Source organism: Tamandua tetradactyla, chromosome 9, assembly GCF_023851605.1.
Source record: "Tamandua tetradactyla isolate mTamTet1 chromosome 9, mTamTet1.pri, whole genome shotgun sequence".
NCBI lineage: Eukaryota > Metazoa > Chordata > Mammalia > Pilosa > Myrmecophagidae > Tamandua > Tamandua tetradactyla.
In genome coordinates, this window is record NC_135335.1 from 5,401,365 (window position 1) to 5,463,227 (window position 61,863).

At 56.8% G+C, this 61,863-nt stretch overlaps 1 protein-coding gene across 7 annotated transcripts; it reads right to left on the reverse strand.

The window, feature by feature from the left end:
* Nucleotides 1-11,100: 11,100 nt before the first annotated feature.
* Nucleotides 11,101-47,256, reverse strand: TPCN2 (two pore segment channel 2). Of its 7 annotated transcripts, XM_077115432.1 has the most exons (26): nucleotides 47,105-47,256; nucleotides 42,546-42,610; nucleotides 41,672-41,748; nucleotides 41,189-41,366; nucleotides 40,347-40,463; nucleotides 38,772-38,894; nucleotides 37,415-37,521; nucleotides 36,845-36,917; nucleotides 34,787-34,883; nucleotides 33,696-33,761; nucleotides 33,189-33,253; nucleotides 32,846-32,946; nucleotides 31,983-32,064; nucleotides 31,674-31,760; nucleotides 27,753-27,872; nucleotides 27,527-27,586; nucleotides 25,213-25,341; nucleotides 24,386-24,435; nucleotides 22,918-23,017; nucleotides 19,087-19,158; nucleotides 17,422-17,498; nucleotides 16,829-16,910; nucleotides 16,357-16,439; nucleotides 15,819-15,900; nucleotides 15,368-15,462; nucleotides 11,101-14,701 (listed from the first exon to the last, which is right to left on the reverse strand). In XM_077115432.1, exons 1-26 carry the CDS (start codon nucleotides 47,202-47,204, stop codon nucleotides 14,623-14,625), a joined length of 2,367 nt encoding a protein of 788 aa, XP_076971547.1. In that variant the 5' UTR covers nucleotides 47,205-47,256; the 3' UTR covers nucleotides 11,101-14,622. The 7 variants fall into 7 exon arrangements, 6 of the variants coding, with proteins under 6 accessions (XP_076971547.1, XP_076971548.1, XP_076971549.1 ...); XM_077115433.1 differs by lacking the exon at nucleotides 38,772-38,894; XM_077115434.1 differs by lacking the exon at nucleotides 47,105-47,256 and having other exon boundaries at nucleotides 42,494-42,602.
* Between the last annotated feature and the right edge of the window lie 14,607 nt (nucleotides 47,257-61,863).

Here is a 61,863-nt window from a genome sequence, read left to right on the forward strand (position 1 = left end):
CCCCCCCGCCCCGAGGCCCTGGGCCCCAGCCTCGCTGCCGCCGCCACCCCTCCCCCGCCATGGAGACCCTGGGTGCGGGCTGGGCCGGGCAGGGACTGTCCCCAACAAGCAGCCCCTCGGCCTCGGGGCGCTCCTGGCCCCCGGGCGCCCACCTCGCTCCCCGTCAGATATTAAGCGCACCCTGTGCATGATGGATGAACAGGCCTTGGCAGCAGGGCCCTGGCCGGCCTCCAGGCTCACCTTCCAGCTACAGGAGAGACAAGGATGGCAAATGTGGTCTTTGGCAAGGGGCGGTGTATTGTCTCCCAGCTGTGGGAAAATGCTTAACGCGCAAACATTTCCTCCAAACGAGCTTACACGGAAACGTTCAATGTGAACTTATTAGAGATCATCGGCCTGGCCGAGCAGGACAAAAATAAATTAAGTCCTCGCCCGGACTCAGGCAGCCGAGCGATCGCCGCCGAGCGCAGCCGCGTGGCTGCCGGGGAAGGCTCCCCGGCCTCCGGGTTGGGGGTGACCCTTTGCAGAAGTTTCCAACCTGGCTGGTGCCAGGGCAGTGGGCCGTGCAGCGCTGTGGGGCATCCCGCGGGAATGCCGGGGCTGGGTGAGCGCCGAACCTGCCATATGGCCCCGGGTCCTGCACCCCCCAGGCTGGCAGCCAGCAAGGAGCCTTCAGACTCGAGATGGAGCCATTTTTCAAAGGTGTTTCCCAAAAGCCCCTCTGGGAGGGGCCGTGCTTCAAGGCACTTCTCTTGGGCTCGAGCCAGGCAGAAACGTCTGGGGGCTCCCGGCCAAAAGCGCCAGCCGTCCCCAGATCAAAAGTCCCTTTCTTGGTTGCCCCTGTGTCTCTGTGCCAGGTGAAGGGGCCACGGGGGCACCAGGGATTGGGTGAGTCTGGAGGGGTCTCACCCAGAGTAGAGGCTGGGGTGGGGTGGCTGGGGGGTGAGGGGCTTGGCCACAGGTGTCCCCTCTAATCTGTGGCAACCCCGACTCACAGGGCTAGCACTCCAGCGGGGGGGGGCCCTTTAAACAGATGCTCCCCCAGGATATGGCTGTTTTTGGAGGCCAGAGCCTGGAAATGACAAGCCAGAGGGTCCGGGGGCACTGCCAGCTGATGTGGGGTTGTCCCCAGGTGGACAGGGCGGCCAGGCGGACACGATTGAGTTCTCCAAGGCTGCAGGTTCAGTGTGCCCTGGCAGAATTTTCTGGAAGGAGGAAGCCGGGTGCCAATGGACAGAAGCTGTTTCCGTGCACCAGGACAGGCCTGGCATCTCGGGGGCCCGTGTTCAGCCTTCTCGGTGCAGACAAAGCTGGTGGTGACGCCGTGGCCCAGTGTCCCCTGCAAGGACAGTCCTAGCCCTAAGTCCCCGCACGATGGCTGTGAGCACGTTGGTCAGTAGGGCCTGCAAAGAGGGGCTGAGTCAAGCTGAGCCCACACTGAATCCTACGTCACTGGGGTCCCCGTGAGCAGAGGCACTTCGCAGCCTGTAGCAGGAGGGGGACAGCCAGGTGATGGACAGAGGCAGGGTCAGGACACGGCCACCATAGCATGCTACAGATGTCAGAGACAATAACCCCTGTCCACCTTGGTTTTGGGCCTCTGGCCTCCAGAGCTGTGAGATAATCAATTCATCTTATTTGTTATAGCAGCCATGGCCGACAAAGACACACAGAATTCATGGCAGCACCGACAGATTGTCAAGGAAGCTGCAGCGACAGCCCTGCCTCCACCTCTGTGGCCGTCCTGGAGTGCACCCGATGACCACGCCGTCCTGGAGTGCACCCGGTGACGCTCCTGGTCATCCAGGAGCGTCACCTCGATGCCAGCAGTCCACGTGGGGACTGCCGCCTCCCGGGAAAGGAGCAGGAGCTGTGGGAGCCCTTTCACCGTCCCCAGGTGGCTGAGACCCTGGCGGCTCACTCAAGGCTGGAAGCGGGGCTGGGGCTGGGCAGCAGGGAGCACTCGTCTCATCTCCCATCTGTGCACAGTGCCAGCCACGGCAGGGGCCAGCATCGGCCCCATTCTACAGACGAGGCCACCGAGGCACAGAGAGCCAGAATTGGGACTTGCTCCCCCTTCTGAGGACACTGCCCCAGTCTGCTCTAACTAGCTCTCCTCGGGTGGACATCTGGATCTCCAGTGGCGCCAGAGGCCTAGCTACTAGGGGAAGCAGCACACCCATTTCACAGACGAGGCGACAGAGGCCCAGCTGGGCTCAGTAACGTGCCCAAGGCCAAACCACTCCTACCCAGGTACCACAGTGTCTCCCCAAATTTCCCATCCACCCTGAACCTGTAAACAGGGCCTTGTCTGGAAATAGGATCCAGTTAAGATGAGACAGGGGACCTAATAAGAAGGGGCAACTTAGGGCACAGAGACACACAGGAGAGTGTGCCCTGCCCAGTCCTGGAGCTTGGGCCTCTGGCCTCTAAAACTAGGAGGTAATAAATGTCAGTTGTTTTCAGCCCCCAGTCTGGGACCATTTGTTACAGCTGCTGCAAGAAACTGAGACAGTAGCAGGTGGCAGGGCAGGATTTGCACCCACCATGGATGCCAAGCTCTGCCCCATGCTCCCCAGCCCTGCCCCCTTGAGGACCTTCCACTTTCCCAACAAAGCAGTGCTGGCTCCAGGTTCTCACTGCCCAGGGCAAGGAGAAATCTGCCGCTTGTGGATGCACGTCAGAGACACACAAGCCCCCCACAGTGGGGGCTGAGGGGCCATGAGAGTCATCTCCTACCTGCCATGTTCTGGAAAAAGTAAACCTTAGGGGCTGGGACAAAAACAGTCATCCCGAGAAGTGTTCCCTGAGGTCCCGTGCTGGGAGAGGCCCTCCCCCAGTCTGCCGGCCTCATTTTGCCCCCAGTTTCCGAAATTCATCCTGGAGTCCACTCAGCTGGCCGTGGGCCAAGGCCGACAGGCCACGACAGTGAGCGCCACCTGCCTCCGTCACACCGCGTGGTCAAGCATCCCAGTTTCGCAGCCAAATGATCCGACAGGCTCAAAGCAGGGCTGGAGGGCCCCAAGCGCTGCACCCCCCAAAATAAAAACACATTCTCTGCATTGCCGGAAAAAAAAAATGTCGCGTGCACCTGATGGGAGTGAGATTGTTTCGGGGGGCAGGGAGGGGTTCTCGGCTGGGACCTGGAAATCTCCTGTCATGCCTGAAAGAGCCAACCTTTTTCTATAGCAGACCCCGCGCGCTGCCAATCTCATCGCTGGTTTTTGTTTGTTTGTTTTTTGGCTTTTACAAAGGGGATTTATTAAGTTACGAGTTTTCAGTTCTAAAGCCACAGATATGTCCAAATTAAAGCATCGACAACAGGATACTTCATTCAAGAAAGGTCGATCCTGTCCGGGGTGTCTCTGCTGACCCATTGCTCCTGGGTCTCGTTGCTTTCAGCTTCTGGGTCCAGCGGCCTCCTCTCTGAGCTCCTGTGGCCCTTCGCTGAGCTTCTCCGGGGCAAACTCTGGATTTCAACTCTTAACCTGGCATCTCCAAACGTCTGCGTCTTGGTTTCATCTCTCCCAGCAGCTGAACTCGCTGCTCTCTGCGTTGGCTCTTACAAGGACTCCAGGAAACTAATGAGGACCCACCCTGAATGCACAGGGTTACATCTCCATCGCTGGTTTTTGCAAAGTGAAGGGAACTTCCTTCTGCAAGAGCTGCTGGCATGCATTCCCAGCCCCCATGGCTGCAGCCTCGCAGTCATTTCCCCTGCACCCCAAGAACGCTTCCGGATACAGAGGCCCTGTGAGCGTCTCCCTCCCCACCCGAGCTCAGCCTATTGCCCCCTCTCTAAAACCTCCAATATTGCAATATTCCTCCTTGTTCCAAGCTAAAAATCAATCTCCCTGTCCCCGCAGGTGTATCTTAACCCTGTACAGATGCCCCCAGAATAAGTCCAATTCCTTTTGCCCATATAAGTGGTCTACTCTTTCCTTCCTGGGTCCATGCTTGAATGCCAGCCCTGACCCGGTTCATACACACGTATACACGTGTGTGCTGTCACACGTGTGTGCTGTCAGGTGATAGAGAATGCCAAGGAGAAAGACAAGCACTGGGGGAAGTCAGGGTACAGGGTCAGGGTCCCCTAAGGGATAGTGCATGTGCCCAAGAACTACAGGAAAGAGGGGGTAAAAGCCCACAGAAAGCACTACAGGCAAGGGGACAGCGGGTGCAAAGGCCCTGGGGCACAAGGCTGCCAGCACACTTAAGGAGGGGGTGGGATGGGGTCCGTTCAGCGGGGGGCACCTGAGGAGGTGCAGACCCCTATGTCTGGGCCTCAGGTTTCCGACTTGCCAAAATGGAAGCCCATCCTGCCCACTTCCCAGGGAGGCTGTGGGTGCGAATGGGGAGGGCTGCCTGGGGCTGCAGCTCTGACACCCCACCATCCCCCTCCTCTGTTTTCGACCCTGTCCTCTGCAAAGCAGAGTCCCCCTCGCATACCCGGGCACTGCCCTTCTGCCTCCTGGGTGTACAGGCTCCCTTTGCCTTGGCTTGACAAAACCTGAACACGGATTTCCCTAAGCACGGCAGGGGTGCTTGGGGAAGCCCCCCGAGACCCAGCTTTCTGTGGAAACAAGGTCGTGTGAAGAAAACGGGGACCCTTCGACTGACGACAGGCTGCACGGGACAGATCCGCGGCCCCCACCCCCACTGGGCACCTCAGATGCTAACACATCTCATGCTCAGGGCCCCCAAGGGCTGGGGACAGACGGGACACAGGCCACCCACCGACAAGGGACGTCAGCAGGTGGGGCTGGGGGCGGGGTCCCTCCAGGCCCACCCAGAGGGTCCCCACAGGCCAAGGAGACCCCACCCCCACGTCACTGTCCCCTGGCACCCGACGGGCCGACTGCACAGAGGCGAGGGGAAGGTCGGAGGCAGCAAGGACAGTGCCAGCCCAGAGCCGGCTGTGAGGTCCAGGAGGGCTTCCTGGAGCAAGGACCCCTTCGCAGAGGGAGGAGGAGAGAACATTTTACATTGCGTGACTGCCGCAAGGAGCCAGTCCCTGGCTGGTGGAGGAGACATGAGAGGGTACCAGGCACCCCAGGTCCTCCCAGGCTCTCTTCTATCCTCCGAAGTCCTCCCGGCTCCTCACGGCTCCTCCCCTGCTGCTGGAGCTCTGCCGCCCCCCGCTGGCGTGGCCAGGTACTGCGGGTCTGCCCGGGCTGTCTCTCCAGCTGGGCCTCCTGCCGGGCCCTGCCCCCAGGTGCCCAGAGCCCCTGTCCCGGGCCCCCACCTGCATTTTAATCGCGTGTGGGCCTCCAGCCCACAGCCGGCAGGGGCCACTGGAGCAGCTGTATTCTAGGCCCCGGGGCGTCTGTGGATTCCAGGGCAGCTGCAATCCACAGACACCCAGGCCTGGCGTCTGGGCAAGGACCCAGGCCACACGCGGGTGTTGCTTCTGGGGCGCACTGCGTCTCGGGGGGGCTGCTCAGAAGGGACGACCTTGCCCAGGAGCCAGCATCCAGGGGCACCCCCAGAGAGGGGACGCCTGTGGGAGGACGGCAGCCCCCTAGCTCTGAGCGTCAGGGAGTGAGGGTCAGAGCTGCAGCCAGAGCCTCACTAGGGGGCCAGAAACGCCCACCCCGGCTCCCCCAGGCCCACCCCAGCTTCCCCAGGCCCGCCCAGGCACAGCCAGACTTGGTCCAGGTCGGCCACCTACTAGAACCCCGCAAAGTGCTGTCCTCCCACCCGCCACGTCGGGGCCACGCTGGGGGCAGTGGATGGGTGGCAGGGGGTGGGCAGCGTGGGGCGCTGGGGGCTGTGAGGAGGCACCAGGGCTCACCTAAGCAGCCAGAGGTGGGTGACATGGGGACAGGGGGACCTGGGGGTCAAGAGTCTCCCTTAGCAAGCCCAGACAAGGTGGACCTCCGGGAGAAGAGGCTGGGGAGACAGGAGGGGCCCCTCAGAGGGGCTGCCACCACCTCCACCCTCCGGGACCGGCCTCTGCTCCCCCATCCCCAGGCCGGCCGGCCGTGGGCGCGGGCCTCACCGCAGATCTGGAGGAGTGCCCAGATGAGACACAAGGCAAGAGGCCTCAGCCGCAGCAGGACGCTGCGGGCAGGTGGGGCCCCCCGCAGGCAGAGCCCTGCCCAGGCCCTTGGACCCCTGGACAAATAACTATCGTTTTAGCTATTGGGAATTCTCTGCTGCGACCAACCCAACCAGTCGCGCTACCTCCTCCCCTCCCCTCTGTCCCTCCCTCCCCTCTGTCCCTCCCTCCCTCTCTGTCCCTCCCCCATCCCCTCTGTCTCTCCCTCCCCTCTGTCCCTCCCTCCCCCTCTGTCCCTCCCCCATCCCCTCTGTCTCTCCCTCCCCCTCTGTCCCTCCCTCCCACTCTGTCCCTCCCCACCCCCTCTCTCCCTCTGCCCCCTCCTCTCTCCTCACTGCTTTGCAGTTTTCCCGGAGCTTCCTGGAGTCCCCGCTGGGAAGAGGAAAGGGTGACCATGGACCCATGCAGCCCCAGCCTCAGGCAGGCAGTCCGGGCCTGGTCCCTGCCACACAGCCCTGTCCCCCATTCAGTGAACCCTGGGGCACCCTATAAGAACTTCCTGACTGACTTATGTAGCAAGAAACTGGAGTTTCCCTTCTTTTTATCAGGTGCCAAGGGAGGCAGGAGAGCTTGGACGGGCCGGGAGCCCTCTGTGGAAGGTGGGCGCCTCTCGGCCTGTTCTGCGCAGAGCTGTACATTTTTTGCCTTTTTACTTAAAAAGCAAATGTTGCTTTTTAAGCCCAGCACCAAGCTCCTCACAGGCAAGGCTGGACTTCCCCAGGAGCCGCCAGTGTGTGTGTGTGTGGGGGGGGAGAAAGGTGGGAGAAGGGAGGAGAAGGGAGAGGAAGAAGAGGGGAGGGAAGGGGGAGGGAGAGGGAGTACGGGAGGGGGGCAGGGAAAGTGGACGGGGTGCAGAGGGAGGAACGGAGAGAAAGGAGAGAGGGCAAGGAGCAGGGAATGAGCCAGGGGCAGGGAGGGAGAGAAGAGGCCGGAGAAGCAGGCAGGGACCTTCTCCACAGGTGTCTCTCTGCCCACCGCGCCCCTGCCAGGACCCGCCACCCCGAGACCGCCACCCCGGGACCTGTCACCCCGGGACCCATCATCACCCCGGGACCCGCCGCCCCGGGACCCGCCACTCCAGGACCCGTCACCCCGGGACCGTCACCCCGGGACCCGCCACCCCGGGACCCGCCACCCCTGGACCCGTCACCCCGGGACCCGTCACCCCGGGACCCATCATCACCCCGGGACCATCACCCCGGGACCCGCCACCCCGGGACCCGCCACCCCGGGACCCGTCACCCCGGGACCCGCCACCCCGGGACCCGTCACCCCGGGACCCGCCACCCCGGGACCCGTCATCACCCGGGACCGTCACCCCGAGACCCGTCACCCCTGGACCCGTCACCCCGGGACCCGTCACCCCGGGACCCATCATCACCCCGGGACCGTCACCCCGGGACCCGCCACCCCGGGACCCGTCACCCCGGGACCCGTCACCCCGGGACCCGCCACCCCGGGACCCTTCATCACCCTGGGACCTGGCACCCCAGGACCGGACTTTGTCTTTGTCCTAGTGAGGGAAAGGAGCTCGCGACAGCCCCACAAGCAAAGCCACAGGGTCGGGCAGATGAGACCTCCACCCTCAGAGCGGCGGACCCTGAGATTCCCCCAGGGACAGGGTTGGGGGCTCGGCAGAGCTCAGGGACTCACGGGGTGGCCTCGTTTTATGGGAGGACGTGAGGACGGGAAGCCGACACAGGGGTCCCACGCACACCCCTGCGCTGGGACAGTGGCTCCTACGGGGGAGGTCCTCAGGCCCCTCCCACGATGCCTCACCTGGTTTGGAGTCAGCTGTGGGGGGGGCGGCTTGCAGGGGTGGCCGTTACTCCTCTAGGACTGGGGTCCACACGGAAGGGGAATGAGACAGACAGACAGGACAGCCATGCGCACACGGAAGCAGGGGCTGCAGTGTCGCAACTGCAAGCCACAGGACGCTGAGGTGGCCGGCCACCCCCGCAGGCAGGACAGGCGTGGAGAGAGCCTCCTTGCGGGCCAGTGCAACTGGCCTGTCTGGCCCTAGATCCCCACCTGTGGCCCGGGGAAACCAACAGAGGCTGACATAGCAGGAGTTCCAGGACCCCCTGTATGTGCCCCAGGCCTGGGGGGACGACGAGCTGCGCCCCTGCACCCCTGCACCCTTTCCTGGGCCCTCGGGGATCCTCCTGCAACCGGGTCAGTGCTAGTGGCCTGGGACCTAGGGCAGCATGCAAGGGTGGCCTCTCCCATGGCTGGCGGTAATGAAAATTAGAAGGAAATGCGGATTTAATCTGCAGGGAATTGTCCTACTCACCTGGACAGGAGCCTGTCCTGTGGCAGGACAGACAGAAGGACCTTCTGGACCCGAGGCCACCCCATCCCAGACCTCGGGGTCACCCGTATTCTCACTTCTCAAAGCCTCAACAGTTTTTTTTGGGGGGGGGGTGCATGGTCCTGGAATCGAACCCAGGTCTCCAGCATGGAAGGCGAGCATTCTACTACAGAACCACTCGTCCATCCAACGCTGCTTTTTCATCTCTCCTGGCCCACCTTGCAGGGGTGTGGATTCATTTGAATATAGAAATGGCAGCAGTGACTGCTTCTGCCACCCAGCATGGTGGGGGGGCATGAGTCAGCGGAGCCCCTCATCCCACTGTGGCTGGGAGGAGGACACTCACTTCTGCCTGAAGCCACAGCATGACACCCCCCCCACGGGCAGTGACAGCCCCACGGTGCGTGGGGACACCACGGCGAAGAATCAGCAGCAGCAGAGTGGCAACTGCGCACGGGAGGGCGGGGGGGTTCCTTCAACACGCCGTGCAGGGAGGTGTCACTGGGAAGGGGCAGATTCCAGGGCGCCCCCGAGAGGGTGGGTCAGCTCCTTGTAAGGGTCCCCGGAGCCCGCTCCGTGCCCCTCGAGGTTGGCTGTCCCCGCCTTGAGGCCCACTGCAGACCCCCAGTCCCCTGGGACTTGGCCACACTCAGGTCCTGCTGTCACTGCCTGCAGGAACCCTGAGCCAAGGGCTGGCCCCTCCTGGGGCTGCTTTCAGATGGTCCCAGGAGAACCCACCTTCTCGTGCTGGTAAAGCGAGGCCAGGGCTACCCCCGTGAGGCCAGTGTGTGTTGGAGAAGCCAGGCTTTGCCGGTGACACTGGGCCAGGGGCCTGTAACCTACAAGACCCCGTGGGCAGACCCTATGCTGAGCCTGACTGGAAGGGCTTACCCCAAAGATGCTGCCGTGTCAAGGCTGAAGTCAGGGGCAAGGGCCAGCCGCCTGTTTGAACCTCGGCTCCAGCGTTTACCAGCTGTGTGGTCGGTCATGAGCAAGTTGCCCCTTGAGCCTCAGTTTCCCCATCAGGCACAGGGATGAGGACTACCCCCGACTATGCCTTGTCTGAGGATTAACTCAGAGTACCTGTACATAAAGCGCTCCAAAGCCTCCAGCAGAGCAAGTCGATTGCAGGGCTTTTACCACCACTAGTGTGACAATTATCCCTCTCCCACGCCCCCCAGGAGCCCGACGGGAAGCACGTGCTCTCTGCCTTGCAGACAAGGTGCTTTCACCCTGCAGCGTTCCCTCCAGGAGCCTTCAAAACGTGCAGATGGCAACACCAAGGCCGGGGAGGCTGCAGCGGGCTCCAACTACTTCTGGAGGACCCATTTCCCAGTACGGGCTGAGAGTTGCCAAGGCTGGACAGCACCCTCCCTTCCCCCAGGCAGGACCCAGGCTAGACTACATCTCCGCTGGGAAGCCCTGGCCATGGCCATGGGCCTCAGGGAGACTGAGGGGCAGGGCTCCTCCAGCTGAAACCTTCAGCAGCCCTTTTCCCCAAGGCTGCCAGGAAGCTCAGAGCCGGCCCAGAGCAGAGGGGTGGGTGCAGTCTTCCTTCTCCCGGTCCAGCCTGTTCTCTCTTCGCCCCTTTCCTTGCATGTGAGAGTGTGAGCTCCATGGTTGGCATCTCAAAGCCCCGAGAGACACAGGTAAAGCAGGTGCTGTGGTGCCAGACATAAGCACGGCCTGTTCTCCCTAGTAGTAGGCGGGCACAAATACCCACCCCACTAGAGCACTGCGAGGCCCCAGGGGCAAAAGGGACGGATGGAACCACCTCCTACACCAGTCCCCAAGACAGGGGTGGGGCCCTGCTCTCACCCTCAGGGACAGCTCAGGCTGCCCACGTCCACTTGCGTGGTTTGCACACTGAGCCCCTGAGTCAAGGTGGTCCTGTCTGGGCGCTGCTAGTTGAGCCCCGAGTCCTGCGGGGTGAAAGGTGGGGTGCTGCTGCAGTGTTGAGAACCCAGTGCCTTTCTCCAATTCCTCTGCCCAGAGGGGACAGTTTGGGTCATTCTGACAGCCCCAAAAGAATGCCTGTCTGTAATTGCCCCAGCCACCTCCTCTGCCCCAAGAGCTGCCTTCTTAAAAATTCACCCACAAACATACATAGGTGCTCATTATATATTTGCTGAAAGGAAACAAGCAGGGGAAGGGAAGGAAGGTGGGAAAAAGCAGAGTTCAGGCTACGAGAGCTGAGCAAGTGGGGCTGGAAGTTTCTGCAGGATGGGTGCAGAGTTTCTCTTTGGGGTGATAGAAAAGGGTTTGGTAATGGATGGTGGTGATGGTGGCACCACGTTGTAAATGTAATGAATGCTGCTGGTTTGGAAAGATGGTTGTAATGGGAAATTACATCTTATATCCAGGTTACCACAACAAAATTAAAAAAAATAAAAACCCATATTAAAGGCAAAAACCAACCTGGCTGAGGTGGCAGGTAAGGCAGGGCTGGTCCACCTGGCGACAGGTGTTCCTGGGGCACGTGGATTAGCCAGCTGCTGTGGGACCCAGCGCTGCAGGCCACCCGCCCAGGCCCCCGCAGGTGTGCGCCCTCAGCCCACTGACGGCGCTCCGATTACTGCGCAGAACAGCCCGGGCTCCCTGCCCCCCCCTCGGAAATGTGATCAGAGGGCGGGGGCGGAGTGGAGGGGACACTGCACACAAGGCCCCCGTGCGGCTGCCCCCGCCGTCGCTGACCACTTTGATGTAGGACGTGGCCGAGCCCCGCGCCCGCATTTCACTTGCGCTTTTTTAAGCGAGGACTTGTTCTAACCTCTTAATAAGAACCACCAATTATCTCAGAGGCAGGAAACCAAATCCAGGCTGTTTTGGTGAAAGAGAAGATTCCTCCCTGCTGTGCGGAAACCACATGAAAGGGCCACCCTTGCTTCCTAGGGCTCCACAAGGCGGTCTCAGCGACAGACCTGGCCAGGGGTGGCACTGGGTTCGGGGGGGGGGGGCGGGCCGGGACCCCCACTGCCACCACCACCCCCAGCGAGGCTGGGCCTACGGGACCTGGGATGCCAGAACCACCCTGGCTCCACCCAGCTCTCCTGGCACCCGTATCCCACCTCCCGCGCCCTGCACCTGGCCGCACCTCCCTCGTGCCACAGCCATCGCTGGTCACATCAAAAACAAAGTAGAACTCTCGGTGCCCTGCTTCACCACTCCCTTTGCAACAAAACTTCCAGAGCTGTCCCTATCCTTAGTCTTCAAACCTCCCCTCCCATTCTCTCCCTGGGAGAGATTTTGGCACGGACACACATATCGAGGAAAGGACACACCCCACAGTGACGTTACCAGGTTTCCTAACAGAAGCACGGGGAGCCCCGGTAACCTGGCAGAGAAGCCCCAGAACCTGCCCACACCTGGAAGCTCCTTCCCACGGTGGCCCCTCTCCTGTTCTGGCTTCCCACCCCCTTGCGGGTTCAATTGTACCCACCCCTTGGAAACAGGGTCTCTGAGGCCACCAGTAAAGAGGAAGCCAAACCAGAGCAGGGTGGGCCTGAGCCCAGGAGCACAGGGTCCTCCCCGCAAATGGCAGCTTCTCGGGAGCCTCCCTGAGCTCCCTATTCAGATGCAGCTTCTCACCCCACCCCACTCTCTCTCACCCCCTTTCTAGAGGAAGCCCTTGCCCCATGCTTCCCTGCCCTCTGACAGCCTGCATACTTGTCGGTCAGGCTCCCCCCCAGCTCATGAGCTCCCCAAATCCTGGAACCCGCCTCTGGCAGAGCGTGAATGTCTGTGGCAAAGGGGAGACCCCAGAGGGCACTGCTGGGTCCGGTCAGTGCAGGCTGAGGGCCTGGGCTAGGTCTCCCAACCCCCACCCACTGCCGTGGTGCCCATCCTCACCAGCCTGCCTGGCCTGGATGGCCCGAGGACCATCCCTGGCTGCCCCCACCCAGCCCAGAAAGGCCTTCACCCCTCCTCACCTTTAGCAAAGTGTTTCCCCTTCCCCTCCTGCCCTATGGTCACTGGCCAACCCCTGCACTTGGCCGTCTCACTGGGTGGGGCCCTAAGGCACATGAGTGTCCCTTACTGGGGAGGAACCCCACGTGTGTGAGCAGCCAGCCCTCTCCCCTCTCCGCAGGCCCCGGGCTGTAGAGCCGCCACAACCCCCACCCCCAGGACAGGCCCACCCCTCCCTCTGCCACACCAGGCTAGGGCCCTGCTCAACCCAGGAGGGGGATCCTGCCACCACGTCTACCCCTGCTGGTGCCAAATGAGACTGGCCCGTCTTCCTCCTGCTTTGTCACTGTGCTGAGGACTCCAGGATCCAGAAGGGTCAAGTTCCCCACCTCAACCCCACTTTCTGCCCAGCCACAGCCTGAGCCAGCCTGAAAACGGAGGTGGGACCAGTGCCCCTTCCCTACCAACCCAGAAACCACAGCAGACCACACCAGCTCTGAGCATGAGACACGAGCCGACACTCCTTCTCAGGTGGGTTTTCTCCAGCGCAGCTGCAGTGTCAGAGCACCTGGCTGCCCCTCCCAAGGGCAGAGCCATCCCCAGAGCCCAGCACAGGGTCTGATGGTCAGCCGTGAAGAATGAGCGGCCACAAACAGTGAAACCAGAGGAACCCTCTCTGCACACAGCTGTGAAACCCGAGCTGGGAGGGCCCAAGTTAGAGCTCAGATGGCACATGGCATGACAGTGGGCAAGCGGTCCCTTTCCAAGAGCCACAAGACCCACCCCAGCTGCAGTGCAGATGGCAGAGCTGGGCTCCAGCCTCCATTCCTGGGTTTCGTTATGAGCGTGAAGGAGGAAGAAGCTTCAGCTGATGTGAGAGACGACGAGGTTATTTCTGGGTGCTACAGGGTCCAGCGTGCATTAAAAAGAAGGTACACAGACCCCCGATCCCACCGCTAGATGGCGCTGGAACCTTAGAAGGAGTGGAGAGGCCAGGGGCCACTGACAGAGGAGCCTTGCCCTTTGCCCCAGCAGCCCGAGAAGCACCTGAGGAAAGGCTTCTAGCCCACTACCCACGAGGCAAAAAAAAAAGGGGGGGGGCTTCCACGGCAGCCAGCAGCAGGGGCTACGACATGTGGCAGTGTTATCACAACTTCCAAAGCCCCCAAACCAGGGGATACCCAGGGTTTCCAACTCTAGCGCATGGATAGAGAACACATTCGCCACGAGTCACAGGGTTTTGTGACATTTTAGAAGTCACTTATTGCAGTGCCACCATCCTCGCACCCCATCTCACAGCCAAGCTGGGGGCCACGGGGAGGCCACATGGTAGAGGCAGCATCTGCCTGGTTTCCCCAAAGCAGGCAGCACTAGCCGTGCTCCATCCTCTCCCATGAGGAGCCCGTCTTCAGCAGAGACCTCAGCAGCCAAGCAATCAGGCTGGCAAGGACAAAGTTGCCAGGTGCCTGCCACGTGCTGCACCACTTTCACCTCCTCCCACCTCCAGCCCCTGCTCCACCTGCCCTGAGGACCCACAAAGCAGGGCCACTACTGGCTTACACATGTCTGCACAAATCAGAAAAACGCGCCCTTGCCCTTGGGAGGCAACCCCACGCCAGGCAATTCTCTTGCAGCCAGGAGCCCTCGTCCAGTACACAACCTAAACACCCTGACACAGCGACCCAGCTCCAGGAAAGGATTGGAGTCCTGTAGGAGCAAAAACAACGCCTTTCTTTGCAAGACTTACTGGCGGAGATCAACGGCATTCTCTCTTGTACAGAAACACCCAAACACACGCACACAAGCCATAAAACAACAAAATACAGTTAGGGTTCTCTTCCTGTAAAACTAGCAGAGTCGCAGGCATGACGCCCTGGGAACCTGCTGAGTGACCAGTGCAGGCCCCGGTGGGCCACGTCCCTGACGGCCGCCCGCAGCAAAGGCACCAGCGGGAATCTGCGAGGCCCGAGGGGAAAGCCACAGCTTCTTGCTTTCCAGACTGTCCAAACGTTTTTGTGGAGTTACCCACTTTCCTAATTTAAAAAATTACAGTATTACGGAAGCAGCTTGCATAAAAATGAGTGGTGCGGCCGTGGACGCTACCCTGAGCAGCAGCAGCCATTCCAGAGATGCTGCAGCCAGGAGCTGGTGGTGGAGGTTCTGTCCAGCAGCAGAAGAGGGACGCAGCTCTTTGTCCCCTGGCCTCCAGGGAGAGCCGCAGGATGTGTCCCTGGGAGAGGTCTTTTCCTTCTCGGTCACAGGCCCTCTGCCTCTTCCCACGACTGGCCTTTCCTGAGGCCAGCATCTCCATTCTGCCACCCAGCCGGGAAGCCGCACCTCAGCGTCACCTGCACAGCTTCAGGTGTGGGTGTTGGCTCAACTTCTCCACCAGCTCTTCCTCGGCTGGCTCCTCCAGGACATCCCTGCAGGACCAGGGAGGGAAGGTCTGAGCAGCAGCCTCAGAAGAGAGTGGGTGCCTTCCGAAGGGGGAACAGAACTTCTCAGAAAGACTGCTCAGTGCTGCGCACACAGGCGGCTCCCCAGAAATCATCAGGCACAGATACAAATGAATGTGACAAGGGTGAGGGAGCATGGCGGGCTCAGGCCAACCCTGGTGGACATGACCACCACACCCTGGGAGAACCCTCCTGCCAGCCTGGGGCCATACCAAGAACAGCAGACCCTAGAGGAAACAGATCCGCCCACCCACAGCGGGCCGTCCAGGGGCCACGACTTTCCTGCACTGGAGGGGCACTCTCAAGAGCACCAAGGAAAGAGAGGGCAGCAAGGCTTCCCTCCTGGCTGAGCCACTGGGCTCTCACCCCAACAGGGTCATGCAGAGGCAACATGGAACCTAACAAATGTTTCCTTAGATATGCTCAACCCAAGATTTTAAAAAAGATTTCCCCAAAGCAGCCTCTGATATCATCCATTGCTGGTGCAGGACGGAGTCCTAACTCCAGGTGGCAGGAATGAAGGAAGCCCCTCCCCACCCAGCTCTGACTTCCCAGCCTGCTCGGCAGCAGCCCGCGGGGCCAGGACACGAGGGCCGAAGGTGCTGTCCGCGCCGGCTGCCCCGCCCCAGGCACCTGAACATGAGCTCCACGGTCATCTGGTAGGGGCTCTCCAAGGTCCCGGGGAGGTCCTGCAGGTGGTCGCGGCGGTCCCACTTGTGGATGAAGTTCTGGCAAGCGCGAGGACGGAAGGGGCGGTGAGGGCGCTTCCCGTAGGACCGGACCTGGCCCTCCCGGCCCCTGGGTGCTGGGAGCCAAGGAGCCTCGCGCTGCAGCCAGGCCGACGGCTCCCACCAGAGCAAGATGCCCGAGTCACCCTCCCGACGGCCAGCTCCAGCAAGGAGCGGGGGCCTGAGCGTCCCCACAGGGCCCCAGCCCCCGCAGCCAGGGCTAGCAGCACATCCCATGGGAAGGCTGCAGCTGAACTCAAGGCCGAGTCCAACCCAGCTCAGATTCCACGGCCTCAGGCCCACCAGCAAGTGAGAGAGGACCACGGAGAACAGCCATGGGAAGAGGTCTTGGGTACCTCCAGAATCAGGGCCAGAAACAGGTTGAACCAGATGACAGATGACACCAGCCACCACAGGACGAAGTAGAGCTTGGACCACCTGCGGGGACAAAGCCCACTGTGAGCACAGTGTCCGCTCACACAGCACCACCAGGGGCTGCCTGTGTCGCCCGCTCTCCCGGCAGCTTCCCAGTAACTCCACGACAGAGTGTAATTCCCATTTCACAGATGACCAGAGTGAGGGTGAGAAGCATTCGAGGCAGCATGGCACAGGAGGTGAAGCTGGGACTGGTCCCAGGGCATGCGTGGGCTCTTCCACCTCCAGCGCACCCGTCCCATTCACGCCCCCACCCCGTGGTAGCTCTGCTGCCAGGGAATTCTCCAGAAGCCCCAGTCGAGTACACCACGTGCAAGGGCAGCCAGTGGAGTCACCCCTGGTGCACAGAGGGCGTGTGCCAGGAGAGAGGGTGAAGGGGGGGCAGGATGCTGCTCTCTGGGCAGCCCCCCCCACCTTCCGGCATGGGGGCACAGAATGGCCCTGGGGGGCATGACTCACGGGCCCGCGAAGCGCCGATACGCGTCCAGGAACACCTGCCAGTTGTTCACCACCATCACGTTCCAGAGAGTGGTCAGGGCAGCCTGCAGGGTCACAGAGAGAGGAGGGTCAAAGGTCACACTGAGAGGAGGGTCAGGCGCAAGGTCACACGGAGAGGAGGGTCAGGGGCAAGGTCACACCGAGAGGAGGGTCGGGCAGCTGCAAGGTCACACAGAGAGGAGGGTCGGGCAGCTGCAAGATCACACAGAGAGGAGGGTGGGGACAGCTGCAAGGTCACACAGAGAGGAGGGTCGGGCAGCTGCAAGGTCACACAGAGAGGAGGGTGGGGACAACTGCAAGGTCACACAGAGGGAATAGTCAAGGCAGCCTGCAAGGTCAGACAAAGGGAGGGTCCAGAAGGGGACAGGAGAAGTGGGGAAGGGGGAAGAGAGGAAGGGAGAGGAGGGGAGGGGGCTGGGGAGCCCCGACTCACAGCAAAGTCATCGAAGTTGTTGGGCCAATACTCGAGCTGCTCAAAGGAGCCACAGGGTGCAGAGCCGTTGGGCAAAGCCAGGCTGGAAGAGCACGACGCAGCCCGGGTCACTGAGGGGGCCGGGGACATGGGCCTGGGTGAGCCGCACCCCTAGCCCCACCCCTGCCTCCACCACACAGCGAGGGACCGCTCCGGGCCCCCCGAGAAGCAGGGTCAAGCGAGGCCAGCACGAGGAGCCCAGCCGCAAGCACACGCTGTGGGACCCTTAGGCAGGCGGGGAAATGGCCAGCATGGAGCCACCTGGGGACCTGCCGGTCTCGGTGCTGGCACCACCATTTTGTATCCCCTTCTGCCAGCCTGTGCAATCGGGCCCAAAGGTCCAGAAAGCAGGGTGGGAAAAGGGGGGCGCTGCTCTCAGCAGAGTCTGGGAAACACTCTCAGCACAGGCATGTAGGGGAGACACGAAGATAGGGGGAAGGACTGGGGGGGAAGTGGGAGGAGAATGGGGGCGGAAGGGGGCGCCCGGCTATCCATACCCTCCAGACACGCCCTCCATGCTGGACCCAGAGGTCCCCGCCTCAGACGCCCCTCACCTGCTGTTTTTAGACGGAGGCACGACGACTCCTCGAAACAAGCTGATGCCCACAATGGCAAAGATGTAGTACACCACCTGGGGGCAGCGGGCGCTCAGCACCAGCCTGCAGGGGGCCGGGCCTCTGCAGGGGGCTCTCAGCCCGGGCTGCCCCCACCCCCACCCCCGGCAATGCCTCGTCCAGACACTCCTGGCCCTGCCCACAGCCCTGAGGTCAGAGCGGAGCTCAGGCAAGTATGCTTCTCCCAAGCTCCGTGTGCTGGTCTGGAACTATTCCAGACCCCAGAAAACCCATGTTCTTTCAGTCCTAACCCAATCTTATGGGCAGACCCATTGTTCAAGGTGGTTTCCATGGAGAATTTTCATTAGGTTGTTTCCACGGAGATGTGACACACCCAAATGTGGGCGCAGCCTTCTGATTAAATTATTTCCACGGAGGTGTGGCCCTGCCCATTCAAAGTGGGTCTCAGTTTACCAGAGTCGTTAAAAGAATGGACACAAACACAGACATTTGGAGATGAAGACAGAAACAGCCCAGATGCTAAGTGAGGACTCACAGAAATAGCCAGAAAATGGAAAGAAGACATCTCAGGCCCCGGGAAAGGATGAGTTAAGAGGTGAAGCTAAGCCCCGGAGAAGTAGCTGAGGGCCCAGGGACACGTGAAGAGAAAGCCACTGGAATCGGAAGCTGGAAGCAATGGGACCAGGAACAAGCACCAGCAGGTGCCAGCCACGTGCCTTCCCATGTGACAGATACTGGCCTCTCCTCAGAGTCAAGGCATCTTTCTCTGGATGCCTTAGTTTGGACACTTGTCAGGTCTCAGAACTGTAAACTTGTAACTTCATAAATCCCCTTTAGAAAAGCCAGGCCATTTCGGGTATATTGTGCTCCAGCAGCGTTAGCAAACCAACACTCCCTAAGGCCGCCTGGGCCTCCGTCCTAAGCACTTCCCTTCTGGCTGCCAACATGCCTGGAGCAGAAGGTGGGCCAGGAGGGCACAGGGTTGGGTGGGGAAGGGGCCTGGGGAAGGAGCCTGGACAGGGGCCGAGGAGCCCCAGAGACCGAGGCTGAGGACAGGCTCCTGGCCCCTCCCCAGTTCGCCTCCACCCCTGCCCCCTGCATCAACCGTAAGGTTCCATGTGTCCCTGTGCTCCCCTGAGAACAGGATAAGAGGGCTGGGAAAAACAGTCCAGAGGACAGGAGGGGACAGAAAGCATGTCCCCAGAGGAGGCCCAGAGGCTGAGAGCAGGGAGAGCTCAGTGGGGTGAGGGCGCGCGCTGCCACCACGGGGCTGGCCAGGGAAAGTGACATCCAGCAGGCCGCAAGCTGCCGGCACCTGGGCAGTGAACCCTATACTTCCTGGGCCTGAAAACCCTGCTGCTGCCTTAAACCAGGGGTCTCCTTTCTAGAAAGTGGTGAGCCAGGCTGCCTCTGTACCCATCAGTCCCCCACGGACACAGAACCATTTGTAGAAAGTTCTGTGCCCCTTCTGTAGAAAGCGCTGTTCTCCATCAGCCCCAGACTTGGGACCCTTTCTAGAAAGCTCTGAACCCAGTAGCACCCACAGAACTCCAGCCCACGAACCACCCCCCGCTTCAACAACTCAAGCCTTCCCCCCGACTGGCAGCTGCCAGCCCATGGGCCAGGGCAGGGCAAGACACTCACCACCAGGATCCCGGCAAAGGCCTGCATGTTTCTGAACAGGTCCAAGAGCGTCCGAGTCACCAGTGCCATCAGCTGAGGATGGGAAGGAAGCACAGTCACACTACAAACACCAACCCTGCCCACACCCCTCATCAGGAAAGGCAGGAGGACACAGGGTCGGCACGCTGGTCAATTACCATCAGCCATACACAACTGCATCCATTCCCTACACCAACATACACACACATACCACCCACCTGTATACCCCACACCTGCGTATAACCCCCACCTGCATACACACCCCACACCTGTGTATAACCCCCACCTGCATACACACCCCACACCTGCGTATAACCCCCACCTGTATACACACCCCACACCTGTATATAACCCCCACCTGCATACATACCTCACACCTGCGTATAACCCCCACCTGCATACACACGCCACACCTGTATACACACCCCACACCTGCGTATAACCCTCACCTGCATACACACCCCACACCTGTATATAACCCCCACCTGCATACACACCCCACACCTGCGTATAACCCCCACCTGCATACACACGCCACACCTGTATACACACCCCACACCTGCGTATAACCCTCACCTGCATACACACCCCACACCTGTATATAACCCCACCTGCATACACACTCCACACCTGCGTATAACCCCCACCTGCATACACACCCCACACATGTATATAACCCCCACCTGCATACACACCCCACACCTGCATATAACCCCCACCTGCATACACACCCCACACCTGCGTATAACTCCACACCTGTATATAACCCCACACCTGCATATATACCTCACACCTGTATATAACCCCACAGCTGTGTATACACTCCCACCCACATAAATATGCCCCACCCACATATATACACCCCCATCTGCATACAACCCCCTTCACACACACACCCACCTGCATACACGCCCCCACCCACAGATATACATACCCCCACCTGCATACATACCCCCTCACCTGCATACAACCCCACCTACAGACACAACTCCCTACAGACACAGCCCCACCTACACACACAGCCCACACAAACCTGCATACACAGCCCCACACCCACCCCAACCCTCCCACACATACTGACATGCGCCACCCAGTATATGGGCCCCAGCGTGGAACTCCAAGTTCCATTTGGGCAGCACTGTGCCCATGACCTCAGACCACACACTGCCCCCCAACCCTCAAAGGCTGGTTTAGGTGACTTCAAAGAGATGCCAACCTGGAGATGGGTAGACAGGCCCCTGGCAAGTGAACCTGACCACAGGCACCTCAGACCAAGCCAGGGACCCTGAGGCCACCCTGACCTGCCCCTCCTGTTCCTCACCCTATGTGCAAACCTGAGCCCAGGAAGAGGCTTTAAAATCAGCCTATTGATCAATAAAGTATCAGTGGCAGAGAGAGTCCAAATACAGTCGAGAAGCTACCCTGGAGGTCACTCTTATTCAAGCTTACGTTAGACCTTGCTACCTATCATAACCTGTCAAACCCCAACCAGGACCATTCCAGCCAATCCTACAGAACACCTAGTCCAATCTATAAGATTCCACAAGGGTTCCATGCACTAGTGTAACTTTCCAGAAACCTACAACCTCCGGATGGGTCCGTGGTCCAGAGAAGTCCTGAAACCTAGCCCAGCCTCTCCAGGACATCAGATAGTTCCATCCCCCTACCCCATATTAGTGACAGCCCCTCCAATATGAGAAATTAAGAATGGCCACAGTCCAAACACCCCTAAAGAGAGGGATGGAAAGATCAAAGGTGATGGCGGAGTAATACAGAGAAGATGGGATTTAACAAATAAATCTGATGCTGAATCATCAAATTGATATCTCTTTTAGTCTCCAGTATTTGAGAGCAGCTAGAAGTAAAAACCTAAAATTGTGGAATTGTGGAATTGTAACCCATGTCAAACTCTGAAATGTTCTACAACTAATTGTGGTGCTATGCTTTGAAATTTATAGTTTTGTATATATTTTTTATATACATTGCATATATTATTATATATATAATATATATACAAATATATACAAATACATATAATATATAAATTATATATAATATATATAAATGTATATATTATTTTTCACAAAAAAAGTTGATTGTGATGATAAAAAAATATTTAAGCCCTCTAGCCTCCTATATTCTGGAACAGCTAGAAGGAAAAATCTGAGAGGATGGTATGGTAGCCCATGACAAGCTCTGAGGTCTGTCCTGTAACTATGTATGGAAAAGAGCTTTTAACACTATTACATTCTTATTTCTTTGCTTTGTATATATGTTGTACTATACAAGAAAAAAGTTAAAAAAAAAAAAAGCCTATTTTACGCCTCCCAATAAATGAGAATAAAATAGTAAAACTGAACGCCAGCAGGTGAAAACTCGTGTGTGTCTGCAGGTGTGTGACTATACGTGCAGGTGTGTGTCCGTGTGTGTGGATAGGCAGGTATACATGATTACACACACATCTATACACATATGTGTACATTGTGTATGCACATAGGGCTACACAAACTATGTGTATCGCACAAGTAGAGATGTGTGTACAGGATTATACTGGAGCACGTCTGGGTGTGTGTGCATGTATCTCTGTATACACATGCATGCATAACAGCACAACTGTGTGCAGTTGTGTGCATGCATGTTTGTGGATGACTGTGTGTGCTGTATGATTATGTGTGTGTATATGACATGTATGTGTATGGTTGTGTGCCTGTGTATGTATCTCTATCTTGGTACATAATTTGTTCATGAATGGGTCTGCGTGTGCAGTCATGTGTGTGGTTGTGTGCATATGTGATTGTGGACATGTGCACACGTGGTTATGGATGCCTGCATGTGGTTTATGTATAGATCTGCATGTGACTGTAATGGCATGGTTTGTGTGTGATTACATGTGTGCACATACAATTACAGTATAAAAGTATGTTACATGTGTCTACGTATGTATCCGTATGTATGAATGTTATGTGATTTTGTGTTTATAATTGCATGTGAGCACTGCATGTGTGTCTGGATGAATATGTACATGAGTGTGTGTGTGTGTGTGTGTGTGTGTGTGTGCGCGCATGCAGGCCCCTGTGCAGCAGCTCGCCTTCTCCCCCAGGACCTCCCCAGCCCCCTGCTGACGGGAGATGTGGCCAGGTTGGTGGGAGGTCGGTGGGTGGGAAAGGCACAGAGCCTGGTGAGAAGGCTGGGTGTGTGCTAGAAAGGACCTAGACACTCGGCAGGGGAAAGGTTTCCTTTCTCCTGAAAAAGTCTTAGGAAAACAGTGAAGAGATCAGAGCACCCCCATGCCAAGCTGAGTCTGGACCCAGAGTCCTCTCCTGGCTCCCCTCCTGTTCACAGTGGGTGCTACTCCCACTGATACATTAAAGATCGAGGTTCGGCCAGGGTCATGAGCCCTGTACCTAGGTTTGCAGGTCCTGGAAATGAGCACCTGGCCAATCACACCTTGGCTGCCATTAGGAACCATCAGGAGCCCAGGCAGGCCTTTCTGGAAACCTCAGAACTGGGAAGTGTGGTGGCTCCAGTTGTCGCCCCTGCCGGGTGCTGGGCGGCCCCAAGGACCAGCAGACCACCCGCGCGCCTGCCAAGCTACCCCCAGCACTCGCACTGCTCCCTGACCCTTGTTCTCCCCATCCCACAAGGGCTACTCAGCTCTCCCACCTGCAACCCGCCCAGTTCCACCCAGCCAGGAGAGGGGCCCACGGCAAGGATGGGGAGCACCCTCAGTCCCTCCCCACCCAGGCTCACCCACTCCCGGGTGAGCCGCGCTAGGAAGAAGCAGGGGGCGCGGGGCGTCTCTCACCCACGCACCTTCATGTTGAGGATAATGCGGAGAAACCGAAACACAATGAACATGTTCACTAGCCGCGCCATGTCCCACAGGGACAGCAGGCCCAGCATCTCCGGCTTCCTGGAGAGACACACAAAGACGGGTCAGGAGGCCCAGGCCTGCAGGGAGGAGACAAGGAGGCGTGCGAGTGAGTGACAGAGAGAGGCCGGGAGAGAAGTGGGGGCGACAGAGACTCAGCCTGCAGCTCACACCCACCAGAAAACTCCAACCTGGCAAGAGGGCAGACCCTGAGCCCACACGTACCACCATCTTCCACCCATCCCACCCCAAGGAGTCATGAAGTTTACATCCACCTCTGAGTCTCCACTTTACAAGGGAGAGTCCTGGGATTCAGGGCCGGAGGCTTGCCTGAGCTCTCACCACTGGGCCCCAGCAAAACTAGGAGAGGCCCTGACCTCACCTCTGCCCCTGTCTCCTGACCCAACCCCTACTGCATATCCTTCCCACAATCTCATGTCTACTTTAAACCCTTTCTCAGAAGTGCGACGCTGAGCAGCCTAAATGCTCATTAAGAACACCATTGGCTCTGCAGCCCAGGGGCACAGCACTGTGGGTCCCACAGCTGCTCAGGCTGGTCAGGGGATGCCAGGCATGGCCGACAAGGGCCTCCCACCCAGGCAGGCCGCTCCCAGCCCTGTGTCCTACTGACACAGACCCTATCCAAGAGGAGCTCCCAGGGAGGGGACCCTAAACAGCAAGTCTTTCTGCCCACATTCCCCTCGAGCAATTCCCAGCTGCCTCACAAGCTGAGATGGACACGGCACAGAGCGTGATGCCGGTAGAGAGCAGGCCCATCCCGGGCGCTGGGTCTGGGACTGTGCCCCCGGGGGCTCAGCAGCCTTTGCAGGTCTCCCATCCTGACGCAGACCCCAGCACAAGGCCAGGCCACATGACCCCTGAAGTTCCTGCCCAGGCAACCCCTGCAGGACCAGGCAGCAGGGTAGCTCAGAGCAGGAGGGGATGGCCCACAGCCAAGTGGCTTTCTGCCACAACCAACAGAGTCAGCCCAATTCCTGGAATAACAAATCATCTCCAACCTTAGCCAAAAACAGGCCCACTTTCGGCTCAGAGGACATCCAGGGGCCACGTTTCAAATGCATGGGCTGGGGGCGAGCGCTCCCTGGGGGTCAAAACGACAGCTTCCCCGCCACAGTCTTGGAGAACACTATCATTCCAAAGACACAAATGCTTAAGAATCCCCGGAGCGACGAGGGGCTCCGCTCCCACACGACGAGCCCTCTGCTCGGGGGGGTCTCTGCGGCGCATGTCCAGGTGAGCCCACCTGCTAAACTGGTGCGCGCTCCGCCCCTGAATCAGAGGCCTGAGCAAGTGGACCCAGGGACCCCGGGCAGCCCTTCCCCAGGTGGGGGTGCTAGATGGGGTGCTGTTTGCTGCAGCCTCCCTCAGTTTTCTCCTCAGGTCACATACCAGCCTGGGTGTGGGAAGTGGTACACAGCCAGTGTTGAGATCTCCAAAACCTTTAATTACAAAAGAGAAGAAGGCATCGCTACAGCAGCGCTAAGCCGGGCCGCTCTTAAACAAGCGACAGAGTTCGTGTCTAGTGTATTCTCCCCACAAGGGGTTTCGGGGAGAAATGAGAGTTCACTCCTCGGCCCCAAGGGTTGGTTCCAAAAGTCGGGACTTTCTTCAGCTTAGAGACACCCCGGTCTCACAAATCTGCGGGGACCTGCACATGTGAAGGGTGGGACAAGGGAAAAGCCCAGAGAATGCTGGGTGCCAGAGAAGCTACTTAATCAGACAGCCCTTCTAGAATCATCTTTGCTGAGGTCCCGAGGGGCCAACTGGCTAACCAGTCCCAGGTGAAAATCCACACCAGACACAGCCCTCGCCCCAGAGCCCTGGAGAACACGGAGCCCAGCATTTCCTGAGGACATCCCACGGGCCTGAGCCTGCCCTGGCCTGCACCCGCCCCCATGTCAAGGGGACAGTAGGTGCCTTCGAGGCACTCAAGCTGTGCTTGGTGCTGGCTCCGCCGGAGGGCTGGGGTGCCCTTCCACACCTCCCTGGGGTTCGGGAGAAACAAGAGCATCAGGCTGCAGCTTGCCCCACACTGTGCTCAGATGGTGGCGGAACCCCAGCACCCACCCTCGCAGCACCCCTTAACCCACCAATCCCTAGCCAAGCAGCTCGCACGTGGGGGAAAGTAGCCCCTCTCACTTGAGGCGGGCTGCATGTGAGCTGAGCAGGCCCACCTGGGAGAGGCCCGCCCCTCCAGCCCCCAACCCCAGCTTTACCAGGAGCACTAAGGTGAGGAAGCCATCGAACAGGTTGCTGGGGTAGGACAGGTACCCTTGAAAGCCCAGGGCAAACACCTTCAATGGAATCTCGAGCACGTAGTACAGGATGAAGACGCAGTTGAGAACCTGAAAGGGGCAGAAGGAAGTCGCAGCACTGAGCGCTGGTGCTGCCAGCCTCCCGGCAGCAGAGCCCACGTGGCCACCCACTCAGGCCAACGGGCGCCTCTGGCAAGGTGTCCCAGATCGCCGTGCAGGCAGATGTGGGACCGAGGCTCACGGTACTTCTTCTGCCAGGTCTGCCCTGCTTGCAGCCCCTCCCCAGCCCCAGCTGACACTGCCATCAGCGCCCCCCAACCCCGGACCCATTGCCCACACCTCCTCCTACCTCCCTGCTGCCTCTTCTCAGCCCCCGCTCTGCACACAGGATGTTCCCACCTGCCCTCCCTCCTCTGTACCCTCTTCTCCTCGACCACCACCCAGATGCCAATCCCCACAAGCCTGTACCCCTAACCCAGACCTCCCCATGTGGGCCCAGCACACCCTAGGCCAAGCTCTTCTCCTGACCCCCCTCGGGCCACGCATCCACCACCGAACCCTGAAACAAGTGGAGCCTGGCATCGCCGCCCCCACTTCCCCCCAGAACCCTGCACACAACCCCCCACTGCTCTCACATGGCGCAGTCCGCTCCTGTCCCACTACCAGCACCCGAGCCCCGCTCGCTCTCCCCTGTCAAAGCCGACAACCACCTCCCGGTCCTCCCGCCCCCCTGTCCCTCCGGTCCCATCCCCACAGTGACGCGAGAGTGGCCTTCCTGCCGGTACAGGTTCGGGGTCTGAGCACCTAAGCTGGCCAGGACATCCAGGTCAACGCCTTTTTTGAGGCCAGTAAGGGAAATCATTTCTGACTAGGTCCTCACTTGCAGGGAGCCCCGCAGGCCCCCCGGGCAACAGGCGTGTGGCAGGAGGGGCGAGGGGCTGGGCTGGGCTGGCAGCTGCCCGCTCACTGGCCACCCGCGACATGTCCACCGGCCATCCAGGCCAAGTCCTTTGTGTCTCAGTCAGCGCCATTCCACCCGCAACCTAACAGGCCACCCGCACATGCAGGAAAACCAGACTCTGCTGGCAGAGTGACGCGAGCAGGTTACTGAGGCAGGAACCCCATAGGAGGGTGGGATTCTGCACAGCCAGCCGGGAGGTGGCCTGCAGTCCCCTCGGCAGCTTCACCCGGCCAAAGTCCCCTAGAAAAAACCCAGCTGGAAATAACCCAGCGGACTGCACTACTTGAAAAACTGCCATTAAAAAACAGAATGAGGGCCAATCGTATCCAAGTTGACATTTCACTTAGGAATTAATAAAACAGCCACCGTGGAAACAAACCACTCACAAAAAGCAGCCTGAACTCCTCTTAACTCATGAAAAAAAAAAAAACCCAACAGATTTATACAAATAAAATTTGGTTTTTCTTAAGCATTAAATATAAAAATTTCAAACATCATGTCACGAGAAGGATTTTTCTATTTTTGATGCTATAAATAAAGCTGATGTGTCATTTTTAATTTGATAAACCAGCCTTTTTCTTATATAAATACAGAAAATTAAATGGCTCATTAGTTTAGTATCATTCATCATAAAGTATTTCACAGAGGTAAATTTCACAACACACCCATCAACATGCTGGCATGAAATGAAATAAACTTCACAACACACCCCCGAAGCACTGCTGGTCTTGACGCTTTGCCAACCATGCCCATCACTGTGCCAACCAACCGTGCCTCTCGCTCTGCCAACTATGCCCATCACTGTGCCAACCGTCCGTGCCCCTCACTGACCAACCATGCCCCTCGCTCTGCCAACCAACTGTGCCCATCACTGTGCCAACTGATCGTGCCCCTTGCTCTGCCAACTGATCGTGCCCCTTGCTTTGCCAATCGACTGTGCCCCTTGCTTTGCCAACTGACTGTGCCCCTCACTCACCAACCATGTCCCTAGCTCTGCCAAGTGACCATATTCCTCTCTGCAATCAGCCATGCCCCTCACTCTGCCAACAGACTGTGCCCCCTTGCTCTGCCAACCAACCATGCCCCTCGCTCTGCCGTCCATGGCCCCTCACTTGCCCGATGACTCTGCAGGGCTACGACCCTGCAGCAGCTTCCCTGTCACCCCCACCTCCCCTCCTCTCGGAGACGCCCCCCTGCCTCACCGGCACCCTGGGAGGCCTGCTGCCTCCTGACAGCACAGGTGCCCACCTCTGCCTGAGCACAGCTGGGCCCCCACCTCGCCCTGACGGCCATGAGCTGGCCCGTGGCACTCACCCCCAGGATGAAGTCGTCGCGGTCATCAGGCACCACGTCCGCGTCCAGCACCAGGAACACCTGGGGAACCAGAGCGGGGCAACTCACCAAGCCAGCATCAGCCACCAGGCCGCGCAGCCGCGGTGCCACACGACAAGGCCACACTGCCCCCGCTACCCTGTGTCGGGAGGTGTGGGAAGGGCAGGAGAAGGCGCCTCCCACTCAAGACGGGGCCAATCCAGCTCACACAAATGGACACAAGGTTTCCGAGGGCGATGATATTCCCCAGGTAGTCGAAGTAGTAGTGGCCGAAGAAGAACTGGGCGCTCTGCAGAAACGGAGACCGGTACTCGGGCCGCGGCGGGTGCTGGGAAGGGAACACACGCTCAGAAACAGTCCCGAAGCTGCCTGGGCCCTCAGGAGCCCCCGAAGACCTGCACCCCCACATTCTGGGATTTGGTTTTCTCCTCTTTGTTGACTATTGTAGTCTAGCCACGCTAAGGAGATCATTCCACATACAAGACATTCATCGCCATGGTCTTTATGACACCAAAAGAAAAGGAGAAATGACCTAACTGCCCACTGAGACCAGAGGAAAGGCAAGACGGAGTAGTACCACACGGTCATTTTAAGATTTATCCCAATATGAAAATTGCCACGTGAATAAAAAGGCATAAACCGAATGCTGATAGCACTGAAAACGTAGCATAGAACCAAAATGACTCGTGCTGCTAACAGGTGGGACAGGAACATGGTAGAGGCGACTCGGCAATGACAGGTGAGACCGGGAGCAGGCGGGGGCTGCACGTGTGCGCCAGGCCAGGGCGAAGACCCCACGGCAGCACAGACCACCACAGCAGACCGGCAGAGCCACCGAATACTCCTCGCCAGGGCCAGGCCACAGCGCAAAACCGCGAGGCAGGAGACACAGCCACACCTGAGCCAGCCCCGGCGTGTGGCCACTCACTCACATGTCAGTAAAATGAAAACTTGAGTCCCTCAGCCGCCCGGGCCATGTCAACCCCACAAGGCCAGCACATCAAACAGGCACATACACGCATTCCCCCTCACACGGAGCTCTAGACGGAAAAGGCGGGGTCTGCAAGACACCACCGAGCAAAAGGAGTAAATCGCGAAGTGAAGGCTATGGCACCTTGCACACATGCCAAAGGGAAACAAGGCATTTCTCGAGAAACACTTCTATGCCCAGAACTGTACAGCAGGAGGTCTTGAAGGAGCACACCGGAGCACGGGACCGGGCAGAGGGGCTCCTCGACTCACTCCCCTTCTGCCCTTCAATGTCAGCCGCCGTCCACGGGGAGCATTCTTGAGCTTTCTCGGCAAAGGGGCCGGGAGGGACACTGCGGGAGGGAAGGGCTCTCCCGGGGTTTCCAGCTGCCACAGGGGTCAGCTCTGTCACCACCACAAGCCCTGACAACTAGTCCCAGGACGGCCCTGCAGCCACAACCTGACTTGACACAAGCTTTCTAAACCTTACCACAGCCAACACAGAAACGGCCACCCCCCAGAGACACCTGGCCAGTGGCACCTCAACTCCCCCCATGCACATGCCCCCGCTGCCCACTGCACCCACCTACACCCCAGGGGTCTACCCTGAGGGCTGAACCACACCCCTTCCACAGAGACCTGAGGCCGGCCTTGGGGACAGGGCTCCTCGCTCAGCTCTGGGGCGCATGTGGAGTTTCTTACCTCTCAGGTATGTGTCCACCCCCGTGTTAAGCATCCCTTGCTAACCCCGCTGGGTGCTTTCTGTCTCCCGTCTCTCTGATCAAGGGAGACATCAGCATCATCCAGCATTTAAACTGTTACAAGAAGCACATATTCATCTATCTCCAACATAACTAAGAAACAACAAAACCTACAGCTGGGTAGGGGAACAATAGGGCGGATTATTGTATTTTTTGTCTATTGTCTATAACAAATGGCTATGAGACTTTTAAATCCCCCCCCAAAAAAAATCACTTAAAGAGGAAAAACCTCTTTCGGGCACGAGCGGGCGTGCGGCCTTCGTGGCTGGTTGACGCGCGCTGGCTGGCCTCCTGCCACAGCCGGGCCCGCAGAGGGGCTGCCAGCCCAGGGGGCACTTGTGGAAGCCCTGTACTCTCCTGACCCCAGCCTGCCTGGATGGCACCTCGCTGCCAAAACCATGCCTGCCAGGTACCTGTGCACACCCCTAACGGTAATAACTCTGGATGCATTTTTATTTAAAAAATGAAAAACATTTCTTCCTGAGCTATAGGTTTTTTTTGTTTGTCTGTTTGTTTGTTTGTGTCTTTTTTTTTTACCATTATTATTATATTTTTTTCTCTATATTAACATTCTATATCTTTTTCTGTTGTTTTGCTAGTTCTTTTCCTAAATCGATGCAAATGTACTAAGAAATGATGATCATGCATCTATGTGATGATGTTAAGAATTACTGATTGCATATGTAGAATGGAATGATTTCTAAATGTTGTGTTAATTTCTTTTTTTCTCTAATTAATAAAAAAAAAAAAAGAAAAACACTCCTTCCCCCACCTCCTACAATCACCATTTGGGGGGAAGCAGCTTGGAGTATCATGTCAGGACAAGGACATCTCAGCTCCCAAAACCTTAGAGCTGGGCTCCATCTAAAACCTCCGTTCTGGACTTTGGCCCCGAGGCTGTCATGGGAAGAGGGAAGGGGGAAGAGTCAGCAGAACAGAAAAGGCAGAGCCCGGCAGGGATGCAGCCCCTGGGCTGGAGCCCCCCGGGGGCAGGGCCTGACCTGCTTCGCGGGAAGACAAGACTGGTGTGCTCTGTCTGCAGCACTGGAGGTGGAGGCGGCCCTCCTTTTTATGTCCCCAAATCATCAAGCTGGGAGAGGGTGGGAGCAGTGGCTTTGGACAACCAGGACTTGGCAGCATCCTGCCGGCCTGAGGACCAAGCGCCAGGGAGAGGCACGGACGCCCCAGCAGACAACACCGAGCAAGGCCCTGAGAACAGGAGCTGCCTTTCCAGAACCTCTGAAATGACCAGTCTACCCTATCCAGGCCCGCCTGTACTACACTGGAAAAGGGCCACACCAGGGAAGGGGAGGCCAGGCCACTGCCCAGCAAACCTCCTGCCCTGGGAGGGGGCCGCTGTCCATAATGGAGCCTCCTGAAGTCCTGTATCGAAAACCATGTTCACAGCTTCTACAAAACCCACCTCCACCGCAAAGAGGGTTTCCCCAGTGTATTCATGTCAACCCTCATGCTCACTGCTCAGCCCTGTCCCAAACGGAGGTCTGGCTGCATTACAATGGCACTGGGTGGCATACAGTCATCTCCCATGTCCCACGTTGTGGGTGCTACACCCCAAGGCACCATCCAGAAGGGAAGCCCCAGATGACAAAGGAGGCAAGGGTGCAACACCAAATGCTACCAGCTGCAGCAGGCTGGCTTTGGGTGCTCTGGGAAGACCGGTAAAAAGTATTTCTAAGAAAACCTCCTGTATGAGGATTAAAAAGGCCTTGCAGCCACAGAGACCACCCAAAAACCTCAGAGCAGTGGGCAGGGGCTCAGAACCAAGGGGCCTGACTGGTAGGAAATGCCTGGCCCCACCTCTCTGCCCCCCATCCCTGGGCCTGGCTGGGGCTTCTCAAGGCTGAGCGGCTGGAACAGCCCCAGCCGACAGCCTGAGACACACATGTCTGCCACACCCACATCTCCACCCCAGCCACGGAAGCCCGCCACGTGAGATACAGGCAGTGCAGATCTCCAAAGCACAGCTCTGGCATGGATGCACAGGCCTGCCCTTAGTGACTTCATTAATCAACATCCAAGACAAAGGGCAAAGACCCCCAGACAGGACACACACCAAGAACTCTCCCGGAGAAGAGCGAAGCTGGAGAGGACACGCGTTTGCCCAGGGGATGGAGAAAATCCCTTGGAAGTTCCTCTGAGTCAGACCTGGAGCAGGCCAGCTGCTGTGGCCTGCTGAATTTCATAAAGTCAATAAAATCTCCCGTTTCCAAGAGCCAAACAAGTCTCTGTCCCCAGTGACAATCCCTGGAGCCAGAGTCCCTGGGAAGGGGCATCCTGGCACTAGCAATCATCAAGGTGTCCAGGCTGATCAGTGGCGGTGGAGAATGACATCAAGGAAATCCCCCACTAGCCTGAGTGACCCAACTCCGGCCCATTACCTCCTTGACCACTCTTTTGTCAAGCTCATTGAAGATTTTCTGGAACTCATCAGCTGAGAGCAGCCTGCCACTGTAGGCATGCACCCTCTGCAAAGGAGAGAAGCCCAGGTCAGCCAGCTCCACCTCTAGTCGACACCCCAGGGAGCCCCAGGGACACCGCAGAGTAAACAGCCGGCTGCCCAAGCCCACCCAAGCAAGTCAAGGCCAACCCGGACCCTCCCAGCCCTGCAGAGGCCCAAGGGACATGACCTCCCAGAAGGAGACAAGATCCACAAGCCCAGGATGGGGGCGGGGGGGGGGGGGGCCCACCTTCATCATGGCTTGCTTGAGGAAAGAAACCATCTGGACTTCCTGAAGTACCTTCAGGAAGGTCTCAGGCTTCACCCCAGCTCTGTGGGAATACAAACCACACCCCAGTGAGCAGGGCCAGCTCAGACCCCTCTCGGATGCCCTGGTCTGCGACCTCAGAGCCTGGCTTCTGGTGTGCGATTTGTCACCAATGGCTCTGCAACCCTGGGCAATGTCACTGTACGATGGCAAGGGGCTCCACCAAGGAGCACCCACCATGGACAGGACCACAGGGCCTTCACACACACTGTCTTGCTTCAAATCCCGAGACAGACTCTGCCCTTGTCGCCTGGCAGAGCAGCAGACTCACGGGGGGCATTTGACAGAGGCTCCAGCTAACGAGCTTCCAAAGTGCGCCACCAGGACGTACTTTCTCCTTTACCCTGTGTCTCAAGCTCTCTCACATACAAAGGAAACTGAGTGGAGAAACGTACAAACTACCTACGATGTGAGAGCCCAAGTAAGAGCACAGGGGTACGAAAAGGGCACAGACGTGGGGGGAGGCGGCCCTTCTCAGGCCGCCGAGGGGACAGGCCACTAACACAGAGCAAGGACGGCGTGAAACCGGGAGCAGCACAAGCATCACAGAGTTGGTGATTCCAGATGCAAAAGTCCAACAGCCAAAGTCCAACAGCCAAAGTCCAACGTCAGCCAGAGGGAGCGCAGCATAGCGTGGGCGCTCGGGAAACATCTGGAAGGATCCACCAAGAAAACCCTCCCTGCGAGCACCCAGTTCCTCTCCCTGAACACCAGATGCCTCCCCCCAGAGCTGCCCCAACCCCTTTCTCAGTGAGGAGACGGTGCCGGGGAGCCTCGGCACTCACGTGTGGGGGTGGCCTTCTCCCTCCGTGGCCTTGGAAGAGAGCACCTCGTAGGCAGCCCGGATCCCCAGCCGCCTCCGGAAGAGGGAAGTCTGGAGAGATTGCTGCACGGAGGGTGACATGGAGAGGCTCCTTCAGCCCCTGCCTGGGCCGCACACCCCCTCATCCCTGGCCAGAGCCAGGCCAGGTGAGGCATGTGGAAAGGGGATGGGAATAGGGGCAGGAGGGAGGGAGGGGGGGAGGGGGTAGACGTAAGGATGAGGACCCCCGTCTGGGCAACTCGAGAAGCCCTGCATGGCCCCAGCGGCCTCCTCCCGGTGGGCAGAGGGGGCAGCAGCCAGCTCACCATCAGATAGCCTCGGAACTGGTTGTAGATGATGGCCGTCAGCAAATTCATCAGAAACAAGCTTCCTTCAAGAGAAAAAAGCCACCCTCAGCACATCCCAACTTCCCCAGGCCTTGGCAGGGCAGACCGAGAGGGTCAGCAGCAGCTCAAACCTACTGGGCAGGGACCCAGAGCTGGGGGCAGTGCCCAAGCACCAAAGGTTGGCCCAGCCACACCAGAAAGCACTGAAGGAGAGCAACCAGCGAGCCAGAGGGGGCCCACCAGGCCTGCACCCAGGCCTCAGCTTCCTCACGCATCACCCAGAGGTGCCCAGTCCACCCAGTCAAGGGGCACTGAAGACAGACAGGATCACGCGTCATAACAGACCCTACAAACCACAGGGTGGAAGGCAAGGGGGAAGGACACAGACGACTCTGAGATGATCGGGGGGGGGGCCTGGCCTCAAGCATGAAGACCCCATCAGAGGCAGGCTCTCAACCAAGCAGCCCCAGCCCCACTGGGACTCACCGATTACGGTAAAGAAGATGAAAAAGATGGAATAGGCCCGGTTCTTGGAATATGCAGGAATCATCACTGATGGAGAGAAGTAGTCAGAGAACTGAAAACCTTAACTCACTCCAACTCCCACAACCCTCCACTGTTCACTGCTCAACAGGAAGGAGGGTTCTGAGTCAGGAGGCCTGGGAGGCCTACTTGTCCTAACGCCAGTTCCCACACTCTGCTTGTACACCCTCAGGGACGGGGGCCTCACTACCTGCTCAGAAAGCTCACCCCTTATGCTGAGCTGGCCACAGCCTTCCTGCAGCCACTCCCCAGACAGGTGGCTCTCCCTCCCCAGGGGCCATGGAAACAGTGCTCCCTGCATGGGGAGTGCCCCTGGCCATCCTCCTGGAAGGTCTCCGCCAGTCAAGGACCATACCAAGTCCAAGACAGAAGCATCCCTCAGGGTGGCCAGAGTGCTGTCACGCACAGGGCTGCACCCCGACCCTGGCTACCCACTCACCAGAGCAGCTGGAGCACCGGGGCCCACCTCACACCCGGGAACCCCCAGTGCAGTGAGGGTGGGGGCCCAGCTCACACCCCAAGCCCAGCTCACACCCGGGAACCCCCAGTGCAGTGAGGGTGGGGGCCCAGCTCACACCCCAAGAATCCCCAGTGAGCTCACACCCTGGGAACCCCCAGTGCAGTGAGCACTGGGCCCAGCTCACACCCGGGAACGCCCAGTGCAGTGAGCACCGGGGCCCAGCTCACACCCGGGAACCCCCAGTGCAGTGAGGGTGGGGGCCCAGCTCACACCCCAAGAATCCCCAGTGAGCTCACACCCTGGGAACCCACAGTGCAGTGAGCACTGGGCCCAGCTCATACCCTGGAAACTCCCAGTACAGTCAGAGCTGGGACCCAGCTCACACCCCAGGAACCCCCACGCAGGGAGCACTGGGCCCAGCTCCAACCCCGGGAAGCTCCCACAGGCCACGCAGAGTCACACCCACCCCACGCTCTCCGGTACCCACCCCCAGTCACCCTCTCGTCCCCCTTGCCTATGGCCCCATGGCTGCCCTCTCCCTCCCACCCTCCCCATCCCACATCTCAGCACACACCGTCAGGGTTGTTGGCTGTAGTCAGCAGCACCAGGAGGGACGTCAGGGCCTCTGGCAGGTTTCGAAAATAGATCAGTCTCTCCTTGTCCTGCCCGTCCTGCAAAAAGCAGACAGGGCGCCTCTGAGAGTGCTCAGGCCTCAACCTCAGCGGCTAAGGCCTCAGGCCACAGAGCCTCGAGCCCTGCATCCACAGGCTGGGACCACCCTCCCTGGGGTCAACGTCCCCAACCTGAATCTCCCAGAGAGCCAGACAGGACCAGACTTGTGGTCTCCAGACAGAAAGGAGGACCGCACACTCAGACACCAGCTTTGCAGCCACCTGCCTGGGGCCCTGGCCAGAGCTGCCAACTGGCTCATCGAGAGTGCCACAGCCTGACGACGGCGAGCCACTTCTGAGACCCAGCAACTGTGCCTGCTCTACAGTCAGCATCGGGGGTCCCAGGACCACCCACACACCAGCCATTCACTGGGAGGGCTGAGGACTCAGGCAATGACAAGTCCACACATGGACCTCCTCCATCTCCCTCCCAGGAAGGGCCACAATATCAGGCATGCCACCTTCACTCCGACCAGGAGCTGGGCCCATGGCACCCTCTGCCGACCACGCCCCAGCCCCAGGAGGAAAGCAGGCACTGCCCATAAACCACCTGCACTGACAGCCCAGGCTGGCACAGCGAGGCTCAGAGTCTCGGGCACAGAAACCACCTATCACTTAGGGACCGTTTCGAGACACTGGCCAAGGGCCAACCCTGCACACAGCAGGCCTGCCACGTCCACTCCTTCCTGTCCGGGCCACTGCTCCTGCCACAGGCCTATGGGCACGTCACCTGGTGCCTAGGCCACAGCGTCCTCTTTGATAGATGGGACTGCCACCTGGCCTGCTCATCACGGGACACTGAGGTCAGGTGAGCCGACTGGTGGCAACAGACTCTGCCAGGCCTGGGGGGTCTCTGTCAGGGGGGGTTGCTGCTGAGGGAGGACGAGGAGGCCCCACCAGGGCCAAGACTTCCAGAATCAAGTCACGTGGCTGCAGGGGCCTAGAAGGCCAGCCTCCAGACCACAGAGGCTTAAGCCCAGGTGGGCCACCCTCCAACCCAACCAAAACCATCACATTCAAATAAGCGAGGGTGACACCACCACTGCCTGGGGTACCTGCATGACCCAAGCTCAGGGCCGAGTGGCGTGCCAGACAGGAGAACCTGTTACCTACCACGTTGTGACAACCAAGGCACAGAGGCCCAGGGGACAGAGGACCCCACCCCACCACGGCAGCTGGCCTTCTCCCCTGGTGCCTCCCAGCCTCCTTGTGCTCCTCCTCTGTGAACTGAGTTCTCCTGAGCAGACCCGGATGGGACCTCCCCACAACAAGGCCCCAGCCTGAGCAGGCACTGCAGGTGGAGCAGGGGAAATCGGCAGTGGGACTCAGGGGACCCGAGCTTGCGCCAGCCCCATCACCGGTGAGTGATGAAGGCCTGAGCTTATTACCACAAGGTAATAAGGCCAAGTTGGCACTTCGACGTGAATGGCGCTTACAAAAGAAGCTGTTAAAGCAGTGGTGGCCGCTGAGTTCTCAGCCAGCCGGAGCCAGGGAGATGCTCAGCAAGGCCCCCCAAATGCAGCCAGTCTCCCAAGACTTCTCCTCCAGACGTGGCAAGGGGACTCCCGGAGGCACAGGCACAAAGAACTGGGACAATTCAATCTCCATCAAACTGTCCTCCCGAACTCCAGCAGAGAGCAAGAGCCAAAATCACACCGATTACAGGACACCCGCATTCCTCAGCCCAAGTTCCCCATTTGGGCAGCAGGAGGCAAGGCCCACCAAGGAGTCGACTCTTTCATGGCACCCTAGGGACACTCAGGGTTCCTAGGTCACTGTGCCCCCACCCCAGTTTTGAGGTCTCAGCTGGGCCTGCTCAAGGACCCAGCTTCAAGGGGCTTGGGAGGGAAGAGGACCCAGGAGGGGAGGGAGCAAAGGCCAGCGGTTGGAGGGGACACGCCCTCTCCCCCCACCCCTCGTACTGCCCCTCCCCCACCCCCCCCACGGTGCCCCCCCTTTACCTTCTCCCCAGTGAAGAGCAGCATCCCGAACATGGTGAAGACGCACAGGTGGAGCGAGAGCAGCAGCACCACGCTGTGGAGGGGGTGGGGTAAGCAGCAGCCCACCCACTTGCTGACGTGAAACCAACCGCCCCTCCAAGGTCACCAGGTACCCAGCAGCCCCTGCACCCGGTCCCCCTTTCCCAGGTGTATTGCATACTCAACCCTGTGGGTCTCAGAGAACAGGCCCAGCCCCACCCTGGTGACCTTTTTTATCTTTGGCAGGGACAAAACTGCACCCCCAGAGGCCAGAACCACAGGTGCTCAGACCGGAGGGGCTGGCAGTGAGGGGCTCAGCTCCAACAGCCACTAGGGGAGGAGGCTTGGGGTGAAAGGAGGGGTGCAAGCAGCAGCAGGAGCTGAGGCTGGAGGCAGGCAGGGCCTGGCCCCCCCTTGCTGTCCACTACCCCATCCCAGGGCTTCTGTGCCCAGCTGCCTGGGCAGGAGCCCCAGTGGGTCCTGCTCCCAACCATGGCACAAAGCAGAAGGTCCCGGCCACATCCCTGCCAGCCCTGGGCACCCAGTGCCCACCTGGCCATTTCCGGCAGAGTCCAGCGGACACACTTTAACGTCTTCTTCATCATGGAAGAGTTCTGCAGCAGGAAGAAGGGCCGAAGGAGCCGGCGTATCCGCACGGTCTGAAAGAGACGCAGGAAATGCCTAAAAGACGAAAAGGCATCTGGGTCCGCGAGTTCTCAGGGCCCAGTACCAGGGGATCCCCTTGGTTCTCCCCAAGGCCACGGAATTAAACGAGCTGAAGACTCTCCAGCTCCCCGTGACCCGGGAACTCAGACCCTCACCTACCACCAGCCAAAGGTCAGTATGCAGCTTCCCCCAACCCCAACAGCCCAGCCAGACAAGAGCGCTCCTGTCGGCTGGGGACACTTTAGGGCCCCGACCCATGGTTTTGTGAGGATGGGAAGGTGCGTCGATGTGGCTCGCCTCCAAGGAAAAGCAGCTGTGTGCCAGCTATTAAGCCTCTGGCTAGCCAGAAAATGAGCATCTCAGCTCAGGCCCCCAAGGTTTTGGACAAAAGCCACAGTCTCTTCTGCAGAGAACTGTCTCGCTTGGAGAACGCGTGCCTGGCAGAGACTGAGTGTCTGATGGTAGCCCGTCAGACCCGGCAGCCACTCCCAGGGGGGAGGACCACGTAGGGTGCGACAACCTGATCAGGAATGTCCCCGGGAGATGGGGCACAGGATGGGCAGCATGTGGCTGTCCACTCTGACGGGACCAGGAAAGATTCTGTCTCCCACAGGTGGCTGCTACCAATCAGGGTGGGTGGTCGGGGCCCAGGAAGAACAGGGCTGGGAAAGTGGGAACGAGGGGCACTGGGGGAGATCCAAGTGAATGGTCCTCTCGACAGACAGACCACCCAAGGGGAAGGGTGGACATCCGGCGGACAGCAGCCAGCCTCTTCTATCAGCCGTCCTGCCAAGTACAAAGTGGGCACGATGGCCAGAGACTACACAGGAGTCCGACAACACAGACCTCCCCTCCCCAGGTCTCTCCGTCCCGAGGAGCAGACCCACGGAAGTGACAGACCTGCCTGGCCCTGCCGTGGTGCTTCTTTCAGCTCCACTGCCCAGGCCCTGGAGGAGGCCCTGTCCCGCAGGCTGCCTGGCCAATGCCACTTCAAATCAAGAACTGTGGAGTTCACCATGGCCCCATGGCCCCAAAGTGGCTGGCCTCACTGGAAGTCTTCAATGGTGATGCTGAGCAGGGGCCAGCTTTGTGGGGCTCTGAACTCATGGCCACTCAGCAGGGCTGTTTCTCTTGCAGCCAGGAACCCACGGGTGGAAATGGGAGTGGCCTCACCACCCTCACCCCAACAGCAGCGTTTTGCTCCCCACCCGCACAGCTCTGTGCTCTGCAGGTCCAGAAGTACCTGATCCGGGCTGGACGCTTCCACCGGGGACACACGCTGGTCCCACTGGGTTGGACCATGGAAAGTGGACTGCTGCACCAGCTGGGACAATGACTTCATTGCCAAGGGCAGACTGGGATGCTGCTGCCCGGGGGGGCAGGGGGGTCTGTGTCAGGGACCCTCTGGGACACCTAGTGTTTCCATGTCTACTATGGGAAATTAGATAACTACAGCAATCAGAAGACGGGGCAGGACCCAGAGGACGTGGGACCCTCGGGAATGAAGGATCTGCGCCACCCACCAGGAGGGCTGGGGCAGAGGGAAGGGCGTGGGCAGCAGAAGAAGGAAATCAGAAATCCCAGTGAGGACCTCACGGCCGATTACAAACCAGGGCCTGCAGCCCCAACCAATGCTTTTTCCCTTGCTTGTTATGCAGATAAGCATCTGTCCACGTTAACTAATTTTCTTTCCTCCCTCCTGCCCAGTCCTGGTTTCATACAAGGACAGGCAATGGTCGGGATGTTTACAATTTAGCCTTCGAGCTATGGAATATTCTGGCGGTTATTAACCAACATTAAGATGGTTACAAATGTTCCTCAGCAATGGAGATGAAGGGTGCCAGGACTGTCCAGGGTGGGGGCGAAAGCGTCTTTGGTTGCACCAGGGAGGTGCCGGTGCAGCCGCATAACGAGAGGCAGGGGAGGAGCTCGAGTACTGCGGACACCGAGGAGCCCAAGCGGGACCGCCCCCGTCCAGCCCCAGCGCTCTGCTGGCGGTGCTGGCGCTGGGGCCCTGCCCAGCAGCACTCTCCCACCTCTGGCTCCACTACCCTGACAGTGGGGACAAGGGAGGGAGGGGGGAAGGAAGGAGGGAGAGAGAGAGTGAGGCTGGAGGAGGGAGAGGGACGGACTCCTTCCATCCACCACTCCTTCTTCGCGCAGCACTTGGTCTCCACCTTCCCTGGGCAACACCAGAACCAATCTCAGGGAGCCTCTCAGAGGTCGGCTCCATGGGCCCCGCCTTCAGCCTCCAGGTTCGAAGAGCCCCAACTTCTCCCCTCGGCTCCCCCAGACCCAATGTGGGGCTGCCTCCTGTAATTCCAATTTCTGGCTTTTTAAGATATTCAACATCTGTTTAATTAATTCCTCATGCTTAACTCTCTCTATTAAAGCCAGTTACAGGTTTCTGTTTCCCTGACGGGATGCTAAGACTGCCAGCATTTCCCAGCCACCTCCTACAAAATCGAGATGAGCTACTTCTGGGCATTCCAGGGGATTCAGGCTTTCCACAGCCGTGCTGGGGGCTGCTGGGCCTTGCAGCTTTCCTTGAGTCCCTGAGCTCTGGGCTGACACGGGGTGGCCCAGGCGGCACTCACATGGGGGCACCAGGAAGGGGAGGCCTGGAATGGGCTCTCGGCCCTCTGCTCACCCACAGGAGGACCTGAGGGAACCTCCTGCACCTACCCCGGCTCAGAGGCTTATCTGAAAGGTAGGAACGAGGCTCCCAGGCCCCGGGAGGCTGGCAGTGCCAGGTACGTGATGGAGATGAATACCCCCGCTCTCCTGGGTCCTGCCTGGGAACCGCATCATCACCTACCTCGGAACACTGGAGACTCAGGGACACGGTCCAGTCGATCAGAGACACGGCCAGCACCGCGACGTAGGCCTGCAGCCAGGGGCTCCTGAGGAACTGGGTCCACCCCACCAGGTAACCCTGACAAGGGAAGGATGGAAGTGGAGGCGGCCAGCAGCCGTGGGGCAACCGGTCCTGCAGCCACTCCCAGGGCGATGGCCACCAGCCCTGCAACCGCGCTGGGCCACGCAGCAAGGTGTGGGTTGGCAAAAGGCGGAGGGAGCTGCGTCAAGCAGGCTGGCCTCCCCGTGATGCTGAGGGAGGGCAGAAGCTGAGCAGCCCCCACTCCTGGCTCCCGCTATGGGCCCTTGGGCATGGCACAGCTCCTCTGCCTCAGTTTCCTCATCAGTACTGGGGACCCTGCCCATTCTGCCTCTCCAGCAGCATGGGCAGCTAAAACGAGAAGGCCTTCCCCTTCTGGTGTGTCCCTCTCTCTGCAGAGCCAGGCGTGTACACCATCCTGCCCTCTCATCTCTCTTGCTCAGCAGGGTCTCCCCTCACAGCGGCACTGCCAGACCTCCACCAGGCTGCCTGGCCTCAACGGCACCACCCAGGTCTAGTTTACATTCTGAAGAGGAAGAAGAGTGGACAGAGCCTCTGCCTCAGGGCCCAGGATTTGCTAGGAAACCCTGCTCTTTGCTCAGACGGTCAAGAGCAATGTTAGGAAAAGGGTCAGCTAGCTCCAGAGCATTTAAAAGAAAGAAGAAAAGCCAAAAGGAAACAGATAACGGCTGGGAAGGCCGGGGCAACTGACACTGTTGCAGAGAGTCCCCTGGCCCCAGCCCCAGCATCCCATGGCCACTCACCTTCACTGTGACGTCGGCCACAAACACCAGCAGGCAGAGTAGCTCAATGCTCTCGGTCAAGCCACAGGGTGGCTCCCAGGGGTCCTCCCGGTAGCGGACGTCTGAGGTGCTGGTGAGCGAGGAAGGGGTCTCCACGAAAGCCAGACACAGAATCAAGAAAATAGTGAAGCCTAAAATCCTGTGAAAGGAACAAAACCAGGTAAAAAACAAGAAGCAGCCACTCTCTGGGGCCACAAGCTGGCCAGCAGGCAGAACACCCGGGAGAGAAGCCAGGGCCCATGGGGCCTGGCTGTGGGCTCAGGTAGGGTTAAAAAACCACTCAACTGACCAAAATGCAATGGGACCATTTGGAAGCAGAGCCCTCGCCCCCAGAGAGCCCCTCTACCTGCAGGCTGAGGAGGGGCCAGCAGGGGAGACCCTGGCTTCCTTCTCCACCCATGGCAAAGGGACCCAGCCCCCCGCCACGCGAGCCCGCACTCTTACCGCTGGCAAATATTCGAGTAATACCATCGGTAAAACCACATCGAGCGGGCATCCATGCGGTGGTAAATGGAGCGGTACTGGAAGTGGAGGTCACACAGGGTACGTGAGCAGGGAGCCCCGCACCCACACGTGCACCCCCCACCCACACGTGCACCCCCCACCCACACGTGCAGGTGCCCTTCCCACACCACCAAGGCCCAAGCTGGGGCAGGCGGAGGCGCACAGGGGCCCTTCTGACCTGGCCCGTGAACAAGGCGCCCATGCCCTAACCCAGCAGGCCAGGTGGCCACACGCTGCAAGGTTTCTGCCGGTCTGAGCTCCCAGGGGCCTGGACCGGTCACCACCACACCCAAGACCGTAGGCGCTCCCTCCATACACCCACCTGCACCCTTGGCTGCTCCCTATGCAAGGCCGACCGACCGCCCCCCAGTTCATCTGTGTCAACCCCAAGATGTCCCCCCACTCCCAATCCTCCACCCAGGACACTACCCGCAACCCCCTACGTGGGACATGTGTGCTTCCACACGCTATTTCCCTAACTGAGCTGGCAAGTGCCGTCTGCAGGCAGGGAAGGGTATTCTCCTCCCTGGGCATCTTCTCCAGGACACGGCACAGGCCCTGGCCCCAAACCCGTGGCAATCACTGAACCACATGAGTCAGGACTCAGAAGAAAAGCACACGGCACCACCTCCTTCCAGGGGACTCAAGGAGATCTGTGCCCAGAGGCTCCGTCCCTATACTCTTGACCCCACAGTCCAGGAGGGCAAGGCGTGAAGGGGCTGGGGCGTCTCTCGGCCAGCATGGCTGCCGTCACCCAGTCACCTGAGAGCCCGGAGGCAGACCCAGGCCCAGCCGCAGGAGCAGCGCCACCCACCTGGATGGCGTCCTCAATGAAGACCACGGCCTGGTGGAGACAGAGGTTCCTGGTGGCCTCAGCACCTGTGGGCAGGGAGACACACCAGGTTACCGGTGGGATCCCACGGACTCGCCTCCACAGGCCAGGCCGGGATCCTGGAAGAGCCTGGCTGTGGTTTCTTTCTGAAGCTGTTGTAAGGAGATGCCTTTTACCCTCCAGCTCCATCTGCGCATGGCCAGAGAGCAGGACCGCGCTTGGACGAACCGGAAAAGATGCCCTGATGCGAGGCTGACCCAGAGAGGGAGCCGGCGTGCCCGAGACACCGGGCTTAGGGAAGGCAGCCCTGCTCCCCAAGAGGCAGAGTGCGGAAGGAAGAGGCCACGTGAGAAGTGTGCTCTGACAGCCGGGGAGTCAGAGCCCGGGATTCAAATCCCAGCCCTGCGGCCCGCAGCTCGGAGCCTGCGGGAATGTGCTCCGCCTCGGTGCCCCAAGACCTCCTCTGCAAGGTAGAGTGTTGTGGCTGCCACAGCTCAACCCCTGGCAGGGAGCCACGAAGTGTGACAAGGCAGTGTGTGGAGCCCTGGGGTCGGCCTGGCACTCCGCATGTGCTCAACAAATATGCCTGCCGTCACCACTCCCAGCCGCATCCCACCTGGCCTCTCCTGAACCCCAGGATCCTCGACTGTAAGACAGGGTAACCCCCACCCCCGTCTCCCTATATCAAATGGAACGCGGAATTAAAACCGACACGTGAAACTGGACTTGATAACATGAGGCACCCTCGCCATTCTCCATGAGGCACTGAGAGCCCTGCCTAGAGGGTCAGGAGGCTGCTCAAGTCACCCCAGGATCAGAGAGGAGGGAGAGCCCACCTTCCTGACGGGGACAGGGTGGCACAGGGCAGCCCTCAGCCTGCAGGGCGAGTGACCTGGGGACCTCGTGGCCTTGTGAGATGGAGCTCCTGGGACGAGGTCTGGGCAAGGGTGGTGGCAGCTCCAGACCAGGCTGGGCCATCAGGAAAACACCACCGAACCTGCTCACAAGGAGTCCGAACCTGCTCACAAGACCCTCAGCCCGTCCAGGCGCCACAGCTAGTAGATCTGGCTACCAAGGGCATGGGTCTGCCCTTCCACGTGGTCTGGGGGGCCACCGCAGAAGCTGCTTCTTGGCAGACGAAGGGAGAGGACAGGCATGAGGAACCACTCCCATCGGGAGGACTCCAGAGAGGCCCAAGGTCAGACACGTGCAGTCTGGAAAGAGGGGGGATCCAGCTGGTCCTGGGGTCCAGGCCTTGCAGGTTCAGGGCTGGGAGACAAGGACTTCTAGTCCTGTGGGGCCAACAGCTGCCAGAACGGACACAAACTGGCACCCAAGGAAACACAGTGGTGCACAGCGCTTCAGAGGCCAGAGCCACTGCCCGGTGTGCCCCTAGCCCTGCACAGGAAGCCGCTCCTATCCCTGGGCTCACCCCTCAGGGGACTGGAGGCAGCAGAGCCCAGGGACCAGTGTGGGACATGAAGGACCCAACCAGAGGCTCTGCCAAGGCCTTGCTGCACCACCAGCACCCTGCTCTCCCAGGTCTTAGTTTCCCGACACATAGAAGCACGAGGGTGACTCTGAGGACCCCTCAAAGTTTCCCATGGAGGCTCTGAGGGTGGTCCTGAGGGCAGTGATGTCACCTCCCCTGAAGGCTTTCTGGGAAGCGACCCTGCCCGTGCTGTACCCACAGAGCCCGGGGCAAAACGGGGCTCAGGCTTCTAGCAGCCCACCAGCACTGAGGGAATAAATAAGCAGCACCCACCTTACCCAGGTACAGGGCTGAATCCCCACCTAGAGAGATCTAGCAACAGAAGCTTCTCTGAGAGAGGCCCCCAGGGCAGGCTCCAGGAGGGGCTCCACTCCTGGCACCTCATCACAAGCCATCTGAGCACCCCCAAAACTGTCCAGCACTCACGGATTCTCTTTCACCTGGTTCCCTTCTCCCTTTTTTGATTTGTAAGATTCTGGGTCTGGCCACTTAAGTGCCCATGCCCTCAGGGCGCCCAACTTCAGAAAACAACCCCCCACATTACAGCCGCCCTCCCCACTCTGCAGCAGCCAGAGAGATCTTGCCACCAGCCCTTGTGGCCTCAGCCCAGCTGCACGGGAGCCACCTTGGTCTTGGCACCCCAGGCCCTCTCTGCCCAGCTGCCCTCCAGCCTCCTCTCCTGCTGCTCCACACCCTATCCCCGCAGCCTCCAAGCCTCCACCTCTGCTGAGGGCTTTACCAGGAACCCCATCACCCCATTGGAAATCAGGGACTCCAACTCCCACACCACCTTCCCTGAGGGTGGCCCCTCCTCTTCCGGGCTCAGGCTGCCCTGAACTCCTGACACGGGGGTGGGGGGGTGGGGGGGGGCAATGGCCTGTATGCACCCCTCCCCCAGCAGGGCCAAGGGCCTCTGCCAGGCTCACCAGGTCACAGCTCCCAAGGACAACATCCATTGTGAAGCACAGAGGGCAAGGGGGGGATCCAATGCTCATCCAACACCAGCCCTCGACTGTCTCCCTGGCCAGACCTCCACTCCCAAGCATCCAGGTCTGGACCCCTGCCTCCAACCTGCACCACCCCGCGGGGGCACAGTCAGCTCCCCGTGAGACCCTGGGCTCTAAACCTCTGTCTGTTTCCTTGCAGACAGACCTTGCCCCATAGGACTGATGTACAGACTGACGTACAGGCTACCACAGTGAAGTGCTCAGCACAGAAAGTTCTCCCTAAGTTACCTGCTGTTATTACTGTAAAGTTCCTGCTATAGCCTAGCAATCCTTTCCTGTGATTTTTTTTTTCATAACTGCTAAATAAAAACATTTTCTGACCCAGAAACAAGAAGAGAAAGCACACCCTAACAGAGGCCCCACCAGGTGTGACTGCATCAGAGGGAACGAGCCCTAGGGTCCATGGGTCCGTGGGTCCCCAGGAGCGGCCACCTCCCCAGTCCTTGCGGTCAGAGAGTCCAATTGTGAGGGGTGCATTCCCCGTGGACACGGTCCCACCATGCAGACACCAAATGGACGCCAGGGCTGCACGGGACGGCTACGCCCAGGAGCCCAGAACACATGGAGTCCTGCCCTGGTTCTTAGATGCCCTTGCAGGAGGCCGGGGTGACAGAACCAAGAGCTTCCTGTGTGAGCCCCCTCCTGCCGCCCCGCTGCCGCTGCCCGGCCCTGCTCCCACCTCTGGACAGTGTGGGTTTCATCTGCCCAGCCTGACCACTTGCCTTGCCGGGGCGGGGGCCGATGGTCACCATCACGCTCCCACCCAGGACAGCCTTAAGTGCCAACACAGCAGGCCCTCCCCGTCCCCAGGCACTAAGAGACTAAGAGCATTCCAGGACTGTGTGAATCCTCCCAACACTCCCCGGGCCAGCCACTGTCCCTACCCTCTTCTCTAGACTCAGAGAGGTTAAACCCCTCAAGGCCACGTGGCCAGGAAGTGGCAATACCAGAAGGGCACCCAGACCTCTGGCCATATCCCTTGTCCTTGCCCACTGCAAGGCCTGGGGCCAGTGGACTGTGTGCCTGGGCTCAGGAGGTGACCGGGGAACTTTCCTGGGAATAGCAGCTGTAGTGTTCTGGGGCCCCCATTAGTCCATGGATGGCCATGAGCCTCTGGGTCAGGGTTTGGGGCCGACTGTTGGGACCTAGTGCCCTCCTGACAGATGAGGGGAGAGAGGCCAGGAGGGAAAGTGACCCAGGCAGGACCACCATGTCTGGGGCTAGCAGAGGCCGTAGAGAACTCAGGGCTGTGACTCTGGGTCTCTCTGGGCCTCAATTTCCTCATCTGTAAAAGAAAACTGGGGCACGAGACCCACTGGGCTCCACCCATCCTGAGGATGGTAAACAGGAAGGGCAGGAAGGGGCTGGGAGAGGGCTGTCCAGGCCAGGCCTGGGGAGGAAGCCGCCCTGAACCCCAACTCCCAGTGGACAAGCAATGATAAGGAAGAAATGCCTCTCCAGTCACTGTCATGGGGCAAGAACCCCGCCTCAGCCACCTACGGCTGGGTGGCCTTCAGGAGGGGGCTCCCCTCGTGCTCCCCTGGTTCACTCCTAGGAAATGGGATCAGTGCCAGCGCTGACTCCTGGGGGGGCGGTCCCTAAGGCCATGCAAGGAGGACACGTGCCCCCCTACACACACACAGGAGGAGGCTGGTCGCCCCAGGCCCAGACTAGAGCAGGGACAGGGGCAGTGGGCAAGCGGGAAGCGCCCCACCCCGGAGCCGGCCACCCTGCCCCAGACCCCGGGCCGGGAGGCGCAGTCCGCCCGCAGGAAGTGGCCCGTCCTGTCCTCGCCACCAGCCCCGCTGGAACCCCGGGTCTCTCTCGGAGTCCGGCCCGGCTCGAACCCCCAGCTCCGCCTGAACCCCATCGGACCCGGGGCCCGCCTGCCCCCTCCTCCGGCCCCGCTCGCCGCGCGGACTCCCCGCCCCACTCAGACCCCGACCCCCGCGCGCAGCGACACGGCTGCGGGACGACGGAGCCCCTCCGCGCCGCCCGCGCCCGCCCCAGGTCCCGCGTCTCCCCCAAGCCCGGCCGCTCACCTCCGCCGACTCGAACGCTGTGGCAAGCGGGCGTCCCCGCGCTGTCGCGGCCGCGGGCCCGGCCCAGAAGGGGGTCCGTCTCGCTCTGGGGCTGCGCCATGGGGTCGCGGTCGCGCGCTCCGAGCCCCTCAGCAGCGCAGAAGGCGCGAGCGCCGAACTCTACTGCGCAGGCGCGGCTTGGGGCCCCCGCCCCTCGAGTTCGGGGGAAGAGGCGGGGCAGCATTGTGACGTAGGGACGCCCCTTCGCCCCGAGCCAATGGGAACGGAGGCCTCGCGGCGCGGAGGCGGGGCCTTGCCCGGGAGGAGGGGCTTGCCCGGGAGGGGCCGCCCCGGGGGCTCTCAGGACTTGACTCCCAGGACTGGCGCCGAATGTCCCTTGGAAGAGGGACGCGGTAGCAGCAGCACCAGCATTACTGAAGAACTTGTTCGAAATGCAAATGCCTGAGGCCTCCCGGAACTACTGAATCAGAGGCTCAGGAGGTATTTTAGGGTCTGTGTCTTAGGAAGGCAGAGCGATTCTCATGCATGCTCGAGTTTGAGAATCATTGCTTTAGAGTATTCATTCAGTCTTTGGGGGTGCAAAGAACCCCCCCCCAAAATGGAACTTGAGTTCACTCTCCGGCGATGAAATTCAGGAAGATTAAATATAATTGATGGTTAAGTTTCAAAAATGATAAATGACACATGGAAAAATGTTTTATCACAGATGCAGCTTTGGACATTAGTACATCAAGAGCTTGTATCCGTTTTCTATAGCTGCAGAAACAAGTTGCACAAACAGCGAGCTTCAACTTCCATGTTTTTTAATCTCACGGTCCTTGAGCCAGAAGGCTTGTGAACTCAGCCTGGGTTCTCCTCCAAGGGCCTCTCAAGGTTGACACCCAGACTCTTACCTGGGGGAGACTCCCCTTCGAGAACTCAGGTGGTGTGGCAGGCTGAGGTCCCCATTTCCTGGCTGGATGCCTCTCAGCTTCTAGAGGGCACCCACTTTCCTTGGCTCGTGGTCCCTTCGTCTTCAAAGCCAGCCAGGACATGCTGCATCCTCGTGCTCCAAGTCTGTCTACCTCCCTTTCCCTGCTGCATCTCTCCGCTTTTAAAGGCTCATAGGACTATTACTCAGGGCCGCCTTGGATAATCCAGGATATTCTCCCTATTTTAAAATCAACTGATTACGAACTTGAATTACATGTGCAAAATAAGGTCGTGGGTGCCAAGACTCTTCCTGCCACAGAGCTCTTAAAAATCAATAGGAGCGGCGGGCCGCGGTGGCTCAGCGGGCAAGAGTGCTTGCCTGCCATGCCGGAGGACCTCGGTTCGATTCCCGGCCCCAGCCCATGTAAAAAAACAAACAAACAAACAAAATATAATAAAACAAGAAAATGTTTCCCTTTCTTCCTCCCTTCCTTCCTTCCATCCTTCCTTCCTTCTCTCTGTCTTTCCTTCCCTTCCTTCCTCTCTCTTTAAAAAAAAAAAAAAAATCAATAGGAGGGCGGGCCGCGGTGGCTCAGCGGGCAAGAGTGCTTGCCTGCCATGCCGGAGGACCTCGGTTCGATTCCCGGCCCCAGCCCATGTAAAAAACAAACAAACAAACAAAATATAATAAAACAAGAAAATGTTTAAAAGATGTTTTCCTTCCTTCCATCCTTCCTTCCTTCTCTCTGTCTTTCCTTCCCTTCCTCCCTCTCTCTAAAAAAAAAAAAAAAAAAAATCAATAGGAAAGGCGGACCACGTGGCTCAGCAGGCAGAATTCTCACCTGCCATGCCAGAGACCCGGGTTCGATTCCCGGTGCCTGCCCATGCACCGCCCCCAAAAAAAAAAATCAATAAGGAAAAAATTAATTTCTCCACAGGTAGGAAAGAAACAAAGGATGCAAACCAGAAATTCACGAAAGAAGAAATATCCATGGCCAATGCTTGAAAAGCAATCCAGAAAGTGCAAATTAAAACAGTAGTGGAATCATCAAGGCCAGCTGTCAGCAAATATCCAAAAGATCATAAAACTCTCTAAGGCTAAGAGTGTGTTTTCCCAGGAGGTTAGAGGGAAATCCCAGGATGTGTTTACAGCCACTCTAAACATTTTTATTTTTAGCAAGGAGCGTGCATTTTATAATCTGAAGGAAAAAGTAAGCTGTTTTTAAGATGCGTGCAGCTCTCTGCAAAAAAGGACAAGTCCCAGGGACTTATCTTTATTGCACTTAAAATACACTCTTGATGTTTGGGTGAAATGAGCTCCCTTCAAGCAGTTATACCCACATTACGGTTTGGATGCAGGTCGGGTTATTAAAAGGGGCGACAGAGAGGTGGGGGCTCTGTGCAGTCTGGGAAGAGGGCACTGAACCTCCAATGCAAATGTCCAGTGCTTGGTGTGGCCAGACTGTCCCTGGGTGCAAAAAGATGGCATCTGGGCTGTGTCTGTCCTTAGCTTTCTGGCAGTTAGCCAGTGGAGCAGTTAAGTACCTACAGATGTCCTCAGGGAGAGAAAGGATGTCCCTCTGTGTAGCCCAGTCCTGTCAGCCTTGTGGTCCACATTCCTGGGTCTGCTCAACACCGGGCACTGCCTAAGGGGGACAGAAGCCAGGGCACAGTGCTGACCTGGGATGAGATTAGAGGGATGCCAACCTGACTTCTCTGTGACCTCAGACAAATCACACTCTGTGCCACAGTTTCCTTTTCTGTGAGATGGGATCATATCAAGCCCAAGACAACTGTGAGGGGTCAAAGGGGTGGCAACTGGGATTTAGGAAACGTTGGGCACAGATCACCCACTCCGTGCTGATGCCAAGCCAGCTTCTCCAGGTCCTGGGAGGTTGGCTGGAAATTACTACCCAGGCAGCCCTGCCCAGAAAGGATTTATTGAGCACCTACTGTATGCCAGGCACTATCTGGGTGTCCTTTGTGATGCAAGGACTTCCTGGCTGTGCTACTTCTGCTCCCAGATTGGTCCAGCTCTGAGATCTTGGGCATGTCATTTTCCTCGCCGAGGCTCAGTTTCTCTATCTGTAAAATGGGGAAAGAATCACACCTGCCCAACACAGCTGCTGGGAGGATGCAAACAAGGTGAAGTAGGTCAAGCCCGGGGCAGACGAGAGGAACTCGGTGAACAGGAGTGAGTGCCCACCTGCCCTTGAGAGCCCCTCGTCCAGTCTGGAGGAGGAGACTGCCAGAGCCCAGGCAGAGGACATTGTGACAGCATTTCCCAGGCGCAGGGAGCGGGGGGAACGGATTCAGCTTGCTATGGCCACACTCCGGGTAAGGCCAAGCAGGCCAGAAGGGTCTCCACCCTCTTTCAGGGATGGGGAAACTGAGCCCGGGATGTGAGAAGGGCTCTGCCAAGATCTCCCCTTGTCTGCAAGGCCCTCTTGCTTTCTCAGACCATGGGTCTTTCTGGTGGCCTAGACTGGGAGAGAGTTCTGCAAGGAATCGGGGGTGTGACAATGACAATACCATCCCCTTCCTCTTCCACCCCTGCCCCCACAGTCCCCTGGCCAGGTGGCGGTAAAAGCAGCCCTAGAACCAGGGATCCCGGGTCCCCAGGCTCATCCACCTCCTGGTTGCCAGGCTACAGCAAGGAGGTTGCAAAGTCAAATTTTTCCCTGATGGAGATGCTGCATGCATTTCGGCTGCGGGGGAGGGGAGGGGCAGGCGGGACTGGGAGACAGGAGGCAGTCACCAGTATGCTTTTCACCTGCAGCCCTTCCCAGCTCAGAATTCATTCCCGGGAGAGGAACCCCTTGTTGCACACGGGTTGGGCCCAGATACTACCCTCGATGCTTCGTAGCATGGAACACACCTCCTGAGGCTTCACAATTACTTTTGTTGTTGTTTGATTGGTTTGTTTGCATGGGCAGGCACCAGGAATCAAACCTGGCTCCTCTGGCATAACAGGCGAGAACTCTGCCACTGAGCCACCTCACCTACCCCTTCACAATTACTTTTACATCAGTTCTCTCAATGCTTGCCAAACCTCAGTCCTCACCCTTCCACCCTCTCTGTACTTTTACATGTAGTTCTCTTCAAATTAATTTAACTTGATTTCTTTTGCCCTACTGAGTCACTACAAGGAATAAGTTGCACAAACCCAATTTGATATGTTATCTTCTTCTAAGATATTTGTGTCGGTTTGAAACTATTATGAATCCCCATAACCTGCCAAACCCCAACCGGGACCACTCCAGCCAATCCTAAAGAACACCTAGGGCAATATATAAGATTCCACAAGGGTTCCATGCACTAGTGTAACTGTCCAGAAACCTACAACCTCCAGATGGGTCCCTGGTCCAGATAAGTCCCGAAACCTAAAGGGCTCAGCCTCTCCAGAACATCAGATAGTTCCATCTCCCTATCCCATATCAGTGACAGACCCTTCCAATATGAAAAAGAATGTCTATAGCCCAAACACCCCTGGAGAGAGGGGTAGAAAGATCAAAGGTGATGGTGGAGTTATACCAGGAAGATAGGATTTAACAAATGAATGTGATTGCTGAATCATTAAATTGATGTCTCTTTTAGTATCCAGTATCTTAGAGCTCCTGGAGGTGAAAACCTAAAATTGTGGAATTGTAACCCATGTCAAACACTGAAATATGTTCTGCAACTGGCTATGGTGCTGTGCTTTGAAATTTATTCCTTTTTTGTATATATGTTATTTTTCACAAAAAAGAAAACAAAGTCGATTGTGATGGTAAAAAAAAAAAAAAGATGTTTATCCCTCCTAGCCTCCTATGTTCTGGAGCAGCTAGAAGGAAAGATCTGAGAGGATCGTTTGGTAGCCCATGACAAACTCTTGAGATCTGTCCTGTCACTGCTTGTTGAGGGGTCCTTAGGGGACTATTGTTTTTGTTTTTCTTTCTTTGTATATATGATATATTATACAATAAAAAGTTATTTAATTAAAAAGCCTTTACTGTTCTTTAATCCTTATTTAATATTATTGGGTAGGATCTTTTTGATTAAGTTGTTTCCATGGGGATGTGACCCAGCCAATTGTGGGTGGGACCTTCTGGTTAGGTGGTTTCCGTGGAGATGAGTCTCCACCCATTCAAGGTAGGTCTTAAATCCACTTACTGGAGCCCTTTAAGAGGGAACCGTTTTGGGAAAAACTTCGGAGCTGACACAGACAGATGTTTGGAGATGCAGAAAGAAAACACCCCTAGGGAAACTGTTCGAAACCAGAAGCCAAAGGACCACAGAGGATAGACACGTGCTTTCCCAGATCGGCCTTTCTTGAGTCAAGTTCTCTTCCTCTGGATGCCTTTAGTTTGGACATTTTTATGGCCTTGGAACTGTAAACTTGTAATTTACTAGAATCATTTTATAAAAGCCAGTCCATTTCTGTTATATCGCATTTTTGGCAGCATAAAAAACTAAAACAACATTAAACTAAATATATGTGTATTAGTTAGCCATGGCTGCATAACAAGCAGCACCAGATCTTGGTGGTTTAAAACAATGTTTGCTTTTTGATGGGAGCCCTAACTGGCACAGCTGGGCCTTGTGGCTCTAGGTTTCCCACAGGCTGCAGTCAAGGTGTGGCCTGGGCTGTTTGTTGGGGGAAGCTTCCATTCCAAGCTCACTCAGGAGCTGTTGGCTGGATTCTGGCTCCTAGTGGGCTATTGGACTGCGGGCCTCAGTTTCTCGCTGGCTGTTGGCTGGAGGCTGCCCTCGGTTCCTTGCCATGTGAGTTTCCTTCTGGGGCAGCTCACGATGAGACAAGTGGTGTCATCAGAGTGAGCAACTAAGAAGAGCCAGAGAGAGCGAGCAGGCAAGGTGGAATCACAGTCCTTCACAGTCCAATCTCAGGAGTGACATCCATCATTTTTTCTGTTTTTTATATATTACAATGACACTCAAGGGGAGCGAAGACCAGGAGGCAGGCAGGCTACAAAGGGGAAGGAGGCATCTTAGAAAACCCCCCACAAGACATAACAAAGAAGGTCTTGTTTTATTGTTAATTCCTTGGCCACTAAAATCACTCCCCACCCCACGGTCATTCACTTCTCCCATCTGCCCTGTAAGCCTGGTGACAGATGGGGAAACTGAGGCTGGAAGATTTCACGAGGCTCCTTCCCAAGGTGCAGAGGCAAATGGGCTAGAAGGATGAGATGGGAAAGCAGCCCTGGCCGTCCTCAACTGGGTCCCCAACACAGGGTGGGACTGCAGACCAGGCAGTAGAGCCAAGCGGCAGGAGGGGAGGCCCAGCACGGTGGGTTCGAGAGCCAGCGCCGGCAGACCCCAGCCCTGGGGGAGGCAGCAGGCTGGACTCTGGCACCCAGCACCCACCCGGCTTGGATTCCAGACTCCAGGCCACAAATCAGCAGCTGTCTCCTGCGAATGAGATCAGTCCAGATGAAGGAGCAAAGTCTGAGCTGTGGTTTGCCCCATAGACGAGAAAAAGGGTCATTGGCACAGAAATTCTGCGCCCTGCCCTCCCCCCGGCCAAGTAAACAAAGCAGGAGATTCTTCAGGGGACAGTGTCCTCCTCCACCCCGCACAGGCCAGAAAAGGAACGAACAAACAAGTCACCGCCAGCTGCACTTTCCATGTTGCTTTTGTCGCACAAAACATCCTTTGGAGCCTGGCGTGGGGAAAGAAGTCTTCCTGGTGGAACCCTGCTCGGCCTGAGGGTCGCTTGATATCATCCCAGGAAGATCTCCAGGGGCGTGTGCTGTGAGCTGGGCCGGTTGCTCAAACTTGGTTTGAATGCCAGTAACGTTACCCTGGGTTTCTCCCCCTGCAGGAGACCCTCCCAAGGGACCCAAACATCCTCGCAGCCCAGAGGCAGCGACCAGCAAGACGCAGATGTCCGGGGTCTGTTCCAGATGCTTCTGTCTTTATTTGTACGTTTATTTATTTCCTCCCTGGGGGCCACTGGCCCACTGCCGACTGTGGAGCGAGCACGTGCCTGCCTGGTTTCTCTGAAAGCGGCTTTATGCTTTCTGTTCATTCATTCATTCATTCATTCACACAGCTATTGAGCACCTACTGCATGCAACGAATACTACTAGCATGCACAAATTTTGCTCCTTCTAATAGCTGCTGCGAGAGGAAGAAAGCACAAGTTCCTTGGCATCGGGGTGAGATGGGAAAAGCAGGGGCCCTCGCACGGGCCCCTTCCCCAATCTAGAGTCTCAGTTTCTGCCTCTGTGACATGGGGGTGACCATGGTGACGACTCAGAGGTTTGCAAAGAGAAGGGACACGGGAAGGTCCACAGTCCATCTCCCAAGTCTTCCCTTTTCTATTGGCCAAGGACAGAAAATTAGTCAGTGTTTGAAGATCGTGAAGGAGTTTCAAATCCTTGTCACCTCCAGTCTCGAAGCTCCTGCCGAGAGCATGCAGCGGTTATCCTGATGTTGCACTGGGGGGAACTGAGACGCAGAGTTATCCTGAAGTTGCACTGGGGGGAACTGAGACGCAGAGTTATCCTGAAGTTGCACTGTGGGGAACTGAGATGCAGAGAAGGCAAGAGCTTCATCTGAGGTCATGGAAAGAGGAGGAGTGGGGGTCGCAGCAGGCTCCAAGCCTAGCCCAAGAAGGGGCAAAGGGCTGGTGGGCTCACCCTCCCACCATGCCCGGGGGACAGCCCTGGAAAAACAAAATTCTTTCCAGGCCAGGCACAGGCTGCATGTGCTATTTTGAGCTCCTTGCACATGACACAAGCAACAAGAATTTGGGGGGACTCGGTTCCTTGGGAGCTGGGCTGCCTGCGGTGGCAGCTAAGGGAGGGCCTGTGGGTGACAAGAGTTGGAGCAGCCAGGGATGGGGACAAGAGAAGGGAGGCCTGAGGGCTGGAGAGAGGGCTCAGTGGGGGGCCGGGAACCCCCACCCCCACCCCAGCAAGCCAGCTGGCAGGCTGGGGTGGGATCTGAGGCCTTGCCAGGCCGGGCCCAGACACAACTGTGTGTCCTTGGCTTAGGAACCCCCAGAGGCAGACTCAGACTGGGATTTGAGAACAAGTAGGTTGGGTGGAGACCAAGAAGCAGAAGGAAGGGAGGGGAGGGGGCGGGAGGGGAGAGGAGGGGAGCCCTGGAGGCTGCATTAGGCCCGTGAGCAGGGGGGCTCCATCTACTTGGAGATCTCTGGTAGACGAAGTAGAGTAACCAAGATGTTAGGATTTAGGGGATAACACGATGAATGAATCATTGTATAGATATTCCTTTTTACTTTTTGGTATTTTCGGTTGGTTAGAGGGAAATACCTGAAATCTCTAAACCAGCTGCCTCAATCTCTGATCATGATTGTACAGCCCTTCTCTTCTGCCCCTGTGATTGTAAAAGCCTCAGGGTTTGACCCTCACTTGTACCCCTTTTAGCCAGTTTTTCAACTTTGGAGTCTTGTGATCACTAAATCAGCCCCTGATGCTTATTAATGAAGGGCCTGGGGTCAGCCCAGAACCCACCCCAATTCCAAAGCTATCTTGGTAAAGGGCAACTGGACCTAACCAAGCTGGGCCCGCCTGACACGTACAGTTGCTTAGACTTTAAGTCTGTCTGTGCGTGCTCAGTAATTAGATCACCTCTCACTTTGTCATCTGGAGCCACTGTGCTCATTATCCTAAAATCTGCCCATCATTTGATACCATAAAACTATCAGAGTTACTGCAGTTCGGGGAGACAGGCTTTTGAGCCAAAAGGACCACCCACTCTCCTGATTCGTGATTAGAAATAAACTCTCTCTCTCTTTGCAATCCCAGTGTCTCAGGAATGGGTTGTTCGAGCCTATCAGGCAGAGAACCGAGCACTTCACATGGGTGTCAGCAGCCCAGCCCAGGAGTGAGAAAGCCGGGATATTTCCCGAGCTCCCATCCAGCATGGGCTGGGAGACGCCCTGCAGGGAGAGGCCTGGGTACTGCAGAAGGACAGCGCCGAGGATGTCAAAAAAATAAAACACTTCCCGCTCAATCTCAGGCTGAAGGTCAGAGTCCAGAAGAAGGAGAGAAGCTTCAAAGTTTGATGAACAAGCATTTCGTTCCAGTTCATGGGTGGGCTAATCATTGATGGAGTAAGGAACAGAGATGTGGAGGGGCTGGGTCTGTGAGTCTTGGGGAAAGGGGTTCTTTGCAGACCATTTTCCAGAACACAAAGGGTGGGGCATTTCTTCAAGTATCACTGTTTTGCAAGGTAAACTTCCACCTTGACACTGGCCAGAGGTGAATCCGCTGGGACCTGTCGCTGGGAGAGGCACACAACCTCACAACTAGACAGCTCCCTAAGGGCAGAAGCCAGGTCTGGGCCATCCACAGCCCCCGAGGGCTCACCTTAGAGAGGCTCAACAAGCACTTTGGAAGCAGTACAGTACATACTGAGCTTGGGGTGGGGACTGAGGCCGGGTGGCAGGCTTCCTGGAGGAGGTGGCATTTGAGCCAGGTCCTGAAGGATGCCTAAGAGTTTTCCAAAGAGACACAGGAGCGCAATCCAAGAGGTGGGGAAAGGTCTGTACCAATGAGGGAAAGGAGGAGTCCATGAGTGGGTCATGGGTTGGAAAGTCGGGGAGACCCCTCAATGCATGGGCTGGAGAGTTGGGGAGACCCCTCCTCTCGCAGGAGCCCCCTCAGGCAGGCCTGAGCTAGCATGGGTCAGCAACTCATTAAGTGGTTTGATTCCTCACTCTCTTTCCGCTTCTGGCTTGGCTGAGGCTCCACCTGCACATACTTCCTGGTGGGGACAGAAGCGAGGGAGCTCCATTTTTCTGCTAGGGGCCTCCTTGTGCCATTCAGACCCAGAAAAGGGTAAATTCAGACAGACCATTATTCTCGCTCGTCTCAGGGAGAGGCCTCCCTGCCAGAAACCTCACGGCCCAAAGAGGCTGCAATGGCATGCAATCATACCTTCCCCTACAGGGTCAGCCACCAGCACATGCAGTGCCTTCCCAGGGGGTGCAGGAGGGGTGGCACACAGCCTCGGGACCAGACCCAGTACTCAGCAACAGCATGAGCTGGAACTCAGCCACAATTCGGGTGCACTTGGCGAGTTTACAACCCAGCCACGGTGCATGACAACCCTGTTTGCAGCCCCTCTGTGCAGGCTCCCTGCGATCCCGCGACAGTGCCTTTCCCCAAACATGTGATGCTTTGCTCTTTGCAGTTTCTCGTTTCCATTGAAGAATGGCCCACTAGGGAGCTGTCATCAGCCCTTTGGCTTTTATTTATTATTATGTTTACTGCAGTTTTATTACTCTATACTATCTATTCACATGCCATATAATCACCCAAAGTGAACAATCACTGGTTCGCAGTATCATCATATAGTCGTGCTTCCAGCACCACAACCTACTTTTTTTTCTTTTTTTATGAAAAATGACGTATATATAAAAAAGTGTACATTTCAAAGCACACCGCAACCATTAGTTGCAGAACGGATTTCAGAATTTGCTGTGGATTACAATTCCACAATTTTAGGTTTTTATTACTAGCTGCTCCAGACACTGGAGACTTGAAAAAAATATCAATATATTTATATGGTCTTCACAGGTTTGGGGCTATGTCTACTACATTTAGAAATGCATAATTAGAGACATAGCATATACTTCTCAATATCCCATAGATACATCTTTCACTGATTTGGAATAAACTTAAAATTTTCCAGCTTGTTAAACTTATAAAATATTAGAATAAAGTTCTATAAAAGAACAAGTACACCTAAATATAAATATATTTTGTACCTCATTTCCATATGATATATTTAAAACATTTTTTGGATAAGTATAAATGAGATTAAATATTAATGAGGACGTCTTTTTCTGTTTCTCTTTTTTGCTGCCTATGTTGAATTCCCCTTGCTAAAGATAATGCAGATCTTTTTGATTAAAGATTTCGTCCAGGTTCTGATGTTGAAAACTATGTTCTGCCGGAATGACTATAATATGAAATTTAAGAGTACAAAAATCTTAAATAAAAGAGAAATGATTGCTTGATAAAAAAAAAAATATATCAATATAATGCTTCAACAATCATATGCGTTTGTTAAACCCTACCTTCTCTATATAACTCCACCATCTCCTTTGATCTTTCTCCTAGTCTTTAGGGGCATTTAGGCTATGACCATTGTAACTTGTGTTCCGGAGAGGTTGGCCGCTCTGCATTTTAGGACTTATCTGGTCCAGGGACCCATCTGGAGGTTGTAGGTTTCTGGAAAGTAATCCTAGTGCATGGAAACTTTGTAGAATCTCATATAAGACCCTAGGGGTTCTTCAGGGTTGGCTGGAATGGTTTTGGTTAGGGGTTGGCAAACTGTGATACGTAGCAGTGTCTAACTGAAGCCTGCATAAGAGTGACCTCCAGAGTAGCCCCTTGTCTCTATTTGAACTCTCTCAGCCACTGATATCTTATTTGTTACACTTCTTTTCCCCCTTTTGGTCAGGATGGAATTGTTGATCCCGCGGTGCCAGGACCAGACTCATCGCTGGGAGTCATCTCCCTTGCCGCCAGGGAGACTTTCACCCCTGGATGTCATGTCCCATGTGGCAGGCACGGCCATAATTTCACTTGCCCTCTTGGGCTTAGAGAGTGAGACCACATCTGAGCAACAAAAGAGGTCCTCTGGGAGTAACTCTCAGGCATACCTATAGGTAGGCTAAGCTTCTCCACTACCTACACAAGCTTCACCAGAGGAAGCCTCAAGATCAAGGGCTTGGCCTGTTTATTTGGGAGTCCCTAATGTTTGACACAGTATCAGGGGGTTCCCTGATGGTAAAGTGTAATAGTTCCTTAGTTTTTCTCCTATCCCTCAAGGAACTTTGCCAGTACTTTTTATTATCTGCTTATCATACTCCGGGCTGTATCCAGGCATTATCAAGCTATACAGGATTCAAAGCTCTCATTCCAATTCCAGGCTCCCTGTGTTTGCATTTTTTTAATGATCTATCCAAACTGGTTGAGTTAAATTATGCGCTACAGAAAATTTAGGTTCTGGATAAAATAAACCTTTCTTCTTTGGGTCTCATGGGGTAGGTGAAGTTTTAAAATGCAGACAATGTCTTCCTTCCCCCTTGTCATGGTCAGGCTCATGTGTCAACTTGGCCAAGAGGTGGTACCTGTTTGTCTGGTTGGGCAAGTGCTGGCCTGTCTGTTGCGATGAGGACATTTCATAGAATTAAATCATGATCACGTCAGCTGCATCCACAGCTGATTCCATTTGTAATCAGCCAAAGGGGTGTGTCTTCTGCAATGAGTGATACTCAATCTAATCACTGGAAGCCTTTTAAGGAGGATTCAGAAGAGACAGGCTCTCTTCCTGCTTCAGCCAGCAAGCTTCTCCTGTGGAGTTCGTGCAGATCCTCCATCGGAATCGTGAGCTTCACAGAGTGCCCTGCAGATTTTGGACTCTGCATTCCCACAGTCATGTGAGACACTTTTATAAATTTTATATTTGCCAGGGTTCCCTGTTGATTCTGTTTCTCTAGAGAACCGTAACTAATACAACTTGGTACCAGGGGTGGGGTGGAAGGAAGCAATCCTTGTTTTAAAATGGCAGATAATCTGGCAAAATTGACTAGTGGCTTTGGCTGGAAGGCGAATTTTAAAGCCATGAGCTTGGATATTTAGCAGAAGAGATCTCCAAATTAAATGTTGGAAGTGCAGCCTGGTTTCTCCTCACAGCTTATAGTGAAATAAAGGAGAGAGAGAAGCTTAAAACTGAACTCTTGAGTACAAAAGAAACCAGAAATTGATGTTCTGGAAAATTCTGGGCTTCCAGGAAGGGAGATCCTGGAGAATAGTGCCTCATGTGAGGATTTAACCAAATATGGAACCAGCCAGCCATTCCAGAGAAAGTTATCAAGGAAGGATTTGTGGAATCTCCTTATATCTGATGGGCATGATCCAAGGCTACTACATACAAAGCCAGCGAGAGTGTTACCAGATCTGTATAAAGAGAACCACTGCCAGTAGGGAATGAGAAGGACAGAGAAGGGACTTGGAGGAAAAATAACTTCAGAGGCAAAACCATGGAGGCTGAGGTCTGAAGTCAAGAAGCCTCAGACCAGGAGAGCGGACCCACCCAAGCCCGTGGAGAGGGTGAGTTTGCCCCAAAGGCAGAGGATGGGTCTTCCACCTCGTTGCAGTGGAAGAGTCCTGTTGCTTCAGGCCTTGGCGAGGGTGAAGCACATTCCTTGGGGTTTGGGGAGAGCCTGGCTGCCACCACATGGAGGGGTTCAGTGTGTGTCCTGAAGATGGCAGAGAGCCCGGGTGCAGCCCTGATGCTTGGAGAAGGTGGAGCCAAGACAAAGGTGGTCTCCTCAGTGTCCCCCAAGGTTACATTTGGAGAGAGGCAAGCCGCTGCATAGGCCCTTGGAAAGGGTGGGACTGCGCTTTCAGAAGCCCTGAAGATAAATGACTCTCAGACTTTGAAATCTAATGGACTCTGCCCTGTGGGTTTTCAAACTGTATGGGTCTCGTGACCCCTGTGTTCCTTCCTTTCCGTGGAAATGCGTATATGTTTCTCTTGACTGTTCCTCCTTTGTGTGTTGGCAGCAAATAACTTGTTACGAGTTTTCAAAGGTCCAAAGCCAGAGGATAATTTTGCCTTAGAACAGACCATGCCTGTAACTAGCTTTGATAGGAGTTTGTACGCTTCTAACTTTGTATTTCATGTATATTAGTACTGAAATGGCTTAAAGTTCTCTGATATTGTAACAGAATGAATGTATTTTGTATATGGGGAAAGCATGTCTTTTTTAGGGTCCAGAGGGTGGAATGTGCTGGTTTCAAAGGATGTATGTCCCCTAGAAAAGCCATGTTTTAATCTAAATCCCATTTCGTAAATGCAGAATAATCCCTATTCAATACTGTATGCTTGAAACTGTAATCAGATCATCTCTCTGGAAATGTGATTTAATTAAGAGTGGTTGTTAAACTGGATTAGGTGACGGCATGACTCCACCCATTTGGGTGGGTCTTGGTAAGTTTCTGGAGTCCTATAAAAGAGGAAATATTTTGAAGAAAGGAGGAGATTCAGAGACAGCAGAGAAGAATGACATTGCCACAAGAAGCAGAGAACCCACAAGCCAGTGACCTTTGGAGATGAAGAAGGAAAATGCCTCCCAGGGAGTTTCATGAAATATGAAGCCAGGAGAGAAAGTTAGCAGATGATGCCTGGCTCACCACGTGCCCTTCCAGCTGAAAGAAAAACTGACTGTGTTCGCCCATGTGCCTTCTCACTTGAGAGAGAAACCCTAAACTTCATCGGCCTTCTTGAACCAAGGTGTCTTTCTCTGGATGCCTTTGATTGGACATTATCTCGGCCTTAGAACTGTAAACTAGCAACTTTTTAATTCCCCTTTTTAAATTCCCCTTTTTAAAAGCCACTCTGTTTCTGGTATATTGCATTCTGGCGGCTAGCAAACTAGAACACCCCCGTATTCTGAATTACCTTAATCCCAATCTGATTGGGTTCGTTCTTATCCCTGAGTACCAGGTTATACATATATAACACAGCCTCTCAAAATCCAGAAATAGCAGTTACCTCTCCGGACTAAATGTGACAAACATAAGATTTTACAATCTTGGCCCCAATATTCTTTTTTTTTTATTTCTTTTATTTTTTTTTTTTTATTAACCGAAAGAAAGAAAAAAAAAAGAAATTAACACAACATTTAGAAATCATACCATTCTACATATGCACTCAGTAATTCTTAACATCATCGCATAGATGCATGATCATCGTTTCTTAGTACATTTGCATCGGTTTAGAGGAACTAGCAACACAACAGAAAAAGATATAAAATGTTAATATAGAGAAAAGAAATAAAAGTAGTAATAATAGTA

Excerpts from the sequence above, each read along its gene's own strand:
- TPCN2 (XM_077115432.1), bottom strand. The coding sequence starts at position 47,204 with ATGGCGCAGCCCCAGAGCGAGACGGACCCCCTTCTGGGCCGGGCCCGC. Across the intron at positions 31,761-31,982 it reads TCAAGCAAGCCATGATGAAG|AGGGTGCATGCCTACAGTGG; the intron begins GTGGGCCCCCCC and ends TCTCCTTTGCAG. Across the intron at positions 17,499-19,086 it reads CCTTTGCCGGGATCCTGGTG|GTGGTGTACTACATCTTTGC; the intron begins GTGAGTGTCTTG and ends CGCTGCCCCCAG.